Below are 63,455 nucleotides of genomic sequence, written 5' to 3' on the forward strand. Positions count from 1 at the left end.
TGTCGTATCGTATTGTATTGAATTGTGTTGTGTTGTGTCGCATCGTATTGTATATTGTGTTGTGTCGTATCGTATTGTGTATCGTATTGTGTTGTGATGTGATGTGTCGCATCGTACTGTGTATTGAGTTGGGCTGTGTTATTTTCCAACGTATTCTGTTGTATTTTATTGCACTGTATTGTTTTAATTTTGTCACAACAGATTTATCTGTGTGAATTTCAGATTGTTCTTACGGGCAAGAGTGTGTCGCTATAGTACAGCCCCACCCTGTTGTTTGCTCTTTTCGTGTTGTTTTTTTTTTTGTTGCTGTTTGTTTGTTTGTTTGTTTTTCCTACATTTGTATTTGCTTCAACGGTGGGGTTTTTTTCCCCACAGCATTTTGCCAAGAAAATCCCTTTTGTCGCCGTGGGTTTTTTGGTTGTTGTTTTTTTTTTACGTGCGCCAAGGGCGTGCTGAACACAGGACCTCGGTCCATCGACGCATTCGAATGTCTAGCGCCCAGACCACCGCTCAAATTCTGGTGGAAGGTCGGAGTAAAAATCACGGACAGTTTCAGTTTCAGTTTCAATAGCTCAAGGAGGCGTCACTGCGTTCGGACAAATCCATATACGCTACACCACATCTGCCAAGCACAGATGCCTGACCAGCAGCGTAACCCAACGCGCTTAGTCAGGCCTTGAGAGAAAAAAAAAGAAGAAAAAAAAAGGGGGTGAATAAATAATAGATAAATACATTAAAAAAATAACTACTACCACTACTAATAATATGTATAAGGCGCAAAAACTTGATGAAGTCAACTATAAGTGTACATAAATAAATAATAATTATAATATAAAAAAAAGTAGTAGTAGTAGTAACAATAATAATGATAAATAAAAAAAGACAGTACACGGGACTTGAACTACTGCAGCGAAATGAATCTCTCTGACAGGGAGATAATGAAGGTGATGACGCTGTATTGTGTGTCGTGTGCCCCCCCCCCCCCCCCCCCCCCCCCCCCCCCCCGCACACGCACGCACACACAGAGCGGCATGTTATGACAGAGAGTGGGATCAGGGGGTAGTAGGAGGCTGACACTGACCTTTAACCTCTGATTTTGAATGTCCTCAGAGATCGTGCTGTACCCGTGAACAGTAACAATTTTAAATACGTTGGAAATAAAGTATGATCTCTATCAACACCCCCCCCCCCCCTCCGCATTTTGCCAAAACATTACCCTAATCTTTGGCCTATCACCCTGTTTACCATCACAATCAGAAATGAAATGACTTCAAGGGCCCTAGTTCATACCTACCATCCTGCCAAGTATACTTGTAGAAGCCGGGAACAATGCCAACGTTTAAGTGTATCACACACACACACACACACACACACACACACACACACGTATTACATTACTGTAACACCGAAGACCACCATTTCGCTGTAACACGTAAAAACATCGTACTGCAACGACAGAGACTAGGATTCTGTAACACCTAAGACCATCATGCTGTAACACTTAGACCACTATCACGCTATATCACCAAAGACCAGCATGTTACAACACCTAAGACCACCATCTTGGTATAACAGCAATACCATACTGTAATATCTAAGACCATATTGTAACACCGAAGGCGATACTGTGACACCTAAGACCATGCTGTAACACCTAAAACCATATTGTAATATCTAAAACCATACTGTAACACCTAAGACGATATTGTAATATCTAAAACCATATTGTAACACCGAAGACTATACTGTGACACCTAAGACCATACTGTAACACCTAAAACCATATTGTAATATCTAAAACCATACTGTAACACCTAAGACTATACTGTTACACCTGAGACCATACTGTAACATCTAAGACGACACTCTAACACCTGAGACCATACTGTAATATCTAAGACCACTCTGTAACACCCAAGACAGTACTGTGACGCCTAAGACCATAATGTAATATCTAAAACCATACTGTAACCCCTAAGACGATATTGTGACAACTTTGACCATACTGTAATATCTAAGACGACACTGTAACACCAAAAGACCATACTGTAATATCTAAGACCCTTCTGTAACACCTAAGACGGTACCGTGACACCTAAGACCATACTGTAATATCTAAGAACTTACAGTACAGTAACACCTAAGACCATACTGTAATATCTAAGACCATACCGTTACACCAAAGCCGATACTATAACACCAAAGACCTTACTGTAATATCTAAGAACATACTGTAACACCTAAGACGATACCGTGTCACCTTAGACCATACTGTAATATCTGAGACGACACTGTAACACCTAATACCACACTGTGACACCTGAGACGATAGTGTGACACCCAAGACCACAGTGTAACACCTAATCCCATAGCTTAACACCTAAGACGACGGCGCTGTTTCACGTAGCTGTTATGACCAACGTTGTTGCAGCGGGCTGTGCGGGGAAGGAGAAGTGTCCCCCTGAAGGGTTCATGAACAAACACTGCAAGTGCATGTGTCCGGGCCGCCCCCTGCAGGAATGTTCCCGTTCCGGACGGCAAACCGATTCCGGTAGCGACTCCCGCACCACGACAACTGCCAAGACTGGAGTTGAAGCCAGAACGAGCACCCAACCAAGTCAGTATATTCAAAGACCCAAACCGTCTTGGGTACTGTTGAATTGGAGTAGGAATTTCCGTCACGCATATTGGTGGTGATTGCAGGCATTTTGTTAGGGTATTGATTTTTGACTCACTTGTGTAAACAAAGTGAGTCTATGTTTTAACCCGGTGTTCGGTTGTCTCTGTGTGTGTGTGTGTGTGTGTGTGTGTGTGTCTGTGTGCGTGTGTGTCTGTGTCTGTGTGTCCATGGTAAACTTTAACATTGACATTTTCTCTGCAACTACTTTGTCAGTTGACACCAAATTTGGCATAAAAATAGGAAAAATTCAGTTCTTTCCAGTCATCTTGTTTAAAACAATATTGCGCTTCTGGGATGGGCACAAAAAATAAAGAATGAAGCCTAATTATATGCAAACTGCATTTACTGTTATATTTATATTTTTTGTAAATGCATTATACTCAATACATGAAAAGCTTGGAATTTTTTTAAAGTGTATCACAAGTGAGTCGTGAAGGCCTTGCCTTTCTTGTTCCGTTTGAGTTTTATCGTTTATGGGAGGAGGGGAAGAAGGGGATGAATGGTGAGTTGGGGGGAGACCAGGATTTGTTGAATTGTTTTGAAACCATGTTGTTGTTTTTCCTTGTTGGTTTGTTGGATGGGTTTGTTGTTGTTGTTGTTGTTGTTGTCTGTTGTCATTATTGTTGTCATTGTTGTTTCTGGCCATTAAGGAGAAGCGTGAGCGAAGGAAGCAGGGCTCAACTTCTGGAGACATTTTCCCCTTGCAACACCTGTGGGAAGTGCTGCGCATCCAGAATCGGCCTCTTCTCCCGTATGAGGACGCATACCGACAGATAAGCCTGCCTGCCTACTCGTCCGTCGGTCCGACGGGAGACTCCATTGTATTGTCATTGTTACTGTTGTTGTCCTTGTTGTTGTTGTTGTGACGTGTCTGGCGGTGTTCCACTGACTGACCATTGAAGTTTGTGGCTGTGTGGACAGGCGTAGACGGGGGGAGAGGAGTGCCGGGACCAGTACAGGCAGTGCGGGGAGTGGGCGGAGAGGGGGGAGTGTGTGGACCAGCAGAACGGGGTCTACATGCAGGCCTACTGCCGCCAGTCCTGCTCCCTCTGCGACAAGGGTACGCTTGGCAGGGCTGCCTCCATCCACCCTGCCTTTATCTGTTCTTCTCTCCCTCCATCCACCCTGCCTTTATCTGTTCTTCTCTCCCTCCATCCACCCTGCCTTTATCTGTTCTTCTCTCCCTCCATACACCCTGCCTCTTTCTCTTCTTCTCTCCCTCCATACACCCTATTTCTGTTCTTCTCTCCCTCCATACACCCTGCCTCTTTCTCTTCTTCTCTCCCTCCATACACCCTATTTCTGTTCTTCTCTCCCTCCATACACCCTGCCTCTTTCTCTTCTTCTCTCCCTCCATACACCCTGCCTCTTTCTCTTCTTCTCTCCCTCCATACACCCTGCCTCTTTCTGTTCTTCTCTCCCTCCACACACCCTGCCTTTATCTGTTCTTCTCTCCCTCCATACACCCCGCCTTTATCTGTTCTTCTCTCCCTCCATACACCCTGCCTCTTTCTCTTCTTCTCTCCCTCCATACACCCCGCCTCTTTCTCTTCTTCTCTCCCTCCATACACCCTGCCTCTTTCTCTTCTTCTCTCCCTCCACACACCCTCAACACAATGTATAGTTGATCAATGAATGCACCAATCAGTGAATCGATCCCCAATGCTTCAGATGATGACCGCCCATCGTGCCGGGACACGGGGGAGCACTGTGAGTTCTGGGGAGGGGAGGGTCACTGCACTGACGAGTTTGTCCACTTCATGCGTGCCCACTGCCCTCACACCTGTGGTCACTGCCACCGTCACAGTGAGTGTCTGGCTGTGGCTGTCTTATTCTTCTTGTGTTTCATTGCATGTCAGTGGTTTCCGCAAACCTAGGAAAGGCTCTGTCAATGTTTTCCGCAAACCTAGGAAAGGCTCTGTCAATGGCTGACACAAACCTAGGATAGGCTCTGTCAGTGGTTTCCAAAAACCTAGGAAAGACTCTGTCAATGGTTCACACAAACCCAGGATAGGCTCTGTCAATGGTTGACACAAACCTAGGATAGGCTCTGTCAGTGGTTTCCGAAAACCTAGGAAAGGCTCTGTCAATGGTTGACACAAACCTAGGATAGGCTCTGTCAGTAGTTCACACAAACCTAGGAAAGGCTCTGTCAGTAGTTCACACAAACCTAGGAAAGGCTCTGTCAGTAGTTCACACAAACCTAGGAAAGGCTCTCGAGGCCTGATCAGCGGCGTTGGGTTTTTGCGAAGTTCAGGAATCCACTCCTTTTTTTTTTTTTTTTTTTTTTTTACAACAGATGTGTTGCGTATATGGATCTGTCCACATGCTCTGACACCTTGAAACTAAATCTGAATAATAATCATCATCATCAGCATCATCATCATAACATAATAATGATGATAATGATGAAGATGATGATAATGATACGTATTTATATACTGTACCGCAGAATTTTGTGCAGAGACAAATATAATGGCTTTGAAGCCAGTCATTCACGCCACACTTAATCCAAGGAACGAAAAACAAAACTTGTAACAGAATCCATGTGAGTAAAAAGCTGTAGACCATGCTCGCCGAATACAGGGGCGGGGGAAGGGGAATGGAAGGGGGGTGGGGGTGGGGGGTTCTATTATGTAAAGAGGTATCTCTGTCTGTGTCTATTTCTGTTCGTCTGTCTGTCTCGTGTTCTGTCTGTGTCTGTCCATCCCTGTCTGTGCCGATTTGTCTGTGTCTGTGTCTGTCGGTTGATCTGTATTTTCCGTAGGAATGGTGGCTTGTTCTCCAAGATCGGTTTGGTTGTGTTGTAAGCAAGTATGAATGCGATGTGTAAATATGTGATCCACTTTTGTTTCACACCTTCCTTTGCTTCTTAATTGGGGGGGAGAAAGAGAAAATAAAGTGAAACAGTTGTATGTGGGTGTGTAGTGTAGGCTGTCTGTCAAACCATTTGACCTGTACAGTGATGTGCCTGGTGTTTAACTGTAGAAAGATAAAAAGAAGAAAAAAATATATTTTCAAAAAACGAATAAAGAGGAATAAAGAACATTTTTCCTAAGGTCACAGGCCAAAGGGAAGAGGACCTGATCAACGTGGGAGACATTAGGAGCGAGTGTCAGGCCATATATCAAAGGAGATAAATATACGCAAAAGATTAACCGTTTTCATTCTGGTTTATTTTGTGTCTGCTTGGACGCAAATTTTTCATTTCCAGGGAGAAACAGAGACATACACATAGACAGAGACACAGACTTGCTCTTCTGGCCTGCCGTTTGTGATTATCAAGTACTGCTGTACTGAGCAGAAATAGTAGTATCAGTATAAGTAGCAGTAATGTCATTATCATTATTATTCAATATAATGTCAGTATCACTGTTGTTGTTGTTGTTGTAATTATTACCATTATCATTTTTCCAGAATCCCCAAACGCAGAAGAGAGATACCGCCAGATGACGTCAAATGATGTTGGTTATGACGTCAACTCCAGTGGCGTGGCATCACAACCGATGACACTTGGCATAAGTTATGTTGTCGTCACTACTTTAAACCTCTTGGTACTTCGTGGGCAATGATTTGATATTATAAGGGTTCATTTGTGCAAACGAAGTCAGTCTGTGTAATCATACTGTTTCTACCTGAGTAGAGCCGACTTACAGCTGCCCGTAGGCGCTCATCATTCGTTTTCTGTGTCAATCAGGCAGACGTAAGTCACACACACATGTCAGGGTTCGAATCTAACTTTGTTTTTTGAGTGCCTGTCGGGCTGCACTCTGAACAAAACATTTGAGTGCCCAACTGTGGTTTAGGGTGCCAGCATCAGTAATAGAATTAAATAAAATATTTGACTGAGTTATAATTTGGGCAACCACTGGTCTGGTGGCATGTCAAAGTTGTCGTGGAATGCTGCATTGACTTCACTCACAACTGATTGCTGGGGCATCAGCTTTTTCCAATCATCGTACACCACTGACTAGTTTAGCACACGGTGCGAACATCCCCTGCTACTGCTGACTTGACATACACTATTTCTTGGTCTCTTGGGGCACTGTCTGTTGAACCGTCTAGAATTAGACTGAAGAATCTTGTAGTGTTGTCACTGAGCCTTTCTTTTAGTGTCTGTCTCACTGAACTGCAGCAATGCTCGCACAAAACATCTTGCAAGCCATGTCAGTGACGTACGTCTGTCCAATGTAATGTGTGGTGTGTGTGTGTGTGTGTGTGTGTGTGTGTGTGTGTGTGTTGGAGCTCATGTACGTTTATATGTATTTGACTGTGCTTTCATATCTGTCAGTGAAACTGCATGTTTGGTGCATACCTGTTATGCATGTGTGGGTGTATGTGTGAATGTGTGTCTTCATGTTTTACATTTATTTGCTTATTTATCATCATTGTTGTCTTATTTATTTATTTATTAATTATTATTATTATTCTTTTATTATTATTATTACTACTACCTTTTTATATTATAATTTTTTAAAATTTATTTATGTAAGCTTATCTATTATTTATTCACCTTTTTTCTTCTTTTTTTTTCTCAAGGCCTGACTAAGCGCGTTGGGTTACGCTGCTGGTCAGGTATCTGCTTGGCAGATGTGGTGTAGCGTATATGGATTTGTCCGAACGCAGTGACGCCTCCTTGAGCTACTGAAACTGAAACTGTCCAATGTCCACTCCATGTTTTTCATGCACATGGCACAGTGAAAGTGAAGTCAGTGAATGGTCTGGAAAGTTTGACAATCGCATGAGTGATTCTTTTTAGCTTCTTTAATTTACTCTTTCTGCCACATCTTGCTCGAGAGAGAGCAGAGCTCTCCCTGCTGCTGTCTCTGACACAACCTTTTTTCTTGCTTCAGTCTTGTCTTTCCACGGACAGCTTGTGCACTTGAGATTGGGAGTGCCTCACGAGTGTGAACCTTGTAGTCACTTTTGTTCCATCAACCAGTTCATTGTTTGCTTTTCCAATTCCACCTCCCCTCTGTTCGGTCTCCTTCCGAAACGGTACACACACGAGTCCCCTTGGGTGCCATCTTCCTTCGTTTCGACGGTGTGCCAAGGGTGCCAAGTAAAGTCTTTCTGCCAGGCTTCATCGTACACACGCTGGCGCTTTGATTCGTATTCCTGCTGTTTATTCTTTTTGTCATCCTGAGCATTCGTCTCAGTTTCGGGAGCCTTTCTTTTAACACTGAAGATGGGAAGCATCGTCCGTCACTAACGTGTCATGAATGTCAACATCCGATCATTCACGCGCAAAGATGCTGCTCCGCGAAGCGAGCTGTAGCAGACGACACTTTACATTTCGATCGACCGCGTTGGAGCTTGCTTTCTTGGTGTGTCTTTTTATTAATTTATTTTCTTTCGCCTCTATCAATTTTTGAGTGACAACTGGGCACTCTTGACAGAAAATTTGCGTGCCCGAGCCAACTTTTCGTACATTTGCACCCGAGCACCCGCTAAATTCTTTCACGAGCGCAATAAAGTGCATGCCGCGCACGCGGCTTCTGTTTATCGTCTCATCCGAATGACTAGTGTCCAGACCACTGACTCAGGGTATTGTGGAGGGGGAGAAAAATAATAAAAAAACTGGTGGGTTGTTGGGCAGAAATCAGGGAGTTTTGTCGAAAGTGCCCATCTTTACTGGGACTGCAACAGGCAACAGGCGGAGAACGAGAAGCGGCAGGTTCAGAGCCTCCCGTGCGAGAACAACACGTGAAAACTGTTCTCTTAACCCCAAAACCCCATCCCCACCCGCCAGCCATGATAGGCAATGCACACATTTTTTTTTTTTATCCATTTCTGCCATTTCTTGTGTGTGTGTGTGTGTGTGTGTAAATAAAACATAGGCTATATGTACCAATGTAAAAGATGAAGTTTTGGTTACTTTTTTTAAACATTTAACTTGCAGTACTGGTCTTTGGAGTCATTAAAAATGGATGTTTACATATTTGTTCAAAATTTTAATATATTAAATATTGTATATCTATCTGAAATTTTAAGAATTTATCATTTTAAAAAAATGTAGAAAGATTTTTTATTCTTGAATAATGTTTCTTAAAGTAAAGGTTTATTTTGAACAGAGTGATTTATTGCATGCATGAATGCTTTGATTTTGGTACAGATCATGCCGTTTAGGACTTGCTTTTTATCATGATTATATATAGTGTGTTTCTTAGTTCTGAAATATAGTGTTTCCTAAAAGATACATACATGTTTAAAATGTACCTCTTTTACTACACAATAAATCAAGCTTTACTGTGTTTTAATACTTTCATGTTTTTATTCAACTTGACATATTTTACTTTTTCCTTAATTCAACCTTTGTCATGTTATTTTGTGTTGACTGAGACTGTGACTGTGTTGTGTGAGTGATGATCAGTTGAGTCATTGAATGAAAACTAATTTCCAGTCGGATGAAGAAAGATGTATTACATTACTGTTTCCAGCTGATCATCTCAGGAAACTTTGTTGACAGCGTTTTGCTTCAAATAGGGTTGTTTTCTTTTCTTTTAAACTAGTTACTTTTTCTACATTCCACTCAAACTGACAATTCACAGCAGGGCTCATAATGATACAGTAAGCAATAAATGTTTCAACAACCATTAATTTTTGTTGCTATTGCTACTACTGGCAATAATAATAATGATGATAATAACAATAATAATAATAATGCAGATGGCTGCACGCACATGGCCTCATTGAAGAAGTCATGCAGGGCGTATACACTAAGTGTTAATTCCCTTTGTTACTGTATACTTTTTGTATCATGTACTATAAATACAATCCATAAACATGCAGCTTGTGTGTTGAACAAATACATTCTGAAAACAAACGATGCAGTCATTAAGATGATATCTCTGAAACAGCTGTTTTGGCCGAAAGACATACTGATCCATAAATAAACAGAAAATACAGGAAACACATAAAGGTAATTTTTCACGGCCATCCCGGCCACTGGTCTAAAAAATAGTTTGAGGTCAGTGCCTTCAGTGCATTGAATTCGCAATGACGGGCGCAATAGCTGAGTGGTTAAAGCGTTGGACTGTCAATCTGAGGGTCCCGGGTTCGAATCACGGTGACGGCGCCTGGTGGGTAAAGGGTGGAGATTTTTACGATCTCCCAGGTCAACATATGTGCAGACCTGCTAGTGCCTGAACCCCCTTCGTGTGTATATGCAAGCAGAAGATCAAATACGCACGTTAAAGATCCTGTAATCCATGTCAGCGTTCAGTGGGTTATGGAAACAAGAACATACCCAGCATGCACACCCCCGAAAACGGAGTATGGCTGCCTACATGGCGGGGTAAAAACGGTAATACACGTAAAAGCCCACTCGTGTGCATACGAGTGAACGCAGAAGAAGAAGAATTCGCAATGTGCTCAAGGGCTCGGCACACTGAGGAAGGTGGGGCCCAGTCCTCTCTTTCCTCTGTTTAATCTTCCCCAACCGGTCAGGTACCAGGGGTGAGTGAAGAAAATCAGAGTAAAATGCCTTTCCTAAGGACACAACACCATGTCGAACCCTGTTCCCCTGTGAACACTGGATCAGATGTCCACTGCCAAAGCAACTGATCTAAAACCACTGTTCTAAAATTACGTGGAGCATAGACACAAATATCTCGAATTCTAGTGTCTATGCATGGAGCCATTTGATGAGTGATTTGGTCAGGCACCCCTAATGCCTTATGGGATACATAATGCCTGTGACCAATGGCATGCTGGGGTATACATTGCCTCCTCATTTGTTCCGTCTGCTATTCAACAAATTACAATGATGGCCACAACATTCCTCCACAGAATTAGAGAAAGTATTTTTCATTTATCCGTTAAGAACTGAATATTTGATATCTAAACACAACTTTATTGTACATCAATTTTATCTTAGAATTTTTTTTTTAAGTATATATTGTTCAATGTCTGTTTTCCAGAATTTCACTGTAGACAATCTAACAATAAACCATGTTGAAACATACGATTAAACTTCAGTCTCAGGTTCAGTTTCATCATATGGTTATTTGTGTGAAAGTTTGTGTATTCAAGAACCTGAGTGGGCAAGAGAGAGGGAGAGAGAACGTGTATGCATGTGTGTGTGATTGTGTGTGTGCATGTGTGTATGTGTGTGTTTGTGTGTGTGTTGTTATTGCAAATGCATTAAACTTTCCATATGATGCTTACTTGAATTATGCACTTTCATTTACTAATCAGCATTCAATTAAAAAAAAAATAAAAAGAAAATTACTGTCTTTGTTTATTTTATATATATATATTTAGATTCAAAAGAGAGAGACTGAGAGAAAGACAGAGAGACAGACAGACAATGAAAGAGAGATACAGTAGAGAGAGACAGAGTATGACATATCATTTCTGATTGTGGTACAGTTGTCTGCTTTATCATCTTTTTTTTTCTTCTTTTTTTCAAGTTTCACACACATACATACATACACTTTCTCTCTCACTCTCTCAGAAATGATATGCTATTATGAACATATATGAAAAAAGAATACATGTGTATGGAAAACAAAACAAAAAACAACAAAAAAACCAACAGCCAACATGTTCAGATAACCATAGAAAGAAATATGGGAAGAGAATTGCAGGTCCTGACACTTGAAAAACAAAAGGTAAAAACTGTCGCTCTTAACAGTGAGTGTCTGAGCGTGTATTGCATGAAAACACATTCATGACACACACATACAGGCACTCATACTCACATATATAAAATGCTTGCTCACATCCACTTACACATATTTACATACTCATATACATGTACACATACTCATATATGTGTGCACATATTCACATACATGCACACACACACACTTGCAAAACTTCATACATCTGTCAAATTCTACAATTTTAATTCTGTTTTTTAAGCATGATCTTGAGTTCAATCTCATTGCTAGTGGCAACATATACTTCGTGTGAAAGGGCGAGGGGGAGGGTGGTGTATGCATGCAAATGTATGGGTATTGTGTGTGTGTGTGTGTATGCATGTGTGCATGCGCATGCACATATCTGTCTAAGCATGCAAATGTACATCATTTACGTATTTGCACCTGTATGTGTGTGTTTATGACTATGCGTTTGTGCCTCTGTGTTTGTCTGTGTGTTTGCACATGTATGTGTGTGTATGTTTATGCCGGTATGTGTGTTTGTGCCTGTATATGAGTGTTTGCGCCTGTAAGTGTGTGTGTATGTGATACGTGACAAGGTTTTGAATAAAAATCATTTTCCCAGAAACACAGTAATATGGAACCCTCATGTCCTGTGTGCTCAGTTATTTTCTACACCATTTTCTGTGAGAATCACTTAAGACGAATTTTAACTATTCACTGCCTTCCCATCACTACCCCACCTTTCCCCCTCAGGTGATATGGTGACACCACTCCCTCACAGGTAATGTCATGACACCCCTCACTACCACACCTCTCCCCCACAGGTAATGTCATGACACCCCTCACTACCCCACCTCTCCCCCTCAGGTGATATGGTGACACCACTCCCTCACAGGTAATGTCATGACACCCCTCACCATCCCACCTCTCCCCCCCAGGTAATGTCATGACATCATTCACTACCCCACCTCTCCCTCACAGGTAATGTCATGACACCCCTCACTACCCCACCTCTCCCCCACAGGTAATGTCATGACACCCCTCACTACCCCACCTCTTCCCCCACAGGTAATGTCATGACACCCCTCACTACCCCACCTCTTCCCCCACAGGTAATGTCATGACACCCCTCACTACCCCACCTCTCCCCCACAGGTAATGTCATGACATCCCTCACTACCCCACCTCTCCCCCACAGGTAATGTCATGACACCCCTCACTACCCCACCTCTCCCCCACAGGTAATGTCATGACACCCCTCACTACCCCACCTCTCCCCCACAGGTAATGTCATGACACCCCTCACTACCCCACCTCTCCCCCACAGGTAATGTCATGACACCCCTCACTACCCCACCTCTTCCCCCACAGGTAATGTCATGACACCCCTCACTACCCCACCTCTTCCCCCACAGGTAATGTCATGACACCCCTCACTACCCCACCTCTCCCCCACAGGTAATGTCATGACACCCCTCACTACCCCACCTCTTCCCCCACAGGTAATGTCATGACACCCCTCACTACCCCACCTCTCCCCCACAGGTAATGTCATGACACCCCTCACTACCCCACCTCTCCCTCACAGGTAATGTCATGACACCCCTCACTACCCCACCTCTCCCCCACAGGTAATGTCATGAAATCCCTCACTACCCCACCTTTCCCTTGCAACCAATCTGATAACAGAAAGTCTGTTCTCTACATGTCTGTCAGCTCACTGGAATTTCAAAAAAATGTTCTATTATAGTACATATAATTAAGTTTTTAAGAAAATCTCTTGCGAAGACATTCAACTCACTTGTCAGATGAAAGTGATGGCTCTCAAAGTAAGTGTTTAAACATGACATGACCATTGATCAACAGGGCAAAAATACACACCGCTCAACACCCAACAAACTTCACAACAACAATTATAACAGTTCTACACATTCTATCGGCTCAAAAGCTACAAATATACTGATCCCATAGGACATGAACACACACACACACACACACACACACACACACACACACACATGAACAAACAACAACAAAGAGAAAAGAAAAAAGCCCACCTCAAAAGAAAATTAGGCATAAGCACAGTCATACCCATGCACATGAACCGGTGTCATACCTCTGACACTGACCATTCTGTCAGTTTTTTGACAGGTGCACAGAAAAAAAAGTCAGAATGTCAAAATATCATTTCCTGAAAAAAGACAAAAAACAGTCAAGGCTTTCTAGACAAATAAAAAAAGGATATATATATATATATATATATATATAAACAGTCAAGGCTTTCTAGACAAAAAAAAAGATATATGTACAGTCAAAGCTTTCCAGATTTAAAAAAAAAGAAAAAAAAAGAAAAGGATATCTACAGCTGACTGGACCAGCAAGACAGCAAAATAAGATGGGAAGAATGGACAGAAAGAAAGGTCTAAGGTCAGATTCAAAGACAGTGACAGAAGAGAGAAAATTTCTAGCAAATCAATTCCAGAATGTGAGCATACTGTTTACGCTGAAAGATCCCCAGACGTCCCAACAGGGGATTTCTACAAGCTGTGCATAATCAGCCTTTATCTGGACCATGACAGCATATGTAGTTTGATGTGTTGTGGTGGATGTACACCCCTTGTGGCAATCACACACTCCTACTTCAAGTCACCATGCACCGTATCACAGCAGACAACACAGTATTGCTCCAGGGAAGCTGTGTGGGCACAGGGCACTGCATGCATGCACGTGTACACACACAGACGCAAACATATGCACACGCAAACATACACATGTCCACAAACACACGCACGCATGCACGCACACACACACAAACTCAAATCATTTTATTGTGGTCCTATTGCAACATATAAAGACAAATATTCACATATGTATAAATGTACACACACACACACTCACACACACACACACACACACATATATATATAAAGAGAGAGAGAGGGAGAGAGAGAGAGAGAGAGAGAGAGAGATTTATATATATGACTACATAGTTCAGTTCATTGGAACACAATGCTAGGCTGAACACAAACTGTTTTGGGTCTGTGACATTAATACTATTCAGACTGGACATTTCTGTAAGACAAGTCATTCAGTCTGTTAGACCAATACCAATCAAGACAGGACATTTCTATAGCACAAGTCATTTGATCTATAAGATTAATTAATACCAATCAGACTGGACATTTCTATAGCACAAGTCAATGGATGCTTTTTTTCCCCCCCAAGTGTCCAGAGCCCATGGCCTCTAATGATTTTCAGGGCAGTGAATTTCTATCCACTGTGTCCAGGTGCCAGTTGCACTGCTTGAGCTCTCACTTTTTTGACAGTTGCACGTGAGTAAATGCCTACGTTGACCGAACTATGCCACTGGTCAGATCTATACTACACATAGGTAGTAGCGGGTTATGACCATACTAGGCAATTCCACCTGAGCAATGCAACTGGCTCCAGGACTCAGCAAAGTTGGTGGGTGGGGGAGGAGGGGGGCTGGGTGGGGGGAAAGGGGCGTGGGGGGGCAGGGCCCTGTAACCTTCTCCAACCAGTCAGGTAGCCATCCATACCACCATGGTGCAGTGAGGAAAATGGGGAGTGAAGAACCTTTCCCAAGGACACCACACCATGCTGAATGAAACAGGGCCTCCAACCCTGATCACTGGAATCTGAAGTCAAATCAAATCTGCCATGGTGTCTCCTACCGCTGTTTTTTAGGTGGGCTTTTTTCTGAAGACATGGAAATGCAGAGAATACAGACCACACAAAATGCATACATCTATTCAAAGCAAAGTCACTGTCCATGATGAAGACTTTGCAGTGTACGTGAGTGTATGTGTGTGTGTGTGTGTGTGTGTACATACGAATATGAGTGTGTGTGTGTGAGTGTGTGTATGTGTGTGTGTTGGTGGGGGAGAGGGGTGGGGGTAGGAGTGCGGGCATGGGGGCGGTGTCTGTGTGTGTGCTTGTCTCAAGACCAAAGAAGCAGAGTAGCAGAGAAGACAGTTTTCATCATTTAATTTTACCTTATTTTACTTTGAGTGGTATCAGACGACATAACTATTAGTGTGTGTGTGTATGTATGTGAGTCGAGTGTGTGTGTGTGTGTGTGTTTGGGGGTGTGTGTTTTGTTTTCATGTAATAAATTGAAAAAGCAACACATCTGCTTTATTTACACAGCTGCTCCACATGCATTTATTTATTTTACATCAACCTATCCATAAAGCAAATATAAAGAAGATCTGAAAGGTTTTGCACAATAATAAGTATAATAATAAAATATATCTACGGATACACATCTATCAGTATCACACACACAAATGTATGTACACACTAGCTTATGAATGCACACATTCACACTCATATGTACATGCATACTGCACATGTGCATAGTATAAAATGTGCTGTATTTATAACAAATGGAATGGGAAATGAATAAATCCTTATGCGGTTGTGTGTGTGTGTGTGTGTTGTATGTGTGTGTGTGTGCGTGTGTGTGTGTGTGTGTGTGTGTTGCATGTGTGTGTGTGTGTGTGTTATGTGCGTTTGTGTGTGTGTGTGTGTGTGTGTGTGTGTGGACATCATAAGTAGTGGGAACTGATTACAATGCAAGTTGCAAACTTTGAGAAAAAAAAGAAAAGAAAAGATTTAATACAAATGTCCAAATGAGACTGTAAAGCAAAAATGTCAGAAATTTTGAACAGTAACAAGAAATCATTAACAACATCTTCCAATGATCTTTCAGGAAAACTGGGTGGAAAAGGCTTTAAATCTTGACATTCAAAAAGCATGTGTATTGAAAAGTTATCCTCCACAGTAGCGTGGGACATGTTTACTACATTTAGTTTTAAATGGATTTAAATATAATCTGTAGATTAATGAGGCGATTTGCCTTAACGTTGATATGCTGTGGCGACAGAGTTATCATCTGTTGATTAATGAGGTGATTTGCCTTAACACTGATATGCTGTAGATTAATGAGGTAATTTGTCTTTGACCTGATATACTGTTGTGAGGACAGAATTCAACACATTCTGCAGACTTTGTATAGGCCTTGGCATTCTGCAGACAGTGCACACGTCTACTTCTCGGGAACTTGAAGTAGAGACAAACTTTTGATCTGTTTCCGAGTTCACTCCTTGATTCCTTGTTTTTTTTCTTTCTTTTTTTTCAGATAAATATAACTATCAGATGTAGATAGTGGTCAGTTCAATACTATGTTTCCTCTCTCCCAGCGTGTGTGTGTGTGTGTGTGTGTGTGTGTGTGCGTGTATGTGTGTGTGTGTGTGTGTGTGTGCATGTGTGTGTGTGTGTGTGTGTGTGTGTGAGTGAGTGCTTATACAGGTGGATGCCCATCCACTAGATGTAAAATTACCAAACAACAGAATGACAACTGTGATTTCAGTTTTCAAAACAAAAGACACTTCACAACTGAACTTTCAGTTTTCTCATTCTTTTTCAAAGTCTTCATAATTCACAACAGATACGTACAATCATGTGCACTGACATTTAAAAAAACAAAACAAAAAAAACAACAGAACACATAAGAGACAGATATCCCCCAAACACCCACCAAAAGAAAATTCTTTTATGCCATGCTCTCATGGTGACCTCAGTTTCAATCCCTCTCCACTTCCATGCTTGGGGTGAATCCTGTCAAAGATCTCTAGTGTTGGCAGATTCATTGAGGACTGTGTCTGGAGGGACGTGGTGGTGATCTCCACTCTGGGGAGGCAGGGGGTGGGGATGGGATGCTCACCCAGTCAGACTCTGTGACTAAGCCATCATTGTGATCACTTGGGGGCTTCTTAGGTGGTGTTCTGTGAATGATTAACAAATAGTAAAGAGTGGTAACTCTCTCCATTACACAAGGTACACAACTTCAAGTCAGTGATGCTTACGCTACCGATTCAGCTAGCCCACAGGTAAATAAAAGGCACATTGGAACAAACCCAGACACTTCCTCAAAAAAGGAAGCGCCAGGCCTGTCCTTATACCAATCATTTGACATGTGCACACAGCAGCAAAGACAGAAGAAATGTGCAAACACAAATTAGCTCTTATTCAAGACTGGCATTGCCTCTTTAATCCTGAATAAGCCACACAGAACACATGGACAATACAGAACAAATTATTTGTTAATTTCCATTGTTCTGTGAATGTTAAACCACAACTGACACTACTGAAGACCACCATAGTGACCCAGGAGTAGTGGAGGGCCTCCTCTGGTGTGTGGCATTCCAGTGACCTAACATCAGAAGTTCCCTGTGGACTGCTGGACTTGAGCCTGCAGCTGATGCACCTGGGTGATTCTGAAACATGGCTGACTTGGAATAAGCAGCGTGGGTGTAATGCCACTGAAATGGTGCGGATGATGGCACAGCAAAAAAACAACAACAACAACCCCCCCCCAAAAAAAAACAACAACAATATGTCTTCATCACATCTCACATGTGCACCGCCCTGAAGTTGTGGAAGTACTGGTTTATTCCCATCTTCAGCATGAGATCATCACAGAATGGTATGTTTTGATTTTCCAACAGCCAGCGTTTCTGCTGGGTGTGTGACCCAGTTAGCACACGCCCCGTGTTCCTGGGGACGCTGGCCAGAGAGACAGCAGTGTCACTGGTTCACGACACTTCAAACACACCACACACAGTACAAAGTAAACCACAAAAAAGGTCTGTGACTGATAGCCACCTGTGTAACTTTTTTATCATGTTATCACACGGCTCAAGACATTGGATACCAGAAGGGCTTGCACAAAAAACAAAAAACAAAAAAAAACAGAAGAAAAAAAAAGATGGATGCCTCTTGGTATCATACCTAAAGGGAATCAAAAATCGTTGAAAAGTGCTCTGTATTAATTAAATATGATATACAAAATAAGCTTGGAAGAAAGAATTTTAAAAAAAGAAAAAAAAAAGACATGCGAGCGGGATCGAACCATGCATGTTCAGTTCTGAAGTAAGCTGACTAATCCCCACTGCTGCAGCGCAACTGATGTCATTTGACTAAATTTAATGCTTAAAGCAATGTTGACGTTTTCTTCTCTGTACGATAAATAGATGTTATTGTAGTGGATATAATAACGCCGTATAAATCATGCTTTTTTTGTGTGTGTGTTTTATCATATCTCGATTATTCTTTTATTTCGGTAGTGAAGGAGACGTTGCCATTGCCTCAAGCACACCACAACACATGGTAGATCTCTAGATCTGCACAAACCAGTCTATAATGGGCTGAAAAAAAAAACAATCCATTTGATTTTTCTTTCATGCTCATTCCAGTTAATTCAGTGTCCACTTAAAAATATTTATGTGCAGTAAACACATCGATGGTGAAGCTAGCATGACATTATGTGTTCTGTCCAGAATTTGTATTTTTTTCCTTTTGATTGTGAACAAGAAAAACAAGGTCATGCCATCTTCGAACACAACCTACCCTATAGTAGGCCAAACTTAGTGGGAAACAGATTTTAGAATTTTCGGATTTTGGAACGAATCTCAATGAAATAAACTGTTAATGATTTAGAAATACGGCTTAATTCGGGAGACTTACAACCTGTTATTGGCATGACTGTAAAGATTTTTTTTTTTTAAATGATTAAACAAAATTTGGTATTGGCAGACAAAGTATTTCCAGAGAAAATGACAATTTTAATGTTTACCACGGACACACAGACACACACACACACACAGACAACCGAACACCAGGTTAAAACATAGACTCACTTTGTTTACACAGGTGAATCAAAAGTGATTCAATCAAAATAAGTAAGAATTCACTTCATAAGCATCCTCATCCATGAATGATAGTGTACAGTCATTCTTGATGGATGTAATTTTATTTCAGCATGGATAAAACAACAACAACAACAGCAACACACAACTTCCAGGCATTCTCACAATGTAATAGCTTTCTGGACGGCATATCCCATTGAAAACATGTCAAGCTAAAGATGAAAAAGTGTTTTCCAGACCAATATATTCCAGAAACAGTTCAGTTAACAATTAAAGGTGTTTTTCAGACAAGTGTTGATCCAGGAGGAAAAACGTATTTTCTATAACAGAAAGAACAATAAAGAGACAATAAAAGAAAGTACCGCCCCACCCGTCCCTCCAAAAAAATAACAAGCAACAAAGCTGATAAATTTAGTCTGTTTCTGGCATTACAAACGGTTGCTGATGCAAAAAGCTGAGCTGTTCTGACACAGAATCAAGAGTGGCTGATGAACTGCATTAATTCTGCCATGCTAGAAAATGATTGCCACCACCTTCTTGCTTGCCTGTCTTGGAGGAAGGCTGTCAGCTTGCAAAGACAACACATTACATAATACAATATGCAACAACTACTGACCCTGTGATGTCAGCTAGCTAAAGACAACACATTACATAATACAATACAGAACTCTGTGACGTCAGCTAGCTAAAGACAACACGTTACATAATACAATACAGAATTCTGTGATGTCAGCTGGCTAAAGACAACACATTACATAATACAATACAGAATTCTGTTATGTCAGTTAGCTAAAGACAGCACAATACATAATACACAACAACTACTCAACCCCATTACTGCAGCGACTAGATAGGGAGTATGCTGGTCAGTGAAGGGCTATCTTGCAGGTCAGTGAAAGGCTATCTTGCAGGTCAGTGAAGGGCTGTCTTGCAGGTCAGGAAGTCAGTCACCACTCTGAAGTGAATATATTCAAAGCTTTATATGTATGCGACTGACAAGGTACTTAAGTTGCTTTTTAAATTAAGTCATGTTTAATATTTTAGTGTTGAGCAATTGTCCATAGTTTTATCGGGTGGGTTTTTTTTTGTTTTTGTTTTTTGTTGTTGTTTTTTTGCCACACCTTATTCAACTTCTCTTAAAGAGATAATAAAGTTGCTCTTCTCTTATCTTAATCTTTATTTGCACTTCTTCCTCTTGGGACTGTGTTTATATTTGTTTGGCAAAATGAATGACACCAGTGCCATGTCCACAAAAGTAGTGCCTGGCACTCCCAAGGAATGACACCAGTGCCATGTCCACAAAAGTAGTGCCTGGCACTCCAAATGAATGACACCAGTGCCAAGTCCACAAAAGTAGTGCCTGCACTCCCAATGAATGACACGAGTGCCATGTCCACAAAAGTAGGGCCTGCACTCCCAATGAATGACACCAGAAGTCCACAAAAGTAGTGCCTGCACTCCCAATGAATGACACCAGTGCCATGTCCACAAAAGTATTGCCTGTCACTCCCAATGAATGACACCAGTGCTATGTCCACAAAAGTAGTGCCTGCACTCCAAATGAATGACACCAGAAGTCCACAAAAGTAGTGCCTGCACTCCCAATGAAAGACACAAGTGCGATGTCCACAAAAGTAGTGCCTGCACTCCCAATGAATGACACGAGTGCCATGTCCACAAAAGTAGGGCCTGCACACCCAATGAATGACACCAGAAGTCCACAAAAGTAGTGCCTGCACTCCCAAGGAATGACACCAGTGCCATGTCACAAAAGTAGTGCCTGCACCCCCAATGAATGACACCAGTGCCATGTCCACAAAAGTAGTGCCTGCACTCCCAATGAATGGCACCAGTGCCGTGTCCACAAAAGTAGTGCCTGTCACTCCCAATGAAAGACACCAGTGCCATGTCCACAAAAGTAGTGCCTGCACTCCCAATGAATGACACCAGTGCCATGTCCACAAAAGTAGTGCCTGCACTCCCAATGAATGGCACCAGTGACAAGTCCACAAAAGTAGTGCCTGCACTCCCAATGAAAGACACCAGTGCCATGTCCACAAAAGTAGTGCCTGCACTCCCAATGAAAGACACCAGTGCCATGTCCACAAAAGTAGTGCCTGCACTCCCAATGGAATGACACCAGTGCCATGTCCACAAAAGTAGTGCCTGCACTCCCAATGAATGACACCAGAAGTCCACAAAAGTAGTGCCTGCACTCCCAATGAATGGCACCAGTGCCGTGTCCACAAAAGTAGTGCCTGGCACTCCCAAGGAATGACACCAGTGCCATGTCCACAAAAGTAGTGCCTGGCACTCCAAATGAATGACACCAGTGCAAAGTCCACAAAAGTAGTGCCTGCACTCCCAATGAATGGCACCAGTGACAAGTCCACAAAAGTAGTGCCTGCACTCCCAATGGAATGACACCAGTGCCATGTCCACTAAAGTAGTACCTGCACTCCCAATGAATGACACCAGTGACAAGTCCTCAAAAATAGTGCCTGCACTCCCAATGAATGACACCAGTGCCATGTCCACAAAAGTAGTGCCTGCACTCCCAATGAATGACACCAGTGCCATGTCCACAAAAGTAATGCCTGCACTCCCAATGGAATGGCACCAGTGCCATGTCCACAAAAGTAGTGCCTGCACTCCCAATGAATGACACCAGTGCCATGTCCACAAAAGTAGTGCCTGCACTCCCAATGAATGACACCAGTGACAAGTCCACAAAAGTAGTGCCTGCACTCCCAATGAATGACACCAGCGCCATGTCCACAAAAGTAGTGCCTGCACTCACAATGAATGACACCAGAAGTCCACAAAAGTAGTGCCTGCACTCCCAATGAATGACACCAGTGCCATGTCCACAAAAGTAGTGCCTGCACCCCCAATGAATGGCACGGTGATCTCATTTCACCAGGGTCACCTGCCACAGCGTCTGCTGTGTGTCAAAGGAAATGAGCAGCTAAGGTGAAACAGACAAACTAATCAACACAGGGATATAAATAGCACTAAAGAAACAAACCAATGCACAAACTGTTCACAACCAGACAAGGAAGACACAGTAAACAGGAAGCCTTCAAAATCAGTGACAGCCCACCTCCACAGGACCAAAATAAAATAAAATAAAATAAAATAAAATAAAATAATCTCTCTGGCATTGCATGATGACAACACTATGGAAACAAGTGCTTGTGGTGGCAGTCAACATTGTTCACTATATTTCACTTATGACACAGAAATGAAAAGTGTAGTTAGCATAATGAAAAAAGATTCGGTGGTTTGTGTGGAAAAAAATGAAAGGGGTGACAGAGAAAAGAACAAGAGATGTTGACATTGTGAACAGATCTGTTGACCACAAACGTCAATTCATGCACCATTAGCATTGGGGACTTGAATGATCCACTGAAAGTAAAGCTGTTAGTTAAATGCATTTAAATCTGACACTTTCACAAAAGTCTTTTCCCCCTTTTTTTCACATATATATGTGACCAAGCGCGCTATGCTTGCTCCAACACTATTCACGCACAAGCCACAGCAGACGACAGTTTTCCCTCATAACCCGCGCACAGAATGTGTGACGTCACTCCGCTTACATCATTTTGTCCTCCTCGCCAGACACCTGCTCACAGCTCGCCCAATGTCGCATCCCGGTACGTCATTGGCTGAGAGCAAACTTGTGTTTCTGTTCCACAGTATTTAATTAATAGCTCTTTTGTTAGATCAGTAAACTACTAGTATTATATCTAAGCCACTGATTCTCTATCTTGTTTGTTATTCAGGTATTATCTTTCACACTAATATCAGTTGTACTGCTACAGTGTGCTCAGTACTCTAAGATGTGTGTAGTATTCTGCTGTTGTGATTTCAAGATAGTGTTGGATTAATTGCTTCAATCACTTTAACTGCACTATTTAAATGTATTAGAAATGTCATTTGATGTCAGCGTTTGGTCTTCACACATATGCATTATGTTGTTGCGTATCCCAAACCCGAGTGATAGTCTTTCCATGTATACATGTGCTTTACTATTCACTTGTGTTGACATGTTGTACTTATGGCATTTGTTTGTGTCATTCCAGGCACTGTCTTCTCTTAGACTAGTTCTCTTCTAGTCTTCTTCTCTTTTTATCCTCTTTTTCCTCTTTCTTTAAACCCGAGTGATAGTCTTTCCATGTATACATGTGCTTTACTATTCACTTGTGTTGACATGTTGTACTTATGGCATTTGTTTGTGTCATTCCAGGCACTGTCTTCTCTTAGACTAGTTCTCTTCTAGTCTTCTTCTCTTTTTGGTGTCAGAAGTGGGATACGCAACAACATAATGCATATGTGTGAAGACCAAACGCTGACATCAAATGACATTTCTAATACATTTAAATAGTGCAGTTAAAGTGATTGAAGCAATTAATCCAACACTATCTTGAAATCACAACAGCAGAATACTACACACATCTTAGAGTACTGAGCACACTGTAGCAGTACAACTGATATTAGTGTGAAAGATAATACCTGAATAACAAACAAGATAGAGAATCAGTGGCTTAGATATAATACTAGTAGTTTACTGATCTAACAAAAGAGCTATTAATTAAATACTGTGGAACAGAAACACAAGTTTGCTCTCAGCCAATGACGTACCGGGATGCGACATTGGGCGAGCTGTGAGCAGGTGTCTGGCGAGGAGGACAAAATGATGTAAGCGGAGTGACGTCACACATTCTGTGCGCGGGTTATGAGGGAAAACTGTCGTCTGCTGTGGCTTGTGCGTGAATAGTGTTGGAGCAAGCATAGCGCGCTTGGTCACATATATATATATTTTTTTTTTACAAATCCTTAAAATGAAGATTTATACATATATGTAGCATACATGTGTTTCAAAAGAAATCCTGACTTCCAGGGCAAGTGCAAGAAATATGTATGGTGTATATATCTGTGAGGAAATGGTACACCAAGATTATCATTGTATTCGACATCTCTAAGCACAGTGATTGAAACAAAAAAATTTTTTTTTTTACCACAACCGTATTCTGAAAATCTAAAACTGAGATCAGTATAATAGTGACAGCTCCTAAATTCAACTGGATTCCATGCTTTAGGACTGTGATAACCAAAATTCAAGGAAGTTTAAAAAAAAAAACACAAACAAAACATTCACAATTTCCTGAACATATCACAACAGCCTCATCTGGAGCACACAGCCTCTGGGGATGTTTCCTATGGAGGAAAGTGTTGAGACACTAAAACTGAAACTGAAAGGAAGAGTAACTAAATTAAAGGATGATGAATGCAACAGAGCACTGATCTTACTGAAAGCACACTGTTTAGGAAATTGAGAACCTTTCAAAATGTTCTGATGATAAAACCTAGTGTCCACTGTGACTGTGTCCACGGATGTTAGTTGTGACTGTGACGGTGGTTTGTCCTCAAGGAAGCTAGTTGTACTCAGAACTGTATGAATGTGAAGGTGGTTTGTCTCCAAGGAAGCTAGTTGTATTCAGAACTGTATGAATGTGAAGGTGGTTTGTCTCCAAGGAAGCTAGTTGTATTCAGACCTGTGTGAATGTGAAGGTGGTTTGTCTCCAAGGATGCTAGTTGTACTCAGACCTGTGTGAATGTGAAGGTGGTTTGTCCTCAAGGAAGCTAGTTGTACTCAAACCTGTGTGACTGTGAAAGTGGTTTGTCTCCAAGGAAGCTAGTTGTACTCAGAACTGTGTGAATGTGAAGGTGGTTTGTCTCCAAGGATGCTAGTTGTACTCAGACCTGTGTGAATGTGAAGGTGGTTTGTCCTCAAGGATGCTAGTTGTACTCAGAACTGTGTGAATGTGAAGGTGGTTTGTCCTCAAGGATGCTAGTTGTACTCAGAACTGTGTGACTGTGAAAGTGGTTTGTCCTCAAGGAAGCTAGTTGTACTCAGAACTGTGTGACTGTGAAAGTGGTTTGTCTCCAAGAATGCTAGTTGTACTCAGAACTGTGTGACTGTAATGGTGGTTTGTCCTCAAGGAAGCTAGTTGTACTCAGAACTGTGTGAATGTGAAGGTGGTTTGTCTCCAAGGAAGCTAGTTGTACTCAGAACTGTGTGAATGTGAAGGTGGTTTGTCTCCAAGGAAGCTAGTTGTTCTCAGAACTGTGTGAATGTGAAGGTGGTTTGTCTCCAAGGAAGCTAGTTGTACTCAGAACTGTGTGAATGTGAAGGTGGTTTGTCTCCAAGGATGCTAGTTGTACTCAGACCTGTGTGAATGTGAAGGTGGTTTGTCCTCAAGGATGCTAGTTGTACTCAGAACTGTGTGAATGTGAAGGTGGTTTGTCTCCAAGGAAGCTAGTTGTACTCAGAACTGTGTGACTGTGAAAGTGGTTTGTCCTCAAGGAAGCTAGTTGTACTCAGACCTGTGTGACTGTGAAGGTGGTTTGTCCTCAAGGAAGCTATTTGTACTCAGACCTGTGTGACTGTGAAGGTGGTTTGTCCTCAAGGATGCTAGTTGTACTCAGACCTGTGTGACTGTGAAGGTGGTTTGTCTCCAAGGATGCTAGTTGTACTCAGACCTGTGTGACTGTGAAAGTGGTTTGCCTCCAAGAATGCTAGTTGTACTCAGAACTGTGTGACTGCGAAGGTCTCTTCCAGTTGGTGTCACTGACGGGCTCAACAGCCAGAGTGGCCACTTCTGGGGTGGGGGAGGATCGTGGCCGGGACACAGCCCTCCGGCCTCTCTTGGCCATAGCCACGTGCTGCAGGTCGGTCTTGTCCAGGTGGGGGTCCCGCTCCCCCAGCCCTGGGTGGGAGGAGGGGGCGATGGGGGGCAGGGGGGCGGGCTTCTTCACCTCCACCACACTGGGGGCTGTGTCTCTGTGCACAAAGGGGGAGATGTCCACAGGGGACTCGGAGCCACTGCTGCGAGCGGAGGCAGAGGTGACCCTGAGGGAGCGAGCCAGAGCCTCGGCCTCCCCCCCGCCCACCCCTGTTGAGCTGACAGAGGGCGCCACCCCCACGCTGCGACGCACCCCGGGGCCAGGCAGAGGGCGTGACGACCCTCGGTGTCGCATGCGGGCCGAGTTGGTCAGCATGTCCCTAGGGGGCGCCGGCAGGTGGCCGTACTGCGGTTGCGTGCGGCGCACGATGGTAGGCCCCGCGTCCACCACCACTCTGTCACCGCCACCAGCGCCGGCCTTCTGCCGCACCTTGAGTCGGTGCAGCTCGGTAGTGAGGAAGGCGATGTTGTTGGACTTAGCCTCCACCTCTGCCCGCAGGCTGCTGATGCTCTGCGCCGCCTGTCGCATCTCGTCCCCGTGCCGCTTCTTCTCCGTCCTCAGCTCTGCCTCCAGCTGTCGCAGTCTCTCCGCCTCCTCGCCCAGCTGGGTCTGCAGGCGGTCCTCCAGGCTCTGGGCCTCCCGCAGCTCCTGCTGGACCTGCTGCAGCTGGCTGTCCGCTGCCTCCCCTGCACCCAGCACATCACACCTGTCAATGGGTGGACACTCCAATTTCATCACACCTGTCACTGTGTGGCCTTCCCACTTTCATCACACTTGTCACTGTGTGGACACCCCACTATCATCACACCTGTCACTGTGTGGCCATCCCACTTTCATCACACCTGTCACTGTGTGGCCATCCCACTATCATCACACCTGTCACTGGTCATCCTACTTTCATCACACCTGTCAATGGTCACCCCACTTTCATCACACCTGTCACTGTGTGGCCATCTCACTTTCATCACACCTGTCACTGTGTGGCCATCCCACTTTCATCACACCTGTCACTAGTCACCCCACTTTCATCACACCTGTCACTGGTCACGCCACTTTCATCACACCTGTCACTGTGTGGCCATCTCACTTTCATCACACATGTCACTGTGTAGCCATCCCTCTTTCATCACACCTGTCACTGGTCACCCCACTTTCATCACACCTGTCACTGTGTGGCCATCTCACTTTCATCACACCTGTCACTGTGTGGCCATCTCACTTTCATCACACCTGTCACTGTGTGGCCATCCCACTTTCATCACACCTGTCACTGTGTGGCCACCCCACTATCATCACCACCTGTGACTGTGTGGCCATCCCACTATCATCCCACCTGTCACTGTGTGGCCATCCCACTATCATCACCACCTGTGACTGTGTGGCCATCCCACTATCATCACACCTGTCACTGTGTGGCCATCTCACTTTCATCACCACCTGTGACTGTGTGGCCATCCCACTATCATCACACCTGTCACTGTGTGGCCACCCCACTATCATCACCACCTGTGACTGTGTGGCCATCTCACTTTCATCACACCTGTCACTAGTCACCCCACTTTCATCACATCTGTCACTGGCCACCCCACTATCATCACATCTATCCATGTGTGGCCATCTCACTTTCATCACACCTGTCACTAGTCACCCCACTTTCATCACATCTGTCACTGGCCACCCCACTATCATCACATCTATCCCTGTGTGGCCATCTCACTTTTATCACACCTGTCACTGTGTGGCCATCTCACTTTTATCACACCTGTCACTGGTCACCCCACTTTCAAGACACCTGTCACTGGCCACCCTACTTTCATCACATCTATCACTGTGTGGCCATCTCACTTTCATCACACCTGTCACTGTGTGGCCATCTCACTTTCATCACACGTGTCACTGAGTGGCCACCCCAAATTCATCACACCTGTCACTTGCCACCCCACTTTCATCACACCTGTCACTGTGTGGCCATCCCACTTTCATCACACCTGTCACTGGTCACCCCACTTTTATCACACCTGTCACTGGTCACACCACTTTATCACACCTGTCACTGTGTGGCCATCCCACTATCATCACACCTGTCACTGTGTGGCCACCCAACTTTCATCACACCTGTCACTATGTGGCCATCCCACTTTCATCACACCTGTCACTGGTCACCCCACTTTCATCACACCTGTCACTGTGTGGCCATCCCACTATCATCACACCTGTCACTGTGTGGCCACCCAACTTTCATCACACCTGTCACTATGTGGCCATCCCACTTTCATCATACCTGTCACTGGTCACCCCACTTTTATCACACCTGTCACTGGTCACACCACTTTATCACACCTGTCACTGTGTGGCCATCCCACTATCATCACACCTGTCACTGTGTGGCCACCCAACTTTCATCACACCTGTCACTATGTGGCCATCCCACTTTCATCACACCTGTCACTGTGTGGCCATCCCACTTTGTCACACTGGTCACTGTGTGGCCATCCTACTTTATCACACCTGTCACTGTGTGGCCATCCCACTTTCATCACACCTGTCACTGTGTGGCCATCCTACTTTATCACACCTGTCAATGTATGGCCATCCCACTTTCATCACACATGTCACTGTGTGGCCATCCCACTTTCATCACACATGTCACTGTGTGGCCATCCCACTTTCATCACACCTGTCACTGTGTGGCCATCTCACTTTCATCACACCTGTAACTGTGTGGCCAACCCACTATCATCACACCTGTCACTGGTCACCCCACTTTCATCACACCTGTCACTGGTCACCCCACTTTCATCACACCTGTCACTGGTCACCCCACTTTCATCATATCTATCACTGTGTGGCCATCCCACTATCATCACACCTGTCACTGTGTGGCCTCCCCACTTTCATCACGCCCGTCATTGTGTGGCCATCCCACTTTCATCACACCTGTCATTGTGTGGCCATCCCACTTTCATCACACCTGTCATTGTGTGGCCTCCCCACTTTCACCACACCTGTCATTGGACACCCCACTTTCACCACACCACACCTGTCACTGTGGAGGCACCCCATTTTTATCACATCACACCCTCTCACAGGACTTGTAGTGTATAACCACCCCACTTTCAACACACCATACCTGTCACAGGACCTGTAGTATATAACCACCCCACTTTTATCACATCACACCCTGTCACAGGACCTGTAGTATATAACCACCCCACTTTCAACACACCAAACCCTGTCACAGGACCTGTAGTATATAACCATCCCACTTTCATCACACCATACCTGTCACAGGACCTGTAGTGTATAACCACCCCACTTTCAACACACTATACCTGTCACAGGAACTGTAGTGTATTATAACCACCCCACTTTCAACACACCATACCTGTCACAGGACCTGTAGTGTATAACCACCCCACTTTCAACACACTATACCTGTCACAGGACCTGTAGTATATAACCACCCCACTTTCAACACACCAAACCCTGTCTGTCTATCTATTCATAAAAGATTAATTATTTGAGGTGTTCCGTTTGTAATTTTTTTTTTTTTTCACAGTCTATTTTTGTTGTCTTTTTTTTTATTTGTTACTTCACTTCAATGTGCAACAAACCTGTGGACACTGGTTTCCTAGTCAGAGGAATTACCAGCAGTCCACCTGACCTCTGGCATGACTCACCTTCATCCTCCACACTGAACCCATGCATCGTCAGCTGAAACGTCAGATCTGAAATCACCACACACAATGACAGCAATAATAAACCACACTGATTCCATGCATCGTCAGCTGAAATGTCAGATCTGAAATCCCCACACACAATGACAGCAATGGTAAGCAACATTGTTTATAACCCACACATTCTTCACCATCAACAAAAAAACAAAACAAAAAAACAACACCAAAACAAACCACAACCTAAATATTAGCTCTAGAAAAGAGATAAACTGATTATTTCAAAGAAAAAAAGAATGAAATAAGTTTTCAAGCATAAAAGACTGCCCAGGATCCTTTAAATAGATCTGCACGACTGTGAGATCTGAAAACTATTCTTTATTGATATACTTATCCTTTTATTGCTACAGACCATCATGCTGGTCGGAGAGAGGCTGTCACATCACTGAGATAAGACTGACAAACCACATAAGGATGTCAGTTTCCATTCTTCCTGTTGGGAAAATATTACTTGTGTTCAACAGAATTATTGACACAATCGAAAGGTACATGAAAGCAGGATGTAGAGTAAAACTGATGCCACACTCATACTCATGTCACCATTGTTCATCAATGAAAGAGCCCTGAGAAAAGGTAAAGATGGTGATTAGGAAATGGACCAACTTATTTTTTGTTAATTTTTTTTTTTTTTACAGTTCAATGTATACTGCATGGGAGAAACTAGTGTGGTAAGATATGACACACTGGAAAAATCAATTTGCACCAGAAATGGCAAATTTTGATTTGACATATTCTTCTAGGTAGAGGGTACATTGAGAAATCCAAAGTTTGATTTAAAACATGTTTTTATTGCTTTATACTGTCTCTCTGTGTGTGTATGTGTGCGTGTAAACATACATATTTGGGAGGGAGGGGTGTGTGCCTGTAAGCCCATTTGTGTGCGCATATGTGTGTTTGTGTGTCTGTGTCTGTGTGTGTCTGTGTACATATATGTGCATGGGTATGTGCTCATGTTTGTGTGTGCATGCTTGCACACGCATGTTTTCATGCACCTGTATGCTGGTACCTTTTCTCATTAAAAAAACAAAACAAACAAAAACAGTCACACCCTGACTGAGCCCTACTATGTATGTACATCCTACCTGTGCATTTTTTCTGCAGTTTGTGAATCTCTTCATGCAGTGCCTTCAAGGTGGCAGCGTGCTCTTGCTGCATAAAGAGAATGGAGCTCTCCAAATTGCGCTTGTGAACAGCGGCCTCCATGACTCCTTCCCGCGCTGCTCTCCCCTTCTGGTGCCTCACCCTGCCCACACACCGTCCCCACAGCATGTTGGCTCATCATCTCTTCTATAGCTTCTAACCCTCACATTCCATCATCATTATTATCATTATCAATATGATCATCAATGATTATCATCATTATGATCATTATCATCATTATTATCACTACTGTTATTCTTATCATTTTTATTATCACCATTACTTACTATTATCATTACTGTTATCAGTATTACAGTGTTATTGATACTTCCATGTAACATCCGTCCTGAGTCAGAGACCAAGTGTTTCAATAACATGGAGTCATTTTCACAACAAGCTGCCTACCTGGGTAGTGCCAACTGACAACTGCTTTATGGCACTCACCACTCATTTCCCATGTCATTTAGTCAGGATTCAGTAGCATGAACACACATACACACAAAAATAAAAAACAAAACAAAACAGAAACAAACAAAAAACCAAACCCAACAACATGTTGGAGTGGATTTTACTATCAATTTTTGACGGGCGCAATAGCCAAGTGGTTAAAGCGTTGGACTTTCAATCTGAGGGTCCCGGGTTCGAATCACGGTGACGGCACCTGGTGGGTAAAGGGTAGAGATTTTTATGATCTCCCAGTTCAACATATGTGCAGACCTGCTAGTGCCTGAACCCCCTTCGTGTGTAAACGCATGCAGAAGATCAAATACGCACGTTAAAGATCCTGTAATCCATGTCAGCGTTCGGTGGGTTATGGAAACAAGTACATACCCAGCATGCACACCCCCGAAAACGGAGCATGGCTGCCTACATGGCGGGGTAAAAACGGTCATGCACGTAAAAGCCCACTCGTGTGCATACGAGTGTATGTGGGAGTTGCAGCCCACGAAAGCAGAAGAAGAAGAAGAAGAACCATCAATTTTTGCCAGGGACAACTCTGTTGTTGCCCTTGGTGAGTTAAGTGCAAGCTACAAATATGGGACCTTGGTTTATTGTCTCATCCAAATGACTAGTGTCCAGAGAATCATTAAAGATCTAAGAGAAGGGGGAGAAATTTCTAGCTATCTTGGGATTTCTGTTACATAAAAGATTATGTCTCAAAGGCCTTCTCAAAAACTATGATACCAGTTCATCATCTTAAAATAATATATGCAAATGCATTTTCACAATTCTTTAAACCACCAAAAACACACTCTAAGATGTTCTTTAACTAATGCTTATATTTTTTCTCCTTAATTTATTCAATTATTGTATTTTCTTGAAGGCAATATTGTGTAAAGTATTGCTCAAGCCTTCAAACAGGCACAACATATTTTTCTGTGAGAAATTTGGGGTGCCTTCATCAAAACTGACACAAGTCAGTATATTGTTAATGAAAAACATTAATATATTCTCTTTGTTACAAAAAAGTTTGTATGTTCTCTGTCTGTTAGTGTTAGACTTAAGAGATGCTCGTTGTAATTTCTGTATAAATAATGATCAATGTAATATTCAATGTTGATGTCCTTGGCACCTGATTCTCTACAAAATGGGGAATGTTTATAAAAAGTGTTGGTTGATAAATAAGACTCACTTTTGATATGTGTCCAACATTTCAGACCATGGACCTGTTTTCAGGGACTGTGTTAGCTGGCCACAAAAGCTGCCAAGTTTTCCAACACACTTACACAATCCTGAAAGACAGACTTATGGTATGAAACAGATGCCTCTTGTCAAATTTGAGTCTTGTTTTACAACCGTGGTTTTAACTTTCTTTGTTTGTAGGTGTGGGTTTTTTTGTTCTTTGCTTGATTTTGTGTGTGTGTGTGTTTTTCTTAATAGACTCAGCAGTCATCTTTTATTTTATTGTCTCAATTCCTAGTTTTATTTTCAGTGGATAATGAAAAAGTTTCAAAGCTAAGTTGTGTGTGTGTGTGTGTGTGTGTGTGTGTGTGTGTGTGTGTGTGTGTGTGTGTTGTTGTTGTTGTTGTTGTTGTTGTTGTTGTTGTTGTTGTTGTTGTTGTTGTTGTTGTTGTTGTTGTTGTTGTTGTTGTTGTTGTTGTTGTTGTTCATTTATAATTGTTTTATTTATCATCAAATTATTTGATTTATTTGTTTACTTATTCATTTATATATTCATTCATCTACTTGTTTACTTATGTACCTATTTTCATACATTTATTCATTCATAGTTATACATCTGCTTAGCATATGTGTTATAGTGTGTATAGATTTGTCTGAATGCAGTGACGACTTCATATCAAACTGAACAAAAGTGAACTGAACTGTTGCTGCTGTTACTGTTGTTTATGCATTTCCATGTTCTTGGTTCTTTGTTTTTCAACTGTAAACAATGCTGTGGAAAAAAAGCAATGTAATATAAACATAAAAAAAACATAATTCAAGAATATGTAGAACGCTTTGACATAAGACCCACAGCGGCTGATGCGCTCACAACAGTCTGTGAGCTGGATTTCATCACTGCTGGCTTTTCTAGTTTCTTTCCGACTTCCTCAGCTTCCTAGTGATTATGACGCCATCGGGTGATGCTCATGTGTTAAACGGCACTACTCAATTTTCATTGAATACGCAAACACAAATCATAAATATATCACTTACAAATGCCGTGAGTCGTTTCTTTCAAGCCGTACACCAGCCCATCACTATGTACTATGAAGCATTTTCAAAAATAAATATGATCATTAATCCATAACAACAGACTGGAAGCCATGGCCTTCGCGACAAGAATGTGCGTGTTGTTCCATGGGATCCATTTCCGGTTCATTTTTTTGGTTTATCTTTTAAAAAAAATGCATTTCAATCGATAAAACAAGATAATACTAAGATACATAATGATAACTGATACTGTAGTATTGTATTGCAAATATTTTGCAATCCAATGATGAAATCTCAGACTCTCGTTCTTTTCGTCATTTCAGAAACCGAAAGGGGACAAGAACAATGGCGTCTTCCTCGTCATCAGGGAAGAGTCGCGGTGCTGCAAATAAAGGCGTTGTAGTGTGGGAATGGTTAAATGAGCATGGAAAGTGGCGTCCATACTGCCCGCAGGTTACAGCATACATCGACAAAGAAGGACAAAATGCTTCACAAGTATGCTTGGGAAATGTTTCAGCGGCATTGAAAATGTACACAGTCGACATTTCGTCTATGTGCCAAATCAGGAAAGGAACTGGTAAGTCCGTGCCGTAAATAAACTACTGTATCCGCTACCTCTTGGCATATTAGCATGAGTCGAGAGCGTGTAAAGAAAAGGCTTGTAACTGATCTTTTACACAATTCCTGATTTGATGAGTCAGAATAGTAGTGCTCGAATACTAATACTAGTGACAGGCTAATTTATGTAAACAGGCACATTTTAGAACATGTGACTGTTGTGAGTACCGCGTCATCATAGTTTTTTCTATCAGCTTGTTGTAGAACTCATAGGGTTTTGAATGTCTTACACAGCATATGTGATGTTTCTTGCATGTGGTGTATGTATAATGTGTCATCTTGGACGCTTGATATTAATAGTCCACTGTAAGTAATGTAGGGTTGATATTAGTATGCTTCAGGCCTTGGTCACTTATCTTTTTGGACTTGTACAGTTGTAGTTCCGGTTAAAATAAAGAAGGCTGAGATAATGAGAAGATTTCCAGTGGCAGTTTTACAAGAGGAGGAAGGTGGCAGAATGATTAAGACGCTCAGCTGCCAAAACAGCGGCCGTGAGGGTGTGGGTTCAAATCCCGTTCTTGCCCATTCACCTAAGTTTGACTGGAAAACCAAACTGAGCATCTGGTCTTTAAGATGAGACGATAAACAGAGGTCCCATGTGCAGCACACATTTGGCGCACTGAAAAAGAACCCAAGGCAACAAGAGTTGTCCTCTGGCAAAATTATGTGAAAAGAAATCCACTCTGATACAGTGATAGGTACACAGTATATAAGCATGCATTCAAGGCCTGACAAGCGCATTGGGTAATGCTGCTGTCAAGCATCTGCCTAGAAGATGTAGTGTAGTGTATATGGATTTGTCCGAATGCTGTGACTTCTCTTTGACAAACTGAAACTGTTTGACAATATAAAAAAAAAGAATAATATAAAAATAAATGACATATTCCAACCATGACTTGTTAGTATTTTGGAATATATGATAAAACTAGGTTCCATGTGTAACATGCACTTAGTGGAGAAAAGAACCCAGAGCGATAAAGGATTGTCTCTGGCAGAATTCTATAGAAAAGTCCACTTAGATGGGAAAATTGATACACTTGCGATGCACTTGCAGGCAGAAAAATGGGGGTTGAGGTGGCATTGCACTGAAGTGGCATGCTCTCCCATGGATAGCAACCGAGATTTCACACACAAAGATCTGTTGTGACAAAAAAGTAATGTACTGCAATACAACTAACTTTACAAAGCTCTGGTATGACCACACTCGGAGAATGGAAATGCTGTGTGGTGCCCATACCTGAAGCACCACTCCTTTGCACTTGCAGTCAGTAGTGTGCAAAAAAAAAAAAAAAAAAAAGCTTACAAGTGCAATAATTAACTTAATAAGTTTTCTCTCAATGGTTGAAGAGTATGTCACTATGTGGTGATCTTAATTCTTGTCAAGATATATTTATGAGCTTTTTAATGGTCATTTTGATGTTTTGGGGGAACAGTTATTTTCTTCACCTCAAGATAATTCCATAAAAAGCTGATAAAAAAAAGAGTTCAACATTCAAATACTATTTCCTAGACAGTATTCAGTTTATCAGAATGACAGTAACAAGTTGATAAATAGTAAAATATAGAATGAACTGTCACTTGAACTAAAACATGGACCAACTATTGATACATTCAAGAAAGAATGAACTGGACAATTCCTCATGGTTGTTAACTCTTTTTTGAAGCTTTGAGTTTGGTAAGTAAAAGCTTTGGCAAACTGGGCATGGAATTTTGACAGAATAATTATAATTCATATTGTTGTGTGAAACAAAGAAGGGAGTGTTGACGCTTGACAACTTGTTTTGTCCCTACCATGCTACCACCACTACTACTACTTCACTAGTTCCACTACAATCACCGCCATTTCCTTATGCCATTTGATTCTTTTCTTTGGTTTACTCAGTCGTTTTGTTTCAGTCTCTTTATCCTGCGTTCACTTTTATGTTCCTCAAACTGTATGACCAATGAAACACTTAAGGACAATTTATTATGTATGGTTATGTCACAGTATTATATGTCCCAGTTAAGATATTCTGTCTCCCCCTCACCCCCCCACCGCCCACCCCCTTTTTAGTTTTTTTTAAATTAATTTATTTTTTTGTTTTTTTGCTGTTCCACCATTTGCACTGATTCTGTAGCATTACCCCCACTTGTACCACTCGTTCTGACTATAGACAGCCACACCCAGGTTTGTCTGTCACAGCTCCACTCCCAGCATGAGCAGTCCCCAGGGAACCATCAACATTTGGTCTCCAGGAGGCCTCACACCAGATAATACCCTGCACTTTTGCTGAGTCACTTCAGTAGTGTTTGTTCAGTCTTGGTACTATGGTAGATATCCCAATCCCATTCCCCATCTTCATTTGGACCAACAGGTTGTTTGTAGGTTTCTCTCAGTTTCCTGCAAAACACAAATGTAGTTTGAAACACAGGGGTGAAATATTGTCACTGTTGTTCCTTTGCAATTTGCCTCCATTTTGTCACAGTATCTATTCCATTTTATTTCAACATCTGTTTCATAACATCTGTCTGAAGGTACAGCTGGTTGCATGGCTACTCAGAACCCATGTACTTGCTCACATGGATAGCTGCACATGTTGGACTGAACACACTAGTTGTCATTGTTGGCACAGCTCGTCGGAATGAACAATCGTCAGTGACAACAGCGCAAACACAACAAAGTTGTTCCACCCTTGCCTTGAAGCGTTGAGCATTCTTTTTTTTGCCAGAGCCATAGATGATTCCACAGTTCACTATACACACACATTATTTCAGAATTGGAGTGCAAAAAATATTAAGTTTGAAAGAATATATTCTTCAACTTGGTCTCCGCTTTTAAGTTATAATCAACATTGTGACTATGAAGTTATGAACCCACTGACAACTCACTTTCACTTTTTGTTGTCTTTGTTTACTAGTTTTGACTATACAACAAATCCAGCTTATGCGAGTGGTGTGAAGAGAGTTTCTGTGAGGATTAGAAATGCAGTCAACTGGATATGTGCAACTGTCCTTGAAACGTGTACAGGTGCTGTTTTGTCTGAAACCTGTGCAATTGTTTTGCACTGATTGAATTACTACAATTTGCAATTCAGAACAGGCAGTGAATTACATGCCCTGTGATGGGTGTGTGTTTTTTAGTGTGGGCAGGAAGACAGGGTTTTAGGATTGAAATGGATGCATGTGTTAGCCCATGTGTGTCACTGTGTGTGTGTGTTTGAGTGCGTGTGAGCATGTGCTTGCATAAGTGTGTGTGCGTCTGCATGTGTGTGTATCTGTGTGTGTGTGTCTGTGTGTTTGTGTCTGTTTGTGTGATTATTGACAGTTACTGTTTCCAGGTCATTTTCAGTGATCCAAAATAGTGTGTTTGCGTACACATGTATTCTTGTACTGGAAACTTTTCCTTTGAAACAGTCAACAACACAACAGTAACAACCACACACACACACACACACACACACACACACACACACACACACACACACATTTGAACAGTTCACATGTGTGTGCATACAAAAGAGTGCAGTAGACCAGGTACAAATGAAAATACACATTGTGTGGTGGGGGAGGGGATGTGGAGAATTGCCAGTTGGGAAAGAAGAACAGGATCTACATTGGTTGGTGGTGAACAGATCGAAAGATCTTTATTGAATTTCATTATGTTGTGTTGAACCAAACCTAAACTCTGAAATATGTTACAAAACATAACAATTTTTTGTTGTTGTTGTGTGTGGCTCTTAAGTTATATATACCAGGATTTCTCAAGTATAATTATAACAAACTTATAAAGCCTTGGTACTACACCAGATCTGGTGCATGAAAGTTTTTTGAAACATGAAAAGGTCAAACTTTAAATGATAAAGCCTTAGTTGTGAGAGTCTAGGTTTCTGGTCTGTGAAGTGAAGGATTTCAACTCTTTTTATCTACTAAATTTGAAGGGACAGAAATGTTACAGGATATTAAGTAATTAACCCTTTATCTGTTAACCCTGAAGGGACAGACGTGTTACAGAATTTTAACTGTATCTGTTAACTATGAAGGGACAAAACTGTTACAGATTTTTAAAACTCTTTAAGAACTGCTACAGGATTTTAACTCTTTATCTGTTGACACTGAAATGACAGAAGTGTTACAGGATCTTAACTCTTTATCTGTTGACTCTGAAGGGACAAATCTATTACAGGATTATATCTGTTCACTCTGAAGTGAAAGGATTGTCACATGATCTTAACTCTTTATCTGTGTTTTTTTTTTTTTGTTTGTTTTGTTTTGTTTGTTTTTTTCTGAAGGGAAAGGACTTTCAGGATGATAACCCTTAATCTGTTAACTCTAGAAATTTTCAGAACATCCCAGGAACTCTTGCTGAACATGCAGTGTGTCCTTTCCATTAAATCCAAAGCATCAGCAATGCACATTTGTGCGTTACATTTTCACTGGAACCCCCCCTCACCCCCCGCCCCCCCCCCCAATTTTTGCCAGACCCCATCCCCTCCCCCACCTCACTCCCCCCCTTTGGCAGGGAGCTAACCGTGCAGTGAAGAGATGTGGCTGTTATAGGAACGTCGCGGCCGGTGCGTCGGGCCATCTACCCGGGGAGCAGCCCGGCGGCCCAGCAGGTGATGTGGGAGTACGAGGGGGATGCGGCTGGGCAGTGGGTGCCCTACGACATGGAGATCTCGTCCTGTCTGGAGCATGCCCAGCACAGCGGTCAGCAGATGTTGGACATGTCCGCCATCTTCAACCTGCCCTACTCTGTACACTTCACCACCATGCAACAGGTGGGTACACCTTGCACACCTGGTTGTGTACCTGACACTGTAGTATAACCACTTCACTACCATGCAACAGGTGGGTATACAGGGCACGCCTGTACTCCTGGTTATGGACCTGACAGTGCAGTATAACCACTTTACCTCCATGCATGTATAACACATTAACTCTTTCATCCCTGCAGCACGGTTTTCCGGTTTACAGGATTTTTACCCTTCATTCCTGGAGGCCAGAAAACCGTGCAGCTGAGAATTCCCCCTTTCCTTCCTGCAGCCCGGAAAATCGGTTCTCGCGGTAAGCGCTTTGAACTTCCCGCGAGTCGCGTCATCAGTGCGCGTCATCAGTGCGCGTCATCTATCCTTGACCGGGTCACTAGCGGGGCAGTGTTTATGAGTGGAATGGATGCCAGACACCCCCTTCTCCCTTCCTAGGCCGTGGGAAAGTGGGCGCCGCTACATTCTTGCCGATGTGCTGTGTAGACACACGGACACAGAAAAACGGAATGTGTAGAAAGTTCGGATTGTGACCAGTTTTCTGATGATGAGTTTTACAACGCTCTAACAGATAATGATTTCGATCTGTTTCAAATGAATGACAAGGAGAGAGTGCAATTAGCTGTTGCTACAGAAGCGCAGATAGCGGGTGATGAAAAGTAAAAAAAAGTAAGAAGTGTGAAAATTGTGGTGTACGCTTGTGCAGTAACTGGCATGACTGATTCAAGGCATATCACACACGTATCACCTTTGTGTGGCATATTACGTAATGATTGTGACATGGACGTGCGTATTTAGAGACAGTATTGTTTCTGAATAGTTTTTGTTCAATAATTGTGTAGATAATGATCTGATTCTGGCTCAGTGACTGCTAGTGTAGTAAAAGGCATATATTCTCTTTGAGACAAAGTTCAAATCATTCATGTGATAAGGACAACAGTAGTGACAATTGTGACAGTTTTTCGTGGATATGACTAGCAGTGTGGCACTGAGATACATATGAGGCACTACTTGGTGAGTACCTGCATGATGTGCATACTCTTCAAGCAAAACACTGTCCTGCATGTGGTACGTACTTGTATGCATTGTGTTTGACCCCAAAGTCACCTGTTTTACACCTGAGTGTCACCAGAGATGTCACCCTATAGTGTCAACAGGGTCTCAGACAACTTCTCACATCAATTCTGAACACAACAGTATATGACAATCTTAGTGTACTGTAATGAGCCGCGTTACCGTAAGGCTCCAAAATAAGTATCCTGCTTCATACTTTCTTTCTGTTCTCTAAATCCAGAAATGAAGGGAATATGCGAATGGTAGGGATCTCGGACAAGGGGGAGTAATGGTTCATAGAAAAATAGAAATGAAAGAGTTAACAGACCTCATACACCTCATTTATACATGCATTCAGAAGCCCCATGCATTTATATTATAGTATAGAACTTTTGTAAACAAGTGCAGTGCCTGTTCATGTGTGAGCACACACACACACATGCACACGCATCAGTGAAGGGCTGACACCTCACGGAAATAAAACAGAGCTTACACAGCAAGTCATGGCATCAGTGAAGGACTGACATCTCATGGAAATAAAACAGAACTTACACAGCAAGTCATGCTCATCAGTGAAGGGCTGACACCTCACTGAGATAAAACAGAGCTTACACAGCAAGTCATGGCATCTGTGAAGGGCTGACACCTAACTGAGATGAAACAGGTTACACAGCAAGTCATGGCATCAGTTACATCTGTTTTTAACTTCTTCCTCTTGGGATTATAGATCAGTGAAATAAATGAATATATATATATATATTATATCCATATCCATATCATCATTGTCAGCTGCTGCAGCAGAAAAGCGAGCTCGCAGAAAAGGGTCGGCAGCCAACAGACCAGCATCAGCTTACACATGTGACCGCTGTGACAGAGACTGTCTCTCTCGCATCGGTCTCTACAGTCACAGGCGACACTGCTTGGTCCAAGCAGACAGCCCAATTAGACATTAGGTCGGATATACTCTATCCATGGTCAGCCATGACCAAAGGAGGCCTACTGTATATCCATATCCATATCCATATCTGTGTACACACACACCACAGATATGTGTACACAAAAACTGAAAAAGCACTAACTGCCTTTCAAACTGTACTTCATTACGGTTCAGCAGTCAAGGGGTTAAAGCAAGTGGATGAATTTATCTTTCTGCTCAGCGGTTTTCCTTTGAAACGCAGATCATCACAGAGAAACAGAATAATGATGATAACAATGTACATTTGTTCAGCGCCCTTTGTCTCCAAGACTGTCTGTGCGCTTCACATGATAGAAAAAAATAACAAAGTACATGAACCACACATGACCACTCTCTTTTTCCTCTCTGTTCCCCTTTCCCTCTGACCCTCCTCCCGCCCCCCCCCCCCATACCCCCCCCCCCCCATCCCCCCTGCCCTTCTCTCCTTCCCCAAACCTGCAGAGTGAGTTAGCAGGCAGTGGAGGGTGTTGATCCAAGGTGGGTGAACTGTAGCTCAGGCAGTGAAGAGCTGGGTGAAGTGGACTCACTGGCCACAGTGCTGTCACATGGGGAGACTCTTCCTGGCACTGGAACACAGCTGATTGTCACACAGTGAGAGAGGCTCACGCTTTTTGGGAAGCTGTATTGTTTCTGTGGCGGGGTACTGCTGAAAAATGACATGACTGAAAGTGTAAGAATTGGCTTGATGCTTGTTTCTGTGGAGTCAGTCACCTAATAAATGTAATGATGAAACTGTAAGGACTTTCATGGAATTTCCCATTTGAAAAAAAAAAAAAAAATGAACAAGAAAGGCAAGGCCTTCAAGGCTTAATTGTGATACCTACTTAAAGTATATTTACAGATAGAATTTATTATTAAAAAAAAAAATTAAAGTTAAAATGTGTTCAGTATTTGATATTATAAAGCTTCAGGTCAAGAAGAAGAAAAAAGGCATAATACTTATTAATAGCAGACTTGAATCCAGCATGTTAGGGTCAAGAGTTAGTTGACTGACTCACAGCGCTGAAGCATGTCTACCGATGGAGTCCAAAGATTAATATTAAAACATGTTTTTTTAGCGTGATATATCGATTATGGTATTTGAGGTGATAATGTCATTTAAATCATGTCATTTTGGTATGTCTCGAGCATTTAAGAAATTCTTTTAAAGTCTGCAGTAAAGGAGACATTGCCATCACCTCAAGCATACCACAGCATGTAGCCGTTTTCTCCATGTCTGTGGAGAGCCATGTTTGACAGGCTCGGTTACAGAAACTAATACACGGTCCATTCAGTTTCTTTTGTGGACAGAAGTGAATCAAAGAGACGAAAAAGACATTTGATGCAGTTTTCTGTAAAGGGAATGAAAGTCTGTAGCTTGTTTTTAGGAGCTGCTGGTACTGGAAGACTGTGTTGTGAACCCTGCTGATGATTTTGAAATTTAAGGAAAATTTGACAGTTAGAAAAAAAAAGATATTGAAGAAAACTTGCAGTGGATCAGGCAGAGAATTTTGTCTGAAATTGGGGGAGGAGGCATCAGAGTGTGCATACTGATCTATGTACACTACACCATATTTGCATCAAAAAAAAAAGAAAAAAAAAGAGGAGGAGAAACAGTATTTTTTTTCTTACAGTTAAGGGTAGAAGAGTATGTGGTGATCTTGTTGAAACATGTAAACTTTTTAGTGGTCATGTTCTTTTCTTCATCTCAGTACAGTCACACAAAAACCGCTGGTGGAAATTTGTTGTTGTTCAGCATTCATTTCAAATGCAAGAAAATTATTGTTTCAGAAACAGTTACTAACACAACTGTCACCTCAGCTGAAACAAGCACATGAGAATCAGCTGGACAATTCCTAAAAATTCTCAACCATTTTTTTAAGTTTTGACAAGTAAAACTTTCAGCAAGTTGGTCATATAACCTTGACCTATACCAAGCTCTGAAACAAAGAAGGGACTGTGAATTACTTTACAGCTTGTTTTGTCACTTCTCTACTACCACTAATACTACTACTGTTAGTCTAACTTACTACTTCTAGTTCTACTATTACTGCTAGGACAGACTTTTTTTTTACATTTGCACACCAAGTGGAGTGAAAAAAAACAAACACACACACCCAGAAATGTTACTTTGTTAGTGGAACAACTCAAACTCAAGAAAACCATGACTTCATAATACTATTTTTCTTGTAAGCTCGACACACTGCATCACACCTCATTCCGCCCTGTCTGTTTCTCTCATTTGTGTGTGTGTGTGTGTGTGTGAGAGAGAATTCTCTGTCTCCATGGCTGGAGAAGGTTACATGTCGTTTAGCCTTTGAGTGACTGCATGGTGACTGTGATGACATGTGACTGTGGTGACAGGTGACTGTTGTGGTGACCGGTGACTGTGGTGGTGACAGGCGACTGTTGTAGTGACTGTGGTGACAGGTGACTGTGGTGGTGAGAGGTGACAGGTGACTGTGGTGGTGACAGGTGACTGTGGTGGTGACAGGTGACTGTTGTGATGACAGGTGACTTGTGGTGACAGGTGACTGTTGTGGTTACTGAGGTGACAAGTGACAGATGACTGTGATGACAGATGACTGTTGTGGAGACTGAGCTGACTATGGTGACTGAGCTGACTGTGATGACAGGTGGCTGTGATGACAGGTGACTGTTGTGGTGACAAGTGACTGTTGTAGTGACTGAGGTGACTATGGTGACAGATGACTGTGATGACAGGTGGCTGTGATGACAGGTGACTGTTGTGGTGACAAGTGACTGTTGTAGTGACTGAGGTGACTATGGTGACAGATGACTGTGATGACAGGTGGCTGTGATGACAGGTGACTGTTGTGGTGACAGGTGACTGGTGTGGTTACTGAGGTGACTATGGTGGCAGGTAACTGTGATGACATGTGACTGTTGTGGTGACAGGTGACTGTTGTGGTTACTGAGGTGACTGTGGTGACAGATGACTGTGATTACAGGTGACGGTTGTGGTGACAGGTGATTGTTGTGGTGACAGGTGACTTGTGGTTACTGAGGTGACTATGGTGACAGATGACTGTGATGACAGGTGACTGTTGTGGTGACAGGTGTCTGTTGTGACATGTGACGATGGTGACAGATGACTGTGATGACAGGTGACTGTGGTAACATGTGACTGTTGTGGTGACTGAGGTGACTATGGTGACAGATGACTGTGGTGACAGGTGACTTGTGGTGACAGGTGATTGTTGAGGTGACTGTGGTGATAGGTGACTGTTATGGTGATTGTGGTGAGAGGTGACGGGTGACTGTGGTGGTGACAGGTGACTGTGGTGGTGACTTGTGGTGACAGGTGACTTGTCAGTTGTGGTGACAGGCGAGTGTTTGTGGTGACAGGTGAGGATCAACACCGGGAGGACCCGCCAGATCCGTCGCTCTCCCCTGCATGCCCCATACCCAGTGGCGGCCAAGACGCCCAAGTGTTTCCTCAAGCTGACCTACGTGCTGCCCGACCCCTCTTCCATGCCCCAACCCTCCACCTCTCACAATGGCTTCCCGTCCTCCTCCAGCACCTCCTCCGGAGCTCACACAGCCAGCAGCGGCAGTCAGCAGAAAAAAGGAAAGTCGGTGCCACCTACCTCTGGCTCGGACTCTGACTCTGACTCAGATGCTTCGATTGGGATGACACTGCGATTGAGGACGCGGCAGTACAAGAGAATGAGGAAGGCCGGGGGTCAGAGCGGGTCTGTGGGGAAGAAGTCAGGGAAAGGGGCGGGTCCCTCTGCTGCTGCTGCTGCGTCTGCGCCTCTGACCGCCTCAGGTGAGGCTCACACTGACCACTCTGTCTGTTCCCTTGGGTCCAGTGTCATGCAGTGGTCAGCTTTCTGCTGATACATGTGTGTGTGTGTTGATACACACACTGCAACACACACACACACACACACACACACACACACACACACACACACACTGCGTATCGGCACGTTACATGCAAATGTGCTCATATGAATGCGCAAATTGTATGGCTACAGTAGTGTGCATGTGTGTGTGAAGTGGAGGGGAGGGGAACGTGTCATGAATGTTGTGGGATGAGCGTCTGTTTCCTGTGCACAGAGCTGGTTGCCAGGCTGTTTGCTCATCACTGGGGGGTGCCTGTGGTCTGTCAGTATGAATGGCATCTCCCCCTTCTGGAAATTCTGTGCTAAAAATTTCCTCTTTTCTATTGCTCTCTTTGTTTTGCCTTTTTTCTTCTTTCACTGTTGCCTGCTCTTTCTGTCAGCCAAGTCTTTCCCCCTTTTTTCCAGCAAGCCTTGACACTTTAAAAAAAAAATCAATTTCTCTTTTCTAGGGAAAAGGCAATGACATACTTTCTGTGCTGTTTTGCTCTGAAGATTTCGTCGTGAAATTGTTAACAATGGGACTGGCACTAGCTGTCCATCCTGTTGTGTTATTTTCCATACCTTTAACCTATGTTTTTTTATGTGGTTTGTGTGGTTTTGAATATTTTTTCATCTGTTTTTTTTAAAAAAACAACATTTTTTGTTATCTGTGGATGATAAATTGAGCATATGGGCTGATGTCCACAGTCTAGACCGGGTAAGATGATAAGTCTTGAAGTGTGTTGTTTTACAGGGTTTTTGTTTGTTTGTTTTGTTTGTTTTTTCAGATGTTACAAGGGTTTGTGATTGTTTTATTTAGTTTGTCGCTCCTGATATGGCCCTGCAATGTTGGCTGGACTGTTGACAAGGTTTTGAGGTGATGTCAAGGCCTGTCACTGACTGTTGTGGTGTGGTCAGTTTCAGGAGGCGGTGGCCCTGTGGCCACGACATCCCTGGTGACCACCAGCCTGCACAGTGCCGGGGGTTTGAACCCCCTGACCTCCCCCTCCTTCCCCCTGCCCACAGTGTCCCTGGTGAGCACAGGGTCCACACTGCCCCTCAACCTCATCACCTACGCCCAGCCGCTGGGCGCCAACCTGACACGGGGTTTCCCCCCCATGACTCACCTGCCCCCCTCCTCCTCCTCCTCCTCCTCCACACACCTTTCCCATCAGCCCCAGGTCAGCGTCCACAACAACCACCTGTCGGTGTCATCGTCGTCGTCATCGTTGTCACACAGCAGTCCTCCATCCTCGCAGGGACAGGTGTACCCTGGCAACATGGCCCAGCAGCACACGCCCCACAACTCGTCGTCGTCCTCTCACCACGCCGCGCACAGTGTCGTGTCGCATCTTGGCTCTCCTCATGCCCACGCTGCTGCTGCCTCCTCCTCTTCCTCCTCCACCCAGGGGTCGGTGGGCGGGGCCTACAGCATGCTGAACCCTCACTGCCATAGTTCAGGGACCTGGAGCATGCTGGGAAGGACGCTTCCTCCGGCAGGACTGGCGATGGCTCCGCCCCACATGTCCCTGATGCCGTCCTCGCAGCCAGCCCCTGTGGGCGTGCTGCCCTCTCCTGCCCAGGCCCCCCTCGCCCCTGCCTCGCAGGGGTCAGGAGTGACCACCTACCAGGGCCCGCTGACCCGCAAACGGGTGCTGAAGCAGATGGCGGGAGGAGGGGCGAGTGTCATACCAGGAGGGGGGGCCGTGAACAGCCACACCCACAGCCACAGCCTGATGGGCAGCCTGGCCACGCACACGTTCGCCGCCGCCCCTGCCCCGCACCATTCACAGGCCCCGCCCCCTCAGAGACACGGCACTCCGGGAGGCTTGGCATCCCCCCTCCACCACCACCATCCCCACCCCCACCCACTCCCTCACCCCCACCACCACCCCATGTCCCAGCAACAGGCGCTGGCTGTGCCTGGCCCGCCACACCCCTCCTCCTCCAACCACCTGGCCCCTCACACTCAGCATCTGCAGCAGATGCATCAACATTTCCACCACCAGCAGCAGCAGCAGCAACAGCATCAGCAACAGCAGCAGCAGCACTTGGCTGGGTTTGGTATGGCGCCGGCAGGTTACCCTTTCAACCAGTCGTCGTTTGTCCCCACACTGGGCCACAACATTCTGTCTGGCTCCACGTGAGTGCTGACGGTTGTCTTAGCTGTTTTCTTAGACTGTTATTGTTGTTGTGTGGTGTCGTTTCCTGTTCTTGTCTGGTTTATCTTCTGCAGAGTCTGTTAATTTTCATTGTAGTAGAGGTTGTGTTTTGTTGTTCTTTTTTGTTTTGTGTGTGTGTCTTTGTGTTTTTTTGTGCATTTGTTCCAGCTTTCTGAGGACCCTTGCGTCACAATGTGTCACTGTGTTATTGTCTGTGTTGGTTATTGTTGAGTGCATACTGTATGATCCTCCTCTGTAAATACTACATGATCAATTTTTTTACACACTACATTATCATTCTTGTTTACGTACTACATGATCATTCGTTTTACACACTGCGTGATCTTCCTTTATACACACTATATGGTCCTCCTTTGTACACACGACATCAGTACATGGTCATTTTTTGTACACTGCATGGTCCTACTTTGTTCTCACACTATGTGATCTTCCTTTTTACAGACTGTATGATCTTCCTTTTTACACACTACAAGATCCTTCTTTTTACTCATATATGATCATTCTTTTTACACACTACATGATCCTCCTTTGTACACACAGCATGATCATTATTTTTAAAGACCCTAAAATCCTCTTTTTTTACAGACTGCATGGTCCTCCATTGTACACACTTCTTGATCATTCTTTTTACAGACTGTATGGTCGTCCTTTGTACACACTTCATGATCATTCTTTTTACAAAACTGTATGGTCCTTTGTACACATTTCTTGATCATTCTTTTTACAGACTGTATGGTCCTTTGTACACACTTCTTGATCATTCTTTTTACAGACTGTATGGTCCTTTGTACACACTTCTTGATCATTCTTTTTACAAAACTGTATGGTCCTTTGTACACATTTCTTGATCATTCTTTTTACAGACTGTATGGTCCTCCATAGTACACACTTCTTGATCATTCTTTTTACAGACTGTATGGTCCTTTGTACACACTTCATGATCATTCTTTTTACAGACTGTATGGTCCTCCATAGTACACACTTCTTGATCATTCTTTTTACAGACTGTATGGTCCTTTGTACACACTTCATGATCATTCTTTTTACAGACCGTATGGTCCTGCATAGTACACACTTCATTTTCATGATCATTCTTTTTGCAGACTGTATGGTCCTCCTTTGAACACACTTCATTCTTTTTACAGATTGCATGGTCCTCCATAGTACACACTTCATGATCATTCTTTTTACAGACTCTGAGACTGTATGATCCTCCTTTGTACACACTTCATGATCATTCTTTTTACAAAACTGTGTGGTCCTCCGTAGTACACACTTCATGATCATTCTTTTTACAAACTGTATGGTCCTCCGTAGTACACACTTCTTGATCATTCTTTTTACAGACTATATGGTCCTTTGTACACACTTCATGATAATTCTTTTTACAGACTGTATGGTCCTTTGTACACACTTCTTGATCATTCTTTTTACAGACTGCATGGTCCTTTGCACACAATGGATGATCCTTTGTTCACACTGAATGATCCTCCTCTTTACACACTACATGATCATTCTTTTTACAGACTGTATGATCTTCCTTTATACATATTGCATGGTCCTCCTTTTACAGACTGTACATACAGTGATACATTACATGATCATTCTTTGTACTCACTGCATGATCTTCCTTTGCACACCTTATATGATCCTCCTGTGCACATATGGCACGATCCTCCTTTGTATATCTATATGTATACAGCATGATCATTTATACACACTGAACAGTCGTTTGTGCACTCTCCTCTCTCTGTCTCTTTCTCTCCGTCTCGCACTCAGTCCCCATTCTTTCACTCTCTCTCCAGTCTCACTCTGTGTCTTTGACTCTTTCAGTGTGTAACTCTCTCCCCCCCTCCTGCCCTGCCATCTGTCCCTTTTCTTTCCCCTCCTTTCCCTCCTCACTGTTCTATCTTTCTTATAAATCTTCCCCAAGCAGAAACAGGGGGTCAGTGTGGCTGTAAATCCATGTTTAGGAAAGGGAGAGACAACCTGGGACTTTCACCTCCCTTCATGAATATGCATGAGGCGGCGATGGGCAGGGCCAGCCCATCAGCTGAAGGTGGTGGGCGTCTGGGCTTGCCTGCCTGAGCGTCAGCATCATTTCCATCTGAATCAGGGTGTGAAGGATCAAGACAGTCATCGGCAGTTCAATCTTCTGTCAGCCGCATGTTCAAGGGACATATTGGGATGTTGCATTATTCACAAGGCGGAGATGGGCAGAGAGAGGAGACATGGGGTATAGATTGGGGAATCAGTGGGGAAATGGGTTGGGGCCAGCATGTTTGTTTTGGTGCGTGCTTCTCTTCTGTCCAGCAGTAAGTTAGTGAAAAGAAGGGCTGTGGTTTGTGGTGAGGAACACTTTTGTGAAGAAATAATGACTTTCAGTTTTCTACAAGCGTATACTGCAGTGCAGTAGTTGGGACTAGTTCACGGTGGTGAAACTGAAAGTGTGATGTTGATTTTGATATGGGGATGAACAATTTAACCATAAATTCCTACTTAACAGTATCTTGCTCAAGATTATCATTGAGAATGTACCACGATTGCTGCAACTAGGTGTGAGATGATCGGAACTTAAGATCACCCATTCCTGAGGCGTGGTTGGTTGGCGTGTGTTGATGGGTCGGTCAGCAGATCTGTGTGCTGATTAGTCGATGGATCTGTGCGTTGATTGATTGGTCAGTGGATCTGTGTGCTGATTCATTGATGGATCTGTATGTTGATTGGTTCATGGATATGTGTGTGGATTGGTTGGTGGATTTTTATGCAGACTGGTCAGTTGGTGGGTCTATCATGTACTGACTGGTCGGTCTGTGGATCTGTGTGCTGATTTGTTTTGGTGGATCTGTGTGTTGAATGGTCAGACTGCAGATCACTGTGTTGATTGGTCAGCAGATCGCTGTGTTGATTGGTCGGTGGATCCGTGTGTTGATTGGTCGGTGGATCTGTGTGTTGATTTGTCAGGGGATCTGTGTAGTGATAGGTCTGTGGCTCAGTGTGGTGATAGGTCTGCAGTGTTGATGAAGGCGTTGTGTGCTGTTAAACAATGGAAGCTGAGATGGTGGGTGAGACTGAGTGTCAGTGGTGTGGTGCATGCTGTACATGTGATGTCCACCCCATCCTGCCTCTCCCCCTCACCCCCTCCTGCCTCTCCCCCTTACCCCCCCACCCCAACCCCTTCCTGCCTCCCTCCCCTTACCCATCCTCTCCCCCACCCCTTCCTGCCTACTCCCCTCTACCCCTCCCTCCCCACCCCCTTCCTGCCTCTCAACCTTACCCCCCCACCCCTTCCTGCCTCTCCCCTTACTCCTCCTCCCCCACCCCTCCTGCCTCTCCCCATACCCCTCCTCTCCCCCACCCTTCCTGCCTCTCCCCCTTACCCCTCCTCCCCCACCCCTTCCTGCCTCTCACCCTACCCCCCACCCCTTCCTGCCTCTCCCCCTTACTCTCCCTCCCCCCACCCTTCCTGCCTCTCCCCTCTTACCCCTCCTCTCCCCCACCCCTTCCTGCCTCTCCCCCTTACCCCTCCTCCCCCCCACCCCTTCCTGCCTCTCCCCCTTACTCCTCCTCCCCCACCCCTTCCTGCCTCTCCCCCTTACCCCTCCTCTCCCCCACCCCTTCCTGCCTCTCCCCCTTACCCCTCCTCCCCCCCACCCCTTCCTGCCTCTCCCCTTACCCCTCCTCTCCCCCACCCCTTCCTGCCTCTCCCCCTTACCCCTCCTCCCCCCCACCCCTTCCTGCCTCTCCCCCTTACTCCTCCCCCACCCCTTCCTGCCTCTCCCCCTTACCCCCCCCCCCCTTCCTGCCTCTCCCCTTACCCTCCCCCCCCCTTCCTGCCTCTCCCCTTACCCCCACCCCCCACCCCTTCCTGCCTCTCCCCTTACCCCCCACCCCCCACCCCTTCCTGCCTCTCACCCTTACTCCTCCTCTCATCCACCCCTTCCTGCCTCTCCCCCTTACTCCTCCCTCCCCACCCCTTCTCCTGCCTCTCCTCCTTACTCCTCCTCTCCCCCACCCCTTCTGCCTCTCCCCTTACCCATCCCTCCCCCCCAACTCCTCCACACTCTTCACACCTTTACCCCTCTGCCTCTTTTTCGCACTTCAGTCTGCCTTTGGTGTCCATCTGTTTTGTCTCTCTGTCTCAGCATCTCTGTGAGCCTCTCTCTGTCTCTCGCTGTGTCTGTCTCTCTCTCTGTGAGTCTCTATGTCTTTTTTTTCTTCTGTCTCTGCTCCTCTCTGTCTCATTTTGTCTTATTGTGTAGGAATGTTTTCTCTTCATCTGATTTTCTTCTTCTCAGATCTACTTTTCTTTCTTGATCTCTTTCTTCCCTACCCTCAGATTTTTCTCTCTTTCCCATTCCATTCTTCTTCTTTATTTTTTTTTTCTTTTTTTTTTTTTTAACTATAAATCTCTCACTGCTTTAAATAACATTCTTACAGCTAAGGTCTTGCTATCCTGATCTCAAGTCTATGAAATCAGAAGAGCTTTTACAGGGTCTGGTTTTAAAATTTATTGGAAAAACAGATGTTTATGTTATTAGCAAGTTGTTGTTTTTTATACATATGTATGAATGGTTGAATACATGTACAGAATCAGTTTTAAGTACCTATGGGTAATTCATCATGATATTTTCTAAAAGTGACATTTATTTGATGTGATCTATATCAGTACAAGTGTGATGGATGGTGATGCCTGCAGTGACCTTCACCTTGCCTGTTTCAAGGTACTGACAGTGACCCTCACCTTGTCTGTTTCAAAGTAGACAGTGACCTTCACTTTGCTTGTTTCAAGGTACTGACAGTGACCTTCACCTTGCCTGTTTCAGGGTACTGACAGTGACCTTCACCTTGCCTGTTTAGGGTACTGACAGTGACCTTCACCTTGTGTGTTTAGGGTACTGACAGTGACCTTCACCTTGCCTGTTTCAGGGTACTGACAGTGACCTTGACAGTGACCTTCACCTTGCCTGTTTCAGGGTACTGACAGTGACGTTCACCTTGCCTGTTTCAGGGTACTGACAGTGACCTTCACCTTGCCTGTTTCAGGGTACTGACAGTGACTTCACCTTGCCTGTTAGAAGGTACTGACAGTGACTTTCACCTTGCCTGTTTCAGGTTGCTGATACCTGGGGCCAGCAGTGGTCAGCACAGTGTGGCCTCAGCACCAGGACCAGGTCAGTATGTCACCATGGTGATGCTTCACTTTGGTGTCACCAGTTGTGTGTGTCGTTCACTGCCGATTTCATTACACACATGGTTCATACAGACTAGTGTTAACCCTTTCGCTGCCAGGAAAATAAGATTGAAGTGAAATGCCAGGGTTTTTTTTCACAAAAAATGGGTATATATTTTCAAAAAATTCTGTGTTCTTTGTTATTGGAGAAAGACCCATAAAAGTATAAATTTTCTGAAAGGTAAATGAATAAAGAATACAGAACACATGATGTTTTCCCATTATATATATTTTCAGTGACATGCTGTTGTTTTGAAATCAGTATTTTGTTTATTGTCACATTTTCAACTTGTTCGTTACAAACATTAGTCAGGTAATTTGCACTAAAATATATTTTCTGAACAAATGGATAATACCTGCACATACAAATTATACTAGAACAACCACAATAAAAATAGAGACAGATACACAATGCATTGTGACCTCTCCAAGTGAAAATATGGATGTGGGGCCATGCCTCCTTGGTCTCCACCCCCCTCCTCTTCACCCCTCTCCCCCTCCTCTTCACCCCTCTCATACACTGTCACTTCATCCAGTTCTCATCAGATCGCATTGGCTGAGTGCCAAGAAAATCGCTCACTCTTTGTCTTGCTAAAAATTTGAACACTTTCTGTCGTCTGCTACTCACTGATAGTCGTATCTTGGCCAGTCTCATCATTGCTGCCTTTATTTTCTATCAAATCTTCCTACGAAAGTTTGTCACTGTCTTCTCTTTCGAATTTACGCTTCAGTTCTTTCTGAGCATCAGCTAAAGAAAGCAATCTTGGTTGATTTAGTGCAACCACGATTGCATGTCTTGAGCATGGGGTCCGACATTTTGTTGAGCGAGCGAGGAGAGGAGCCAGCGGCAGTAATCCAACCAAAACATTCAAATAAAGGACTGCCTGATGATGTAGATGGGGTTTCTAGCTATGAATAGAATCTAGAAAGATTCTCCAAGTTAAAGCTACCAGTATTTTTGTCAGTGAACTCAATGCAAACCAGGGAGAAGTCAGAATATTTCGATGAGTTATCTCATCATTGTGGCAGCAAAGCGTGCATGCTTGCACTGACGAGTTATCTCGTCATATAGGCAGCCTAGGGGTTAAAGAGTCATGGAACTCTGAAAAAAAATATTTTAAAATGACAGAACCGCAGGAAAAATATGGTTTTTAATCTTTAGAGTCATGTAACTTTTGCATTTTGAGAAAAACCCTGGGCCAGTACCACTCGGCAAACAGTTTTGAAAAAAAGAAAGAAAAGCCCACAATAAATGAACGTACAAAAAGTGATGAAAATTGAACACACACACAGACATGCACACACACACACACACACACACACACACACACACACACACTTTGTTGGCAGTGAGACAGCAGCAGTGATGTGATGCGTGAAGCTCTGTTCCCAGGAAACGCACCACTACAACAACAGTCCACCGCCAGTCTGCCTGTGACAGAGACCCTACCCACAGAGACCAAGATTGTCCTGCCCAAAAAGAAAAAGGCCAGGAGCAGACGTAAGTCATGCCAAGATCGTCCTGCCCAAAATAAAAAGGCCAAGACCAAACATAAGTCATGCCAAGATCGTCCTGCCCAAAAGGCCAAGACCAAACGTAAGTCATGCCAAGATTGTTCTGCCCAAAAGGCCAAGACAAACATAAGTCATGCCAAGATTGTCCTGCCCAAAAGGCTGAGACCAAACATAAGTCATGCCAATATCGTCCTGCCCAAAGTAAAAAGGCCAAGACCAAACATAAGTCATGCCAAGATTGTCCTGCCCAAAAGGCCAAGACCAAACATAAGTCATGCCAAGATTGTCCTGCCCAAAAGGCCAAGACCAAACATAAGTCATGCCAAGATTGTCCTGCGCCCCCACACCCCCCAAAAGGACACGACCAAATGTAAATTTTCATACCAAGATTGTCCTGCCCCAAAATGAAAAGCCCAAGATCAAACGTAAGTTATGCCAAGATTGTCCTGCACCCCCCACACCCCAAAAAAGGACACAACCAAATGTAAATTTTCATACCAAGATTGTCCTGCCCCAAAAGGAAAATGGTTACGACCAAATGTAAGTAATGCCAAGATTGTCCTGTCCAAAACGAAAACAGCCAAGACCAAACAGAAGTCATTCCAAGACTGTCTGACCCTAAAAGAAAATTGTCCTGACCACTAAGAAAAAGACAAACTAAATGTAAGTTGCACCAAAATTGTCCTGCCCCCAAAAGACCAAGATTTGACAAAATCATACCAAAATTGTCCTGCCCCCCAAAAGACCAAGACGAGATATAAATTTCACCAAGATTGTACTGCCCAGAAAGAAAATTATCCTGCGAAAAAAGAAAACCGTCTCAACCAAAACGACCAAAACCAAATATGAGCTTCACCAAGATTGTCCTGCCAAAAAGAAAATTGTCCTTCCCCCACAAAATATAGTCCTCCCCCCAAAAACGTAGCCCTGCCTGAAAAGAAATAGACCAAGACCAAACGTAAGTTGCATCAAGACTGCCAAGCCCAAGAATAACATTGTTCTGCCCCCAAAAGAAGAAAAAAGCCAAAACTGAATGTTACATTGCTCCAAGAATGCCCGGGCAGTCCAAAGAGGAAATTGGCCTGCCTCAAACCAGAAAGAAGCTAAAACTAAATATTAGATTGTACTGAAAGTTAAATTATCCAGACCCCAAAGGAAAAATCCATGACCAGCTGTCAGTCACACCCAGAGTGGTCTGTCATACCCCGCCGCACACCACCACCACCCTTCCCCTTACCCCCTCCCCCTTCTCCTCCCCCATCTTCCCAGAAAGAGGCCACAACTGAAGATGCACAAGAAGGCTGTTCTGTTCCCTACTCCTCACCCCTTTCTGAACCTGAACCTAATTCACAGCAAAACTCTTTCTTCTTGATTCTTGCCGTTTCACTGAAGGTCTGAACAGAAATGTGTGGATTGTTACACTGAAGGTCAAAATAGATATTATGGATTGTTCCACTGAAGGTCAGAAGACAAATGTATGGATTGTTCCACTGAAGGTCAGAACTCAAATGTATGGATTGTTCCACTGAAGGTCAGACCACAAATGTTTGGATTGTTACACTGAAGGTCAGAACAAATGTATGGATTGTGACACTGAAGGTCAGAACACAAATGTATGGATTGTTCCACTGAAGGTCAGAACTCAAATGTATGGATTGCTCCACTGAAGGTCAGAACGGAAATGGTATGGATTGGTGACACTGAAGGTCAGACCACAAATGTTTGGATTGTTACACTGAAGGTCAGAACAGAAATGTATGGATTGTTCCACTGAAGGTCAGAACACAAATGTATGGATTGTGACACTGAAGGTCAGAACTCAGATGTATGGATTGTTACACTGAAGGTCAGAACACAAATGTATGGATTGTTCCACTGAAGGTCAGAACACAAATGTATGGATTGTTCCACTGAAGGTCAGAACACAAATGTATGGATTGTTCCACTGAAGGTCAGAACACAAATGTATGGATTATTCCCTTGTTGTTCACAGCGAAGACAGCAGAAGAGGTACTGTCCAGGTACATGGAGCTCATCACACCTCCAGAAAAAGAGGTAAGGCTGACTAACCTTGTCCTTTATACTCATTTTCCCTGTACACATGATTATCCACACTGACAGACAGGGCTTTGAATCAGTTCAGCCCTGGGTGTCACACATACTCTTTACCATCATTCTAGGGGGTCCAGGTACTAATTGCCATCATTCTATGGGGGCCAGGTACTCTTTACCATCATTCTATGGGGTCCAGGTACTCTTTACCATCATTCTATGGGGTCCAGGGACTCTTTACCATCATTCTAGGGGGTCCAGGGACTCTTTACCATCATTCTAGGGGGTCCGTGTACTAATTACCATCATTCCAAAGGGTCCAGGTACTAATTACCATCATTCTAAAGGACCCAAGTACTCTTTACCATCATTCTAGGCGGTCCAGGTACTAATTACCATCATTCTAGGGGGTCCAAGTACTAATTTCCATCATTCTAGGGGGTCCACGCACTCTTTACCATCATTCTAGGGGCTCCAGGTACTAATTTCCATCATTCTGGGGGGTCCAGGTACTCTTTTCCTTTATGTGACACATTGTTACAGGACTGCTGTATGTGACACATTGTTACAGGACCGCTGTATATGTGACATGTTGTTACAGGACTGCTGTATGTGTGACACGTTGTTACAGGACTGCTGTATATGTGACATGTTGTTACAGGACTGCTGTATGTGTGACATGTTGTTACAGGACTGCTGTATGTGTGACATGTTGTTACAGGACTGCTGTATGTGTGACATGTTACAGGACTGCTGTATATGTGACATGTTGTTACAGGACTGCTGTATGTGTGACATGTTGTTACAGGACTGCTGTATATGTGACACGTTGTTGCAGGACTGCTGTATATGTTACGAAACTCTGTGCGGACCATCCAGCTATGGGGAGGGGAAGGCGGGGCAGTGTGACGTCATACAGCTCAACAAGTGCAGTCACATGTTTCACCGCCTCTGTCTGCTGGCCATGTATGGCAGCACTCACAAGGTGAGTCCTCTTTGTCATTGTCTGTCTCTGCCTCTGTCTGTCTCTCTCTGTCTCTGTCTGTCTCTGTCTCTGACTGTCTCTCTGTCTGTCTCTGTCTCTGACTGTCTCTGTGTCTGTCTCTGTCTCTGACTGTCTCTGTGTCTCTCTCTGCCTCTGTCCTGTCTGTCTCTGTCTCTGTCTCTGGCTCTGACTGCCTGTCTCTGATTGTCTGGCTCTGTCTGTCTGTCTCTGTCTCTCTGTCTGTCTCTGTCTGTCAGTCTCGGTCTTTTCACCATGTTTGGCAGCGCTCACCAGGCGAGTCCTCTCTGTCATTGTCTCTGTCTGTCAGTCTTCTCACCATGTTTGGCAGCGCTCACAAGGTAAGTCCTCTCTTTCTCTGTCTCTCTGTGTGCCTGTCTCTGCCTCTGTGTGTGTGTGTGTGTGGCTGACACACTGAGTGCAGCATGCGCGCGCGCGTGTGTGTGTGTGTGTTGAGTGCAACAAGTATGTGTCACTGTGTGTGTGTGTGTGTGTGTTTTGTTGGCTGACACACTGAGTGCAACGTGTGTGTGTGTGTGTGTGTGTTGTTGAGTGCAACAAGTGTGTCACTGAGTGCAGTATGTGTGTATGTGTGTGTGTTTTGTTGGCTGACACACTGAACACACGTACATGTGTGTGTGTGTGTGTGTGTGTGTGCATTGTTTGTTGGCTGACACACAGTGTGTGTGTGTGTGTGTGCAGGGTGACAGCCTTCAGTGCCCAACGTGCAAGACGATCTACGGGGAGCTGTTGGGGAACTGTCCCCCCGGGGAGATGAGTTACGACATCCTGTCCCGCCCCCTGCCTGGCCACCCACACTGCGGCACCATCCGCGTCACCTACTACATCAGTCCCGGCATACAGGTCAGTCACAGTCACACACACACACACACTTGATGATGTTCGTCCTTCGGATTCGAAGATGACACATGGCTTCAAATATCAGATGGAAGATCGGTGGCTGTGGGTGCGGTGCTGACTGATGAGGCCAGTCCAGGCACTGAATGATTGTCCACATGTGGGACACAAGTGAGTGGGTGCTGTTGTGGCAGTGGATGCTGCTCTGGCCTTGCCCACAGCACGCTTTTGTTGCGCTTCAGTGATGCGCCTGGCTTCAGCTACACGGGCTCCTGTGGTGATCTTGCTGCACGAAGCTGCACAGTACAGAGCAGTCATCTCCCATGTGTTACGCTGACGTACAGGTCTTTGAATGACGCTTTGAGGCAGTCTTTGTAGCGTTTCTTCTGCCCTCAAACTGAGCACTTGCCCTGACACAGTTCTCCATACAGCAGCTGCTTAGGTAGTCAACTGTCTGGTATTCTGACCAAATGTCCAGCCCACCTGGCTTGGGCTTTCTGCAGGAGGGTATAGACGCTGCAGAGGCCAGCTTGTTCCAGGACTTCAGTGTTGGGGGCTTTGTCCTGCCACCTGATGTGGAGGAGTCTACAGATACAGCTCAGGTGGAAGCGATTGAACTGTTTGGTGTTTCTGCTGTAGACAGTCCAGGTCTCGCTGATATGTAAAGGAGGGCGGAAAGGATCACTGCACAGTAGACCTTCAGTTTGGTGGTAGAGCTGAGTTCTGTGTGTTCAGTGTTGACCACAGGTATTCACATTGATGTGTGTTCACTGTTGATCACAGATATTCACATGGATGCTGTGTGTTTACTGTTGACCACAGGTATTCCCATTGATGCTGTGTGTTCATTGTTGACCAACATTGATGCTGTGTGTTCACTGTTGACCACAGGTATTCACATTGATGTGTGTTCACTGTTGACCACAGATATTCACATTGATGCTGTGTGTTCACTGTTGACCACAGGTATTCACATTGATGTGTGTTCACTGTTGACCACAGGTATTCACATTGATGTGTGTTTACTGTTGACCACAGGTATTCACATTGATGTGTGTTCACTGTTGACCATAAATATTCACATTGATGAATGTTCACTGTTGACCACAGGTATTCACATTGATGCTGTGTTCACTGATGACCACAGGCATTCACATTGATGTGCGTTCACTGTTGACCATATGATTGTAATGGACTCGGTGAACCTCATACACAAAATTGAAAGTGGAATGGGAAGCCCAGAGTGGCATGAGGCAATGCGCAACTTTCAGATTAAAAAATTTACATGGTCATACTGCCCGGGACATGCAGGTGTTAAGGGAAATGAGCGAGCTTACAGACTTGTTGGTGATGCAATAACAACGAGTGGCCTACATCTAGGAAAATCGGAAATCCTGTCTTCTTCCTTTTCTTTTTTTCTTTCTCAAGGCCTGACTAAGCGCGTTGGGTTACGCTGCTGGTCAGTCATCTGCTTGGCAGATGTGGTGTAGCATATATGGATGTGTCCGAACGCAGTGACGTCTCCTTGAGCTACTGATACTGATACTGTCAACCACAGATATTCACACTGATGTGTATTCTCTGTTGACCACAGATATTCACATTAATGTGTGTTCACTGTTGACCACAGGTATTCATATTGATGCTGTGTGTGTTCACTGTTGACCACAGATATTCACATTGATGTGTGTTCACTGTTGACCACAGATATTCACATTGATGTCTGTTCACTGTTGACCACAGGTATTGACATTGATGCTGTGTGTGTTCACTGATGACCACAGGTATTCACACTGATGTGTGTTCACTATTGACCACAGGTATTTACATTAATGTGTGTTCACTGTTGACCACAGGTATTCACATTAATGTGTGTTCACTGTTGACCACAGGTATTCACATTGATGTGTGTTCTCTGTTGACCACAGGTATTGACATTGATGTGTGTTCACTGTTGACCACAGGGACCGGAGCACCAGAATCCAGGCCACAGGTTCACAGCGCGGGGATTCCCTCGCTCCGGATTTCTGCCCGATGACAACAGGGGGCGCAAGGTGGGTGTCCATGATGGGAAGGGGTTGTGGGGGGCTTAGGGGGGTGGCGGGTGAGCATGAGAGGGTAGGTACCCTTATTCTAAAGGTTGTAACTACAGCGCATCCCTAGGTTTTCTTGGGTACCTAAAAAAAAAAAAAAAAAAAGAGTTCAGTACATGCCAAAGAACATTTTAAAGCTAGTCTGCATCATTCCTGGGGTTGGTACATGTAGTGCATGGAAGGCCGCTGTGGCCTGGTGGACTAAGAGTCAGGATCTCCGTCACTTACCAACGCTGTCCTCGGGTGTGATGAAGCATGGCTGTTTGTCTGCAGTCTTTCTCCTACCAACCCCACTTAACCCTCCACTGAAACCATCATGTAGTGTGGGTGTGGGTGGGTGTTTACTGTGTGTGTGTGTGTGTGTGTTGGGCCTTTTTGTGTGTGTGTGTGTGTGTGTGTATGTATCTCCAATTTGTAGTGTTGTTTTAGTTTACATACTAGACATTTTTCTATGTGTTGTTTTTTCATGTGCAGAGGTTTGTTGTTATGTACTGTTGTATATGTGTTGTTTCATGTGAGGCGCTTAGAGCCCATATTTGGGATGTTTTGCACCATATGAGCACTATCTGTTAGTATTATTATTATTGTTGTGTTGACAGAAAACCCCTGACCCCCTGAAAATTTATTGTTTCATGTGAGGCGCTTAGAGCCCATTATGTGAGGAGTTTGCGCCATAAGCATTATCTATTAACTCACTCAGTACGGCCAGTCCTCTCTTCTCCTCTACACAGACCCTTCGGATGTCCAGTGGGTGTCTGAATGACCCAACCTTTAGCTTCCGTCGTCAGAATTGTGGTATTCTTTGTCAACATTCACCTCTTCAGTATAAGAGCCTTCCGCTTGCAATATTTTGATGGTGGTAATTTGGGGTGAAACGCTGTTAACGTCTTCTCTTTCGCCGTTCGTATGGAGAGAGTTAATATGATCATTATTATATAGAGAAAAATTCCCTGGACCCCCATGTGTGCATCTGTGTGCCAGATTCTGAAGCTGCTGATGCTGGCGTTCCGCCGCAAGCTGATGTTCACGATCGGCACCTCGGCCACCACAGGGGAGTCGGACACCGTCACCTGGAACGAGATCCACCACAAAACGGAGTTCGGATCCAACCTGAGCGGGCACGGCTACCCAGACCCCAACTACCTGGACAACGTGACGGCTGAACTGGCGCTGAAAGGGGTGATGGAGGATGACCTGTGATCACCTGGGGTGGGCTGGGGGGGGGGGGGGGGGTTGGGGGGGAGGGCGATTTTCTGTTTTTTTAATGTGTGAGGGAAGGGGTAGTCATATTGGTAAAGGGGGGTGGGGGTTGTTTTTTTTATTTCATTTTTATGTATGAATGTAAGAGGGATGTGGAGGTACAGATTGTGGACTGATTGATTGATTGATGATTGATGTAGAACGCCTGTGATTGACTGAGATGAAGTGTGATTGATGTGGAACACCTGTGATTGACTGAGATGAAGTGTGATTGATTTAGAACACATATGATTGACTGAGATGAAGTGTGATTGATGTAGAACACATATGATTGACTGAGATGAAGTGTGATTGATGATTGATGTTGAACGCCTGTGATTGACTGAGATGAAGTGTGATTGATGACTGATGTAGAACACCTGTGATTGACTGAGATGAAGTGTGATTGATGACTGATGTAGAACACCTGTGATTGACTGAGATGAAGTGTGATTGATGACTGATGTAGAACACCTGTAATTGACTGAGATGAAGTGTGATTGATGTAGAACACATGATTGACTGTGATGAAGTGTGATTGATGACTGATGTAGAACACCTGTGATTGACTGAGATTAAGTGTGATTGATGTAGAACACATATGATTGACTGAGATGAAGTGTGATTGATGACTGATGTAGAACACCTGTGATTGACTGCGATGAAGTGTGATTGATGACTGATGTAGAACACATATGATTGACTGAGATGAAGTGTGATTGATGACTGATGTAGAACACCTGTGATTGACTGAGATGAAGTGTGATTGATGACTGATGTAGAACACCTGTGATTGACTGAGATGAAGTGTGATTGATGATTGATGTTGAACACCTGTGATTGACTGAGATGAAGTGTGATTGATGACTGATGTAGAACACATATGATTGACTGAGATGAAGTGTGATTGATGACTGATGTTGAACACCTGTGATTGACTGAGATGAAGTGTGATTGATGACTGATGTAGAACACCTGTGATTGACTGAGATGAAGTGTGATTGATGATTGATGTTGAACACCTGTGATTGACTGCGATGAAGTGTGGGTTCTGGTGAGTTTGTCTTGAATTGTTGGAGAACACCCCCTCACCACTGCGCTGTTCTCGTTGTGTACTTCTCGCCTCTGTGTGTGTGAGTGTGTGCGTGTGCGTGTGTGTGTGTGTGTGTTAACCTGTTTGAAGCGCCTGGAGCCCCAGGGAGGTGACAGGCGCTGTATATATTCACATTTCTGTCTGACGTGTGTGTTGACTCACAACGTGAATCTTATGTATGTTACTCAGTGTTTCGGTTATCTGTGTATGTGTGTGTGTTCGTGGTCAAATTTAACTTATTGATTCATTTTCTCTGGAAATACTTTGTTGAAACCAAATTTGGCTAAAAGATAAGAAGAAAAAAAATCGGTTCTTTCCATACATTCTAAATACAATGACAACGCACTTCTGTGAGGGGCACAAAGATATAAGAAGCCAAAAATGTTTCCAAAGTCAGGTTACTATTACATTTTTTATTTCATATTAAAAATTCTATCACTTCTGTCTGATATAATGACACTCTAATTAATAAGTCGTTTTATCATTTTAGCTTTAAAAAAAAAAAAAAACAACTACTCATTTGTATGGAAGTTAATTGTCACATACATCTGCTGTGAGGAGCCTAATTCTACCAAGAAATCAATCTGAATGCACTATGGGGAATGATTTTTTTTTTTTTTTTAAACAGATCTCACTCACCTAAAACATTAGATTTTAACTCACTCTGGACAAATAGTTATCTCCCTTGCTTTTCCCTACAGACGACCCATTTGTTAGGGTTAGTAAAAAAAAAAAAACTCACAGAAAATACAAAACATAAAGTAACTGAATGAAACTCGGTGTACTTGACCCACTGACCCCTCTCCTCACATCGTGTAAACGCCCAACCCCCTCCCTCTTCACTGCTCTCAGGATTAAAATCAGTACCTACTTGCCAGTAGCTTTCTTCACTGCAGATACTTTATTCAACGTTTTCATCATCCTCATCGATGTTGAAACTTCCAGTTTGAAGCATTTCAGTCACTTCAGCAGTGGTAAAAGCTTCTGTTGTGATCTAGTTTGCTCCAAAAATTTCCACTTGTATCGCGTGCGATGCCATTTTCGATAGGTATGCATATTAGCTTGTCGTGTGGGGTCCTGAACTCGCTGGCTCGCTGTGGAGTGCGTTGTTATGGAATCTCATGAAGAAACTTTCCATTCGACCCTTGACACATTCGCAGTGCCCGATGTAGCTGTGATTGTTATGCTACCCCATGAGGAAAACATGGAAAATTTTTAAAGTTAACTACGCATGCACGTCTGATGTTACCACAATTGTCTCTCCCTCATTTCTTAATTATCTGTTTGATTTTTGAAAAGATAAATTCATAGTTTTTGGAGTTTTTTTTGGTTTTTTATAATTAAATGAGCATGCATGTTCATGGATTCTGACTATTAGATGTAACTAATTTTGGCGTTCATGCCAAAGATATTGCTAGGAGACGTTTGAACAGGCTTGGATATTATAAGTCAGTTGATGACTTTTGAAATATGCACACTTGATGGATTGCGGTCAGAGGTACGAAAATAAGAAGATAAGCATCTGCTATGTCCATCTGCAGTGATCTTATGTCTATTTATTCAAGTTTTTATTACCATTTTTCAAGCCAGCCACTCGTTTCTGATGATGATCAAAGATATGGTTTGTATTGATATTTAAGCACTGGTAACCACCCCTGGCCGCTCA

The 63,455-nt window shown here is 43.7% G+C and overlaps 3 protein-coding genes across 5 annotated transcripts in view; 2 read left to right on the forward strand and 1 right to left on the reverse strand.

The window, feature by feature from the left end:
• The window catches only part of LOC143275058 (protein SpAN-like), a 27,212-nt gene extending 16,339 nt beyond the window's left edge, over positions 1-10,873 (forward strand). The window contains exons 9-12 of the mRNA XM_076579120.1: positions 2,432-2,649; positions 3,608-3,740; positions 4,352-4,486; positions 6,098-10,873. Of these exons, the coding sequence (XP_076435235.1) occupies positions 2,432-2,649; positions 3,608-3,740; positions 4,352-4,486; positions 6,098-6,252 (641 nt within the window). The 3' untranslated portion in view covers positions 6,253-10,873. The remainder of the gene's footprint in view (positions 1-2,431; positions 2,650-3,607; positions 3,741-4,351; positions 4,487-6,097) is intronic.
• A 12,955-nt stretch (positions 10,874-23,828) lies between these two features.
• Positions 23,829-33,441, reverse strand: LOC143302304 (coiled-coil domain-containing protein 92-like). Of its 2 annotated transcripts, XM_076616912.1 has the most exons (5): positions 33,305-33,441; positions 30,589-30,749; positions 29,453-29,500; positions 25,569-26,458; positions 23,829-25,464 (listed from the first exon to the last, which is right to left on the reverse strand). In XM_076616912.1, the coding sequence occupies exons 2-4, from the start codon at positions 30,707-30,709 to the stop codon at positions 25,605-25,607; spliced, it is 1,023 nt and encodes a 340-aa protein (XP_076473027.1). In that variant the 5' UTR covers positions 30,710-30,749; positions 33,305-33,441; the 3' UTR covers positions 23,829-25,464; positions 25,569-25,604. The 2 variants fall into 2 exon arrangements, with proteins under 2 accessions (XP_076473027.1, XP_076473026.1); XM_076616911.1 differs by having other exon boundaries at positions 23,829-26,458.
• A 257-nt stretch (positions 33,442-33,698) lies between these two features.
• Positions 33,699-60,661, forward strand: LOC143274697 (uncharacterized). 2 transcript variants are annotated; one of them, XM_076578587.1, is made up of 11 exons: positions 33,699-33,878; positions 38,456-38,676; positions 44,039-44,462; positions 45,439-46,663; positions 51,819-51,877; positions 53,330-53,437; positions 55,445-55,506; positions 56,342-56,488; positions 57,209-57,370; positions 59,329-59,418; positions 60,439-60,661. In XM_076578587.1, exons 1-11 carry the CDS (start codon positions 33,830-33,832, stop codon positions 60,655-60,657), a joined length of 2,766 nt encoding a protein of 921 aa, XP_076434702.1. In that variant the 5' UTR covers positions 33,699-33,829; the 3' UTR covers positions 60,658-60,661. The 2 variants fall into 2 exon arrangements, with proteins under 2 accessions (XP_076434702.1, XP_076434703.1); XM_076578588.1 differs by having other exon boundaries at positions 45,445-46,663.
• The last annotated feature ends 2,794 nt before the right edge of the window (positions 60,662-63,455 follow it).

This window comes from Babylonia areolata, chromosome 29 (assembly GCF_041734735.1).
Source record: "Babylonia areolata isolate BAREFJ2019XMU chromosome 29, ASM4173473v1, whole genome shotgun sequence".
In the NCBI taxonomy this organism is placed as follows: domain Eukaryota; kingdom Metazoa; phylum Mollusca; class Gastropoda; order Neogastropoda; family Buccinidae; genus Babylonia; species Babylonia areolata.

Excerpts from the sequence above, each read along its gene's own strand:
- LOC143302304 (XM_076616912.1), bottom strand. The coding sequence starts at position 30,709 with ATGGAGGCCGCTGTTCACAAGCGCAATTTGGAGAGCTCCATTCTCTTT. Across the intron at positions 29,501-30,588 it reads ACTGCAGAAAAAATGCACAG|ATCTGACGTTTCAGCTGACG; the intron begins GTAGGATGTACA and ends TGGTGATTTCAG. Across the intron at positions 26,459-29,452 it reads GTTCAGTGTGGAGGATGAAG|GGGAGGCAGCGGACAGCCAG; the intron begins GTGAGTCATGCC and ends TGCTGGGTGCAG.
- LOC143274697 (XM_076578587.1), top strand. The coding sequence starts at position 33,830 with ATGTACACAGTCGACATTTCGTCTATGTGCCAAATCAGGAAAGGAACT. Across the intron at positions 55,507-56,341 it reads TCACACCTCCAGAAAAAGAG|GACTGCTGTATATGTTACGA; the intron begins GTAAGGCTGACT and ends ACGTTGTTGCAG. Across the intron at positions 56,489-57,208 it reads TGTATGGCAGCACTCACAAG|GGTGACAGCCTTCAGTGCCC; the intron begins GTGAGTCCTCTT and ends GTGTGTGTGCAG.